Here is a 72,089-nt window from a genome sequence, read left to right as displayed (position 1 = left end):
GCTCCCACATTATTCAACATCTATTTTGACCACGTAGTTCGTGAAGCCTTCAATAGCTGTACCGGGGGAATCTCCATATGGTACAGATATAATGGGAGGCTAATCGATGCCCGAGTGCGGTCAAGGGATGGCTCCCTATTGCTCAACCACGTTATGTATGCTGATGATGTGGTAATAGCTGCTCAGTCAGAGGAGGAGTTGGAGACGCTGCTGCTGAGACTGGAGCGTGCCACTAAGAGGTGGGGCCTTACCATCAGCCCCACCAAAACTAAGCACCTGCCTGGGTATTTTGTACCATCGGACACTCCACCCCCACAACTCCCAATCGGTGATGGGGCAGTTGTGGAGAGAGTGGAGAGTTTCCCATACCTGGGCAGTGTGCTTATGACTGGCTCCAGTTTAACAGCAGAGGTCTCACTCCGAATCAGTCGAGCGGCAATATCTTTTCATCGGTTGCGTAACGCTGTGTGGAAGCTACCTGGTCTGTCGCTCCGCACTAAGCTTCAGGTCTTCTCAGCCAGGGTCATTCCCTCCCTTCTCTACGCTTGCGAAACGTGGACCCCCCTAATGGAACATCTTCGCCGGTTAGAAACATTTAGGCTGGCCTGCCTACGATCCATCCTGGGTTTAACCAGACTGGATTGTGTGAGGAGCTCACAAATCCTTGAAAGATCTGGGCAGGGTCCCATCGGTGAGCTCCTCCGGCAGGCAAGGCTGCGATGGCTGGGTCATGTAGCCCGCATGCCCAGCCACCGCATGCCGAAACAGCTTTTGTTTGGCCGGATTGAGGGGGCTAAGCGGGCGCGGCACGGGCTAGAGAAGAGATGGAGTGATGTGGTACAGGAGGACGTGGAGCTGAGTGGACTTGCCGATGACTGGTACCAGCAGTGTCAAGATCGGCCTCTGTGGAGGAGGCTCGTGAAGGATGCTACTGGGCAGTTGGAGGCAGTCGCCCTCCAACAACAACGGAGGGCGGAGGAGCGACGCTCAGAACAACGAGCGGAGCGCCGGGTGGCTAAAGCACAGCAGGTTGGCACAGTAGGGGGCACAGGTGGTGCATCAGCCAGTCATCTCAGTCAGTCGACCCGTGGCACCTGGGTCTGCCCAGTGACCTCCTGCCAGCGGGCGTTCGACACTTCACATGGCCTCACGGTGCACATAGCCTGGCACAAGCGTCGTGGTGACGTCACCGCCACTTAGTGGCGAATGGCGGTTGTTGTCACTATGTCACTGTGTGTGTACACTTTGTGTGTGTATATATACACTGTGTGTGTACCCTGTGTGTGTACACTGGGTGTATACACTGTATGTACACCGTGTGTACACTGTGTGTGTGTAGACTGTGTATACCCTGTGTGTGTGTGTACACTGTGTGTGTACACTGTGTGTGTACACTGTGTATACACTGTGTGTACACTGTGTGTACACTGTGTATACACTGTGTGTACACTGCGTGTTTGTACACTGTGTGTGTGTACACTGTGTGTACATTGTGTGTGTACACTGTGTGTATACACTGTGTGTGTACAGTTTGTGTACACTGTGTGTGCACACTGTGTATGTACACTGTGTGTGTACACTGTGTGTACATTATTTGTATACACTGTGTGTACACTGTTTGTATACACCGTGTGTGTGTACACTGTGTGTGTACACTGTGTGTGTCACTGTGTGTCGCTGTGTTTCACTGTGTCACTGTGTGTGTCACTGTGTGTATGTGTCACTGTGTGTGTGTACACTGTGTACCCTGTGTGTACACTATGTGTGTACAATGTATGTGTGTACACTGTGTGTACATTATTTGTATACACTGTGTGTACACTGTTTGTATACACTGTGTGTGTGTACACTGTGTGTGTACACTGTGTGTGTCACTGTGTGTCGCTGTTTCACTGTGTCACTGTGTGTGTCACTGTGTGTATGTGTCACTGTGTGTGTGTACACTGTGTACCCTGTGTGTACACTATGTGTGTACAATGTATGTGTACACTGTGTGTACAGTGTGTGTACACTGTGTGTACACTGTGTGTGTGTACACTTTGTGTATACAGTGTGTGCGTACACTGTGTGTGTACACTGTGTATACACTGTGTGTACCCTGTGTGTGTACACTGTGTGTGTGCACTGTGTGTGTGTGTACACTGTGTGTACACAGTGTATACACTGTGTGTGTACACTGTGTACAGACACTGTGTGTGTACACTGTGTTCACTGTGTGTGTACACTGTGTATACACTGTGTGTGTACACTGTGTGTGTACACTGTGTGTGTGTACACTTTGTGTATACAGTGTGTGTGTACACTGTGTGTGTACACTCTGTGTACACTGTGTGTGTGTACACTGTCTGTGTACACTGTCTGTACATTGTGTGTACACTGTGTATAAACTGTGTGTGTACATTGTGTGTGTACACTGTGTGTGTGTTCACTGTTTGTGTCCGCATTGAACCGAACCCCCGGCAAGGCCATCTACTTAATGACGAGAGAAAATTCACACGAAATGTCCTTTTCAATGAAGTCTTCCAGATGTAAATTGAAACAAGCTTTTAATGAAGAAATACAAATTATCTAATTCAAAACACAACACAATTCAAAGATGTTTCATTTTAAAACTTCAAAACGGAGCATGGGGTACTTGCGTGAATGCATCCTTCGTGTGCAAATGTTGTGACTTTCCTGGCCTGAAGGCCGTCAATGTGTTGGACCCTTATTGGTGCACAGCGTCTCAACAACAGCAGTGGGGTTTGCTTCAACCGATAGGTACGAACATCCAGACGTCAATCAGTAAGGAGCATTTGTAGTCCTAGTTAGACAAAATCTACGTCAACACGTAAGACAAAACTACAATTCGTGTTGTAGAGAATGTACCTCCTATACGTGTAACCTTTAAGTGGTATACCTTGTAACTGATGAATGATCCGAGCGTACTCCCTATTTCAAAGACGATGAGTTGCTCCAGATGCTTCGTGGAACACAAAAACACCGTTTGACCTGTATCACAAGAACAACGGGTCTCACCTGACTTCTCTGTACAAGTTACTTCCAAAACACACACACACTTTGTCCTAACATCACTTATTCAATGTTTGACCCTTACAGATCAAATGTTACAAGTATGCACAAAACCAGACAAGTATACATTCTAAATTATTGACAGGCATATTAACAAAATTGGATTACTGCAGTGAAATATACTGCATCACATTACATCGTATTAACAAGCTTTTGAAAAAAAGTTGCAGTCTGCTTCAGAGTGTATGTAAAACATACTATTGTGTCATTCAAAACGAGACCATTGCATGCTGGCGTCTGAGTGAAAATGTAGCAAATTCTAAACATTACCTACAAACTACACAACTGAGATGACACATCAATCATCGTCCCCTACTGACAGACTCTTGTCCACATGCAGGCCGGTGCAGGGCCACCACTTTGTGCCACACAGGGGCAGCTGCTACTTGGGGATGCTCTTCGAGTGTTTGTGATGAGGTACGACACAGAACTCCGAGTTGCTGAGGTGGTTAAGCAAGCACCATGAATGCTTGGGAGCTTATTGGCTCTTGCTCCTGGTTAGAGATCTACCCAACCCACGGGCCCACAAAGACTGGCCGCCCTTACTCTGCAGGATGAACCTAAGAAATGAGTGTTCAACTTCACGTTCTAATCATTAAAGGCCTGTGACAAAGGTGCATCTATTGTAGCGACATCGTCTTTGGCTTACACATCTACCGGGTCTCCACTTGACTTTGTATTGTCTAGGAGCAAGTCCACCCACACCTCCACTTCCACAAACTGCTGGGAGTTGCCTCGCTCTGCCTCAGTCAGAATTCTCCTGCTTCACGATGTGAAGGTCCAATTTTGGAGTTGAATCTTCATCTTCACATTTTACCTTCACTTCTTCGCTCATCACTTCTTCACATTTCACCTTCACCTCTTCATATTTCAGCTTCACCTCTTCATATTTCACCTTTATACCTTAAAAGTGTCTAAGCTGGGATTTTCGTCCGGTTCTTGTTTCATGAGGGATGGGCTCATTGCGGCACTTTGACTTTCACAAGCTGATTTCAGACTCCACTCCTTGTGGATCTTCTGATGCTTCTGTGTTCTCTGGTGTACTTGAAGATTTGATGAATGTGCAAATGCCTTCACGCACACACTGCACTTGAAGGGTTTCTCTCCCGTGTGTGTTCTCTGGTGTACTTTAAGATGTGGTGACTGTGCAAACGCTTTCCCGCACAGAGTGCACTTGAAGGGTTTCTCTCCCGTGTGTGTTCTCTGGTGTTTTTTAAGAGATGACCGTGAAAATGCCTTCCCACACACACTGCACTGGAAGGGTTTCTCTCCCGTGTGTGTTCTCTGGTGTGTTACAAGATTACATGACTGTGTAAACGCCATCCCGCACATCGTGCACCTGAAGGGTTTCTCTCCTGTGTGTGTTCTCTGGTGTTTTTTAAGAGTAGATAAATCTGAAAATGCCTTCCCACACACAGTGCACTTGAAGGGTTTCTCTCCCGTGTGTGTTCTCTGGTGTTTTTTAAGAGCAGATGACCATGAAAATGCCTTCCCACACACAGTACATTTGAAGGGTTTCTCTCCTGTGTGAGTTCTCTGGTGCCGTGTCAAATTTCCAGTCCGATCTGTGCCGTATGCACGCTGGTCGCATTGTTGACTTGTCGTACCGAGCTGCGCTGAGTGCCTTTGCTCCATCAGACCAATTCTGCAGAGGAAGCGTCAGCTGCAGACAGAAAAAAAGAATATCCACACCATCTACACGTCAGGCACAGAGGAATGCACACGTGACTTACACGTCTATACTTATTAATATATTCATGATGTAGTGAAAAAGTTTCCCAAATTCATCAGATTTGATGAACGTGCAAATGCCTTCACGCACACCCTGCAACTTGAAGGGTTTATCTCCCGTGTGTGTTCTCTGGTGTACTTTTAGATGTGGTGACTGTGCAAACGCCTTCACGTACAGAGTGCACCTGAAGGGTTTCTCTCCACGGGCTGCTATGGCACACAATGAGAGGGAAAAAGTCATTAATATGCCTGAAAGCCTTCATATCTTCAAGATGAATGTTAACCCAAAACTCTAAGCACTCAATTTCGCCTGTCTGACTACAAAAGGAATATTTATGAAAGCTAAATTCAGCTGACATAGCAAAGGGTGTTGAAAACAATACTATCTGTGTTATGCAGAAATGCATGAATTAATGTTCAATCGCAACTTAGAGGTGTGAATCCAAGCTCAGATGTCCTTGAATGCTGGGGATGAACAGTTCCGACTTCAGCTGAATGTGTGTGCTGTGTAAACTCCCTGTTTCCATTCTTAGAAAGAGTTCCAGAGAAAAACAAAAATAAACTATTGTTTTGATATAACCTCCTTGTTCAACAGAGTTAATAGACTTTACTGCAAACACAAACTTGACACTGTCACACACTGCCATGAGTAAACAGGTGGTGGTGTGACCAGCACCATGCCTGGCCACCTTCATTTGCTCAGCATTAATTCTTCCTCACTCCACCAAGTAATGAATCGAGGATCAATCAACATAGCCGAGGCTATCCGTGTCTCTGTCTCTCTCTCCCCGTGGTGAACGTGTTCCCCTCCACACATTCAGAGTCAACAGCGGCACGCGCTTAGCATCTTTGATCGATAGATACATTGACACACGTATTGTTGGTTCTTTCAGTAAAGTCACGTAGATAGAAAATAAAAATAACAGATTAAATTTAATAAGATAAAGACCACTTGTGTTGCGATCAAAACGTCGTGGGTTTTTTTTATTCATTTTAAAAAAATTATATTTTTCATTTAATTTATTATGTTATTTTAATTTCATTTTCTATCTACGTGACTTTATCGAAAGAACCAAGAATATTAATTCCTGCAGTCACCAAAGATTTAAGTCAAAACATTCACACACGTTGACAAAGCCTCACCTTGTGTTGTTGTGGGCAGGTCGCTTCTGATAACAAGAGCGGTATAGCAGCTCAAGCGGGCTTGGCATGGTAACAAAAGAAAATAAAAACTGCGTGAATATTTACAATAAAACAAAGTTACAAAGTGGCGAGCCGGGTGAAGACAAATTAAACTTAAGCGAGATAATTAAAGTAAACGCAATAAGGCGAGGGCAGGAGGCAAGGCCCCGCGTGGCTAGGCCCCGCGTTGTAAAGTTCCAACCTGGACATCGATTCCCATGCTCGCTGCTACTCAACTGACATCCCTACGAGAGAGAGAGAGGCTCTACCTTGGTAAACAACAACCACCACCACAACAACCACCACCACAACAACCACAATCGCAATGAGAATTTATCACCTCGGATTTCAGTGCAGGAAGCGATAGCTTCCTGTTACCTCGTGACGTCACGCAGCAGCAGGTGACGTGCGTTACTTCGGGGGTACGAGACACGCTCCTCCCACAATGAGCGATCCGTAACTGAACAAATTAGAGAATTAATATATTATGTTAATGTAACTCGTCCCATATGTCGTGGGCAATGAACCTGTCGCAATAAACTCGCGACGGCTTTAACGAACACATTATGTTAATGAGTTGCCCAAATAAGGATTGGCACTGGAATGCAATCGGCAGTACACCAAGCGGAGTTGACGTCACGCTCAAGAGCTCGGTGGAATACCTTGATGACATGACGTCACTAACGAGGTACACCTCCCCCTGGCGTTTCACACCGATGAAGTAATGCTGAGTGGTGACGTCACAGAGCGGGATTGGAGTTTAAGTTGATTTAGATTAATTTTCATTGCTCCCTCCCTTGGGTGCGTGGGCTCAGCTACAACAACGTGGACATTATTGTGTATACACTGTGTGTGTGTACACTGTGTGTGTATACTGTGTATGTGTGTGTACACTTTGTGTATACACTGTGTGTGTGTGTACACTGTGTGTGTACACTGTGTGTGTATACACTGTGTGTGTGTACACTGTGTGTGTGTACACTGTGTGTGTGTGTACACTGTGTATATGTGTATACACTGTGTGTATACACTGTGTGTGTGTACAATGTGTGTGTGTGTACACTGTCTGTGTGTGTGTATACACTGTGTGTGTGTGTGTACACTGTGTCTGTTTGTGTACACTCTGTGTGTGTACACTGTGTGTGTGTACACTGTGTGTGTGTGTACACAATGTGTGTATACACTGTGTGCACTGTGTGTATGTATATACACTGTATGTACATACACACTGTGTGTGTACACTGTGTGTGTACACAATGTGTGTGTGTACACTGTGTGTGTGTACACTGTGTGTGTACTCTGTGTGTGTGCACTGTGTGTGTACACTGTGTGTGTGTACACTGTGTGTGTGTATACACTGTGTGTGTGTGTACACTGTGTGTGTACACTGTGTGTATACACTGTGTGTGTGTGTGTGTACACTGTGTGTGTGTACACTGTGTGTGTGTGTACACTGTGTGTATACACTGTGTGTGTGTACACTGTGTGTGTGTGTACTGTGTGTGTGTGTACACTCTGTGTATATACTGTGTGTGTGTACACTGTGTGTGTGTGTGTACACTGTGTGTGTGGACAGTGTGTGTACGCTGTGTGTGTGTACACTGTGTGTGTGTGTACACTGTGTGTGTATATTGTGTGTGTGTACTCTGTGTATATACTGTGTGTGTGTACACTGTGTGTATATACTGTGTGTGTGTACAGTGTGTGTGTGTACACTGTGTGTGTGTGTACACTGTGTGTACACTGTGTGTGTGTGTGTACACTGTGTGTGTGTATATGTCATTAAAAACGGTGCCGGCTCATTTTAATGCAGGTATTAGCTACCCCAAGTGATACAGCCAACTTCGAGGGATGGATGAGTAAAGAATCCGCTTATTTGGCTAATCTTAGCAAAGGTCAAGGCAATCGTCGAGAAGACTTAAACCTATCACCTGGCTCACCTGTGGAGTCACGCCGTGAAATAGGTGGCGTTGGGTCATTACGACGTCTTCCTTCTATTTAAACAGTAACGTGAAAGTAATATATATACTGTACACAAGCAAGTGGAACAAATCTTGGCAACAAATCTCAGCAATGATTATACTTGCATTGTCTTTAGTCACAGAAACAGTAATCTGAGATGCACATTGAGTAATGGAAGGTGATTTAATCCTTTGAGTGAGTAATTTATTTCTTCAACAGATATAATTTTTCATACAGTTAGCTTGCAAAGAAAAAACACATTTTCATTTTGAACTCATCTATATTCCCGCATTGTGTTTTATTAGCATTATTGGTTTGTGCCTTTGAAATTAAATGATGTCGCATTTGATTTACAATCAGGTATAACCTTCATTAAAACTGCGCAGGGCTTAGAGTGAATAAATAAGGTTGGTTACTGTGTCCATATTCTTTGAAGTCTATGGGAGACTTTAACATTGAAGTCTATGGGAGACTTTAACATTGAAGTCTATGGGAGACTTTAGCATTGAAGTCTATGGGAGACTTTAACATTGAAGTCTATGGGAGACTTTAACATTGAAGTCTATGGGAGACTTTAACATTGAAGTCTATGGGAGACTTTAACATTGAAGTCTATGGGAGACTTTAGCATCGAAGTCTATGGGAGACTTTAACATTGAAGTCTATGGGAGACTTTAACATTGAAGTCTATGGGAGACTTTAACATTGAAGTCTATGGGAGACTTTATCATTGAAGTCTATGGGAGACTTTAACATTGAAGTCTATGGGAGACTTTAACATTGAAGTCTATGGGAGACTTTAACATTGAAGTCTATGGGAGACTTTAGCATTGAAGTCTATGGGAGACTTTAACATTTAAGTCTATGGGAGACTTTAACATTGAAGTCTATGGGAGACTTTAACATTGAAGTCTATGGGAGACTTTAACATTGAAGTCTATGGGAGACTTTAACATTGAAGTCTATGGGAGACTTTAGCATTGAAGTCTATGGGAGACTTTAACATTGAAGTCTATGGGAGACTTTAACATTGAAGTCTATGGGAGCCTTTAACATTGAAGTCTATGGGAGACTTTAACATTGAAGTCTATGGGAGACTTTAACATTGAAGTCTATGGGAGACTTTATCATTGAAGTCTATGGGAGACTTTAACATTGAAGTCTATGGGAGACTTTAACATTGAAGTCTATGGGAGACTTTAACATTGAAGTCTATGGGAGACTTTAGCATTGAAGTCTATGGGAGACTTTAACATTTAAGTCTATGGGAGACTTTAACATTGAAGTCTATGGGAGACTTTAACATTGAAGTCTATGGGAGACTTTAACATTGAAGTCTATGGGAGACTTTAACATTGAAGTCTATGGGAGACTTTAGCATTGAAGTCTATGGGAGACTTTAACATTGAAGTCTATGGGAGACTTTAACATTGAAGTCTATGGGAGCCTTTAACATTGAAGTCTATGGGAGACTTTAACATTGAAGCCTATGGGAGACTTTAACATTGAAGTCTATGGGAGACTTTAACATTGAAGTCTATGGGAGACTTTAACATTGAAGTCAATGGGAGACTTTAACATTGAAGTCAATGGGAGACTTTAACATTGAAGTCTATGGGAGAATTTAGCATTGAAGTCTATGGGAGACTTTAACATTGAAGTCTATGGGAGCCATACTCTTTGGTTATTTCGGTAAAGTCACGTAGTAGGTGTAAAATCAAATAAATCACGACGTTTCGGGCGCAACACAAGCGTCCATCATCAGGTGGGGAAGCATGGCCTGCTGCTGAGGCAGACTGTTTTATATGTGCATATTCATGCACTTCATATCAGAGCAATATTAACAAGTATGAGACCATCAGCTCAGAAATATCCACTGCTGAATGAAAGCATTCCCACGCTAATACAATTCCACATGGTCTTTCGATGGTGCTAATACCATCCATCTCATGCCTGCGCGTTATCGTTTCACATTACTCCACGTCCATGGTGATAATCCTTGAGGGAGTCATTTCTGCTTTGGCTACCATTCCATCAGCAGCCTTGACCATCCCTGAAAGCGGTGTGAGTGTCTTTCTCAAGCCCACTCCGGTGGTCCATCCTAGAACACGACTTTAGGCACGTAACTTGTAATGTACAAATGTGGTTCTTTTTTCACAGCCTCTTTTATCTGTATCTGCAGTTACATCATTGTCATTTTTTTATTTACCCGAGCCTTAGCCCACGCTAGCTCCCTGGTTCCCTCTATCCTGGTCCTCTCCCGGGAGGCTGTCTGACCTGGCCCAGCTTCGGTGCAGGTCCCGACCACCAGCCACACGAGTCCGGCCCTCAGAAGGACATCGGCCCTCTTGGCTCTGGGGTCACACCCTGGCTTGCCTTGCCCGGCCCTCAGAAGGGCAGCGGGCCAAAGGAGTTCCAGGGTCTGGCTAGTCGATCTTCGTTCTTTACTGGCTCTTCATCTTGCTTGAGTCGAACTAAACCTCAGCTCCCCGGGTCCCACCTTTTATACTGTCGCTCACTGAGGGGTGGGGCTGGGAGTGATCACAGCGTCCCCACAGTCCCCCAGGCTGGTGGCCGTAGTGGACGTGTTTGTGGCCACCGTCACACAACCGCGTGTCACCCTCCCGTAACACCTCTACACGTGTTTGTGGCCACCGTTACACAACCGCGTGTCACCCTCCCGTAACGCCTCTACACGTACAACACTCTTCATGTGCAAGGCAAGGTGGTCTGAGCCGGAGAAAGACCTGCAAAGATCACAAGCTCGCATTACAACTGTGGACTGTGGGGATGAGAGTGTGTGGTGCCACAACAGCGAAGCCGCTCCGTCGAAACCGGGGCCGTCGCTGTGCTGCTGCGACCGAGAAGCCACCCGGCTCCCATCACAGCACTTCCCCCGCCACCCCCCCCCCCCCAGGCCAACTGGCACTGCGGCACCGTGGCTTAACTTAGAATTTAATGACCACGGAGAACTCGCTGAGAACCGCATTGAGGAGATGCCCAGGACACACACGGACCAGCAGACAGGTGGGGACCAGGGCAGTGTGGGTTAGCGTCTCTACCCATGGTGCACCGCGGGCTAGCGTCTCTACCCATGATGCACCACGGATTAACGACCCTACCAATGATGCACTGCGGATTAACGGCCTGACCCGTGATGCACCGCGGATTAACGGCCTGACCCGTGATGCACCGCGGACGGGTGGTTCGAGGGCTTTGAAAGGAGCATAAAAAGGGACGCTTTGGGCAAGCACGGGGCCATTTATTTTATTTGACTGGAGATCAACAGGAGGGAGGGATCGAGGAGCCGTCACCTGACTGTTACTCACACGTCCGTGAGACAGAGAACAGCCAGATTCTGTTTACAGCATCATCAATCCGCGACCTCCATCGCTGCGAGGTCGGACCGTAAGTACGAGGGAGAGAGGTAAGACAAAGGAACGAAATTCGGAGAGAAAATAGAGGGCAGACAGGTCCATTAAGTATCAGGCAGTAGCGAGATAGGTTAGACGTGTCCTGCTGGTCCGTACTGACACACACAGTCTAGTTTGATACTCGCGGGGAATAAAACCACTAATAGGATAAAGCTGTGTCGTGGTCACTGTGAGTGCGAGGAGGGAGACGGAGTGTTTGGTGTTCGCATACCGGTACGAGTGTGTACAGAGTGTTTTGTGTTCGCGCGCATACGCGGCTGTTTGCAGCGAATAAGGGAGTAGAACGTGCTTAGTGCCGGTACCTGTACGATCGTTTACAGTATCGTTCAGCGCGCGCGTACCTACACGAATATCTTCGGTGGTGCCCAGCGCTCGCGTACCTGCGCAATAGCCTACAGTAGCGCTTTACGCTCGCGCGCCTGTGTAACGGGGTGGCGGGGTGGCGGGCGCGCACTCGAGCGATTGTCTAATAGCGAATTAAGCTCCTGGCGTGCGCGAATACGCAGCTGTGTAAACAGCCCGTTAAATCGGAGCAAAGTAATCGAGGCGTGTTTGTTTTTGCTTAAGTGCGTGGAGCGTGGGTGGGAGGGAATCCCACGGGGGCGCGCCGCGCTTGTTTATTCCCGTGCAGGACAGGGTTTTACTTTGCGAGCGCGCTCACCGCGACACGCCGCCGTTCAACAGGGTAGCGCATCGCGAGCGTAAAGCGTACGAGCCGCTAATTAAGCTACGCAAACGCGGTCGACATCCCAGGCAGAGGTACAGGGGGGCGAGGCATTAGGGGTCGGTAGTCTGGACCTGACAGAGCAGCCGGGGGGTAGCGGTATGAGTGGAACGGGGGAGTCGGTGGGCAACGGCCCCGACAATTCAGTGATGGCGGGGGACGGTAGCCCCCACATTTTCCCTCCCCCAGGACCTCACAGAAATGCTCAGAAAATCTACAAACCTGTTCCTGGGGGTCGGAGATTGGATCACCGTTTTTTCCCCTAATGATGGTAATAGGTGTGGCCCTGCAGGTTACTTTTTTGATGGAGTTAAATAGAGATTTGTGATCGCGGGCCACTGAGGCAGACTTCATCTCCTCAGCAACCCGCGACCACCACCCATCCTTGCAGCGCCTCACGGCTCTCTGAACCTCCGAGGGACGTGGAATTCTGTTGCCAATAACAGTGGGCTTGTCGCTGTTTCTCAACCATCCTGAACACCTCCTCTGTCAGCCAGGGTCTCTTGGGAGGTCTGGAACGCGTACCCAAAGCAGCCATTGCAGCTGCATGAGTCACAGTCCTAAACGTCGCCCATTTACCCTCGACATCAGGAAGACTCGGGGACAATGCCAATCCCAGCCACACGCGATGATGAAATTCTCGCTTGCAACTTTCATCAGATAACTGAGACCAGACCACTTTAGGTTGGAATGGGGTCCTGGGTGTACACCCACCACCGGAGTGGAAGAATGGTAGGCGCATCTGACAGATGACTAATCGATGGTCAGAGGGCAGATCAGCTCCACGGTCGGTCCTGGTGTCAAGGACATGGGCTCGCATCCGCTGGTCCGTCACTATGTAGTCCAGCAGATGTTCTTGCTTGGACCCGGCATGCATCCATGACGTTGTGTGGATGCGCCGATGCCGGAACAGCGTGTTGGTAATTACAAGCCCATGGGCTGCACAAAAATCTAGCAGCCTCCTACCATTATTATTGAGCTTATCTGGCCCATGCCCTCCAATCACTCCAGCCCAGGTGCCAGCATCATGGCCAACTCGGGCATTGAAGTCACCCAACATAATGACTCTATCCCGAGGTGCCGCTTTAGCCAGCACCTGTGACAGGAGGTCATAGAAGGCATCTGACTCATCGGCTTTGCCTGCATCCCTCCACGGATGTTCGTCTTCGGTGGGGGCATAATTAACCACGACCACCACTCCTCACCTAAGGTTGATGGGAAGGTGAGCCCAAAGTAGCCTTGGGCTTACGGCTTCCCACACCTCACCGCCACGCTCCCACGCCCCCTATCTCCTCGCGGTGCCGGACGGGCAACTCTGTCGTGGACAGTGCTGTGGGGGGGGAGGGCCAATTCCGATTGGCTCCTCCCCTCATGGCGTCTGTGTCCAGCACAGTGGCTAAATGGGGGCTCTGGACGGGTGCGAGGGGCTGGTAACCCCTCCACCTTCAATTAATTACCACTAAACCACGAGTTAAACTGAAATATGTAACTAATAAGCTTGTGCCGGAGGCCCTGGGGGGACAGGCGTCTATGACATCTCCTGGCCAAACCCCAATTGGCAGAGCCAGGAGATTGAATCTCTATCCTCGGGGCTCCTCCAGAAACAAGGAAAAGCCACTATGGATGGCCACGTGGAATGTTCGAACACTCACTGCGGAGAAGAGCTGCCACTCCTCTGTCGGGAGCTGAACCGGTACCGCCTGGATCTCTGTTGCATTCAGGAGGTCCGGTGGACCGGTTCTGGCTCCTGCCACCATGAGGGGTGGACAGTTCTCTACTCAGGGCAGCAGACTGCCAAACAACAGGGTGTGGCTCTTCTAAGGCCCCCCACACACACACACAGACAAAGACAAAGATCCCCCATATAGCCTGTAACAGACTGTAGGGGCAAGTGCTGTTAGCGAGCACCTATGAAGGCCGGAACGGTACACAAGGGGGTGGGTGGCCAGCACCACGCCCGACCGTCTTTGTCTCCCTAGTGGCGATGTTTACACACCACACCAGGTACTCATTTGAGGCTGAGTCGACCTAGGGGAGGCCCGGGACCGGTTCAGATAATCGTCACTGGTGTTGGCCGTGAGCGGGAATCGAACCCGGGTCGCCAGGTTCATAGCGCAGCGCGCTAACCGCTACACTATCGCTCCCCACACACAGACACACACGCACACACACACACAGGGCACACACAGACACCCACACGCACAGACACCCACACACGCGTGTGCTCTTCTTCAAAGACTCTGTGAAGAATAATAGGAGCATTAAAAGCGGAGCCAAATGTTCAAACCGGCAAACGTTACAGAGTGGTGGTGTGTGTGTGCGTGTGAAACAAAGGCTGTCCACGTACCCCCCCCCCCTCGTGTGCCGTTCCGACCTTCATAGGTGCTTCTCGCTAACAGCACTTGCCCCCACAGTCTGTTACAGGCTACACGGGGGATCTTTGTCTCCTTCATAGACATTGCTGCTGCTACTCGCTAACAGCATTTGCCCCTACAGTCTGTTACATGTTACACGGGGGACCTCTGTCTATTTACATGTGGGGGAGTGATGGCGCAGTGGTTAGCGCACTTAGCCACGATCCCAGGCAACCGGAGTTCGATTCCGCCAACATCAGTGACGAATTATCTGCACCGATCCTGGGTCCTCCCTTAGATAGACTCAGCCTCAAATGAGTACCTTGTGCGGTGTGTCGTAAACATCACCACTGGGGAGACAAAGGCGGCCGGGCGTGGTGTTGGCCACCCAACCGGCTCGTGTGCCGTACCGACCTTCATAGGTGCTCTCTAACAGCACTTGCCCCGGCAGTCTGTTGCAGGCTACACGGGGGATCTTGGTATTGTTTCTTGAAAGCACAAAGAATGTGTGTATGTCTGCGAGCAGAGTGGAGGATCGAGGTTTAGCAACTGGGGGGTTGGTAGGAAGAGGTAGTGATGGGTGGGACACGTAAAAAGAACTCGATTGGACGTGCAAGATGACATCATGTCACCCGGGGATTAACAGGCTTTGAGAAGATAAGAGGGGAGGGAGAGAGCAAATTGAATTCAGAGTTCACCTGGAGCCGCCCTGAATCCCAGCCGCCCTCAGCGTCCGCCTGACGCCCGTTGGGTGCAGCTGCGAACCATTGCCCAGGCAGAGTCTTCGCTGCCCAGCGTCCTCCCCAACTTCCACCGTGCGAGGTGAGTGATCGTTCAGTTGGTCAATTTCATTTGGCGTGACCCCGGGGTCCCGAAAAAATCAGGTCAATATTTATTATTTTTCAGTCCGCCCTCCGGTCAGCCATCGATCCTCAGCTTCTATGCCAAGGCGAGCCTGCGCCCGCAGTGAATTTAACGTGTTTATGTAATTTTTCAACTTTTTACGAAACTTAGTTCCCCGAGTAGCTCTCAACGAGGCCAATTGATTGACCACTAGTTTTGCTGTCGGTAAGGCAAGACTCGTGTCGCTACGCGGTTTTTCCCACCCCGGGGCAGTGATGAGACCCCCGGGGTCCTGCCAATTGCTTCAATTCAGCCCTGTTAGCCGTTAGCCCTAGCCTGAGAATAGTCGCACATCGCGAAGGGTGGGAAATAAGAGGCTAGGCGAGAACCGTGGAGTGTTCGCTGGGGGGGGGGGCATAAACAGGGGTTCACTATTCACGCCGGGAATAAAACCTTGGTACAAGATTGATGGTCGACGCGTTGTGCGTGTGTGTGAAGAGTGGTGGAACAGCGATTGGCACACTGCCGTGTGTGGGTGATATAAATTAGTGGGTTTGGTTTGGCCATGTTTGTTGTAGTACGGAGTTAGACTGATGGGATTTTTGCACACAGCGTTGGTGTACGGTGCTTTTTCAGGATTTTTTCCTGGATTTTCTGTTTCCACAAAGTCACAAAGTCACTTTAAGATGTTTTCTTGTTCGCGTTTTTGTTTGTTGCGGTTGCACCCGATTCAAGAGCCGAATGGCTCACAGGGCTATACACCAAATAAATGAAACTGAAACTGGGTGGTTATCCCGAGAGCGCAAACTAATGAGTATCCGTACAGCTGCGGAGTTTCTGCAGCTGCCAGCGAGTTAATAAATAACCACTCGAGGGCGGTCGCCGTGTTGACACAAGGGCTTAGCAGCTGGGGGGGGGGGGGGGGCATCCCGCCCTCTCACGGGGAGCGGGGCGTCAGCCCCCACGAGAGCATAAACGTTGTGACGTTTACTAAGCGTTCCTGCTACATGTTTTTTTTCAGCTGTGGATTAACTTTCGAAAATCTGTGAAATCTGGATGCAAAAGTAACTGGCAATTCTTGAGAATATTTTTTTGTTTGTTAATCGAGAAATCTGGAGATAGTACGGCAAAGAGAAATCTGCAGAAAATCGGAGAGCTTTGTAAAAAAAAATATTGGTAAATCTAGAGACTATATCTGAAATGTCTTGGATACAGTCTGCGAAACTCCTGAGAAATCTGGAGAGTCAAACAAAATCCCGAGATATCCGAAGAAAAAAATCGCTTCGAAAAATGCAGAGACATCTGTAGAAGGATCACACTCGTCCAAGACGTCCTTCCCACTTCCCGTGACTGCAGCCTCAAGGTGCACATGGCCTGGCACAAGCGTCGTGGTGACGTCACCGCCACTTAGTGGCGAATGGCGGTTGTTGTGTGTCTATGTGTGTGTGTCTACGTGTGTGCGTGTACACGTGTGTGTGTACACGCGTGTGTGTGTACACGCGTGTATGTTTACACGTGTGTGTACACCTGTGTGTGTACACGTGTGTGTACACGCGTGTGTGTACACGTGTGTGTGTGTGTACATGCGTGCGTGTGTGTACACGTGTGTGTGTACACACGTGTGTGTGTACACGCGTGTGTGTGTGTACACCTGTGTGTGTGTATACGTGTGTGTACACGCGTGTGTGTACACGTGTGTGTATACGTAGGAGTTAGTTTCGGGTACTTTGTTGTTAAACAGTTGCTGAGCATAGGCACAAAAGTCAAACGAGCGGTCAGCAACTAACGGCAAATGTCAAAATGTAGTTAGAATGTAGTTAGGGTTCGATGTGTCTTGAATTGAGCCGAGGTCGTTGTCATCAAGAACTTGTGGGGATGAGGAGAAGAGGGGACGGGAGGGAATTCCAGAGCTGATGGCGGCAAGTGGGAATTTTCGTGTTGCTTCGGGAGCGTTTGGGGGAGGGGTGAGAGGTGTGCTTCGTCTATGCAGAGGATGATGCTCTGGGCAATAAAAAATAATTAATCGGGCGAGTGCGATTAGCGAGTGCGCGGCGTTTGTGGAGCCTTTTGGTAAGAGCACGGTTATCAGTTTGCTGAAGTTTGTAGTCGCTTACTGACCCCTGTGACCCCCCTACTGGACGTGTGTGGAAAAGAGCTTCATAGCTCCTCGGATTCCTCCTCCTGCAGTCTACATACAGATCGTGAGACTCTGCATCGCGAGGACTCGGGTGGTCAGCCTCTCTGAGTGCGCGGTGTTTCGGGGCTGCGTGGTGTACAAAGCAGCACGGTGTTGTAGCTTTGTACAGCCTTTTAAGTAGCAGTGCGCGTTGTTTAGCGACAGCGTGGTGAAGCAGTTTGTAACAGCGAAGACTATGGGGGGGTCAGCCTGGTGGGGGTGGGTAGGTGGTGGGGGTGGGTAGGTGGTGGGGGTGGGTAGGTGGGTGGGTGGTGGGGGTGGGTAGGTGGGTGGGTAGGTGGTGGGGGTGGGTAGGTGGGTGGGTGGTGGGGTGGGTAGGTGGTGGGTGTGTGGTGGGGGTGGGATAGGTGGGTAGGTGGGTGGGTGGTGGGGGTGAGTAGGTGGTGGGGTGGGTAGGTGGTGGGGGTGGGTAGATGGGTGGATAGGTGGGTGGGTGGTGGGGGTGGTAGGTGGGTAGGTGGGTGGGTAGGTAGGTGGGTAGGTGGGTGGGTAGGTGGGTCGGTGGTGGGGGTGGGTCGGTGGTGGGTCGGTGGTGGGGGTGGGTAGGTGGTGTGGGTGGGTTAGGTGGGTGGTTAGGTGGTGGGGGGTGGGTAGGTGGGTCGGTAGTGGGGTGGGTAGGTGGGTGGGTGGTGGGGGTGGGTAGGTGGGTCGGTTGTGGGGGTGGGTGGGTAGGTGGTGGGGGTGCGTCGGTGGTGGGGGTGGGTAGGTGGGTGGGTGCTGTGTAGTGGGTGGGTGGTGAGGGTGGGTGGGTAGGTGGTGGGGGTGGGTAGGTGGGTGGGTGGTGGGGGTGGGTAGATGGGTAGGTGGTGGGTAGGTGGGTTGGTTGTGGTTAGGTGGTCGTGGTGGTGGGTGGGGGTGGGTGGGTTGGTCAGCGTGTGTGAGTGCGTGGCGTCTATGAAGTACGCGGTAGGCGGAGTGGCCCCCCCACCCACCCCCACCACCCACCCACCTACCCAACCCCACCACCGACCCACCTACCCACCCCCACTACCGACCCACGTGTGTGTGTGCGTGCTTGTATACCATCAATAGGTAAACTCCCCCCCCCCGCGCCAAACGGCAAGTCCACCGGCACGTACACCACCTCTTTCCTAAAATCCGCCAATCAAATGCTAATTTTTATGCTAATTTCTTCGTCAGAACACCTTGTTTGCTCGCACACAGTTTAAAGGTCCGCTGTCTGAGCGTGGTTGTGTTTCGCTAAATTCTCCTGTTTGATGAGTACTAGGTGCCTCGGTGAATGTATATGCTCTGACTTTAACATAGCTATTTCTGTGACCAGTTACAAGCTAATCACTCAGTTATTTCAATGCTAAATTCTATGCTAATTCCTTTGTCAAGGGGTACCTCTGCCGATGTGTATACTTTAACTTAGCTATTTCAATGAGCCATTTCAATGCTAAATTATATGCTAATTCCTTTGTCAAGGCACTTTGTGTTTTTCTTCTCACACAGCTTAAAGGTCGTGATCTAAGCGTGGCTTCTCTCACTCCAGCGCTGTCCTCCAGACAGTCTCGTCCCTTCACCTGATGAAGGCCGCTTGTGTTGTGGCCGAAACATCGTGATTTTTTGTTATTTTATTTTCACCTACGTGACTTTACCCAATAGAACCAAAGAGTATGCACTCACACACTCACACAAAGACCCACGGACTCACACAGAGACGCACAGAGACTCACACAGAGACCCGGAGACTCACACAGAGACCCACACACTCACACAGAGACCCATGGACTCACACAGAGACCCACAGACTCACTCACACAGAGACCCACAGACTCACACATAGACCCACAGACTCACACAGAGACGCACAGAGACCCACAGACTCACACAGAGACCCGGAGACTCACACAGAGACCCACATACTCACACAGAGACCCATGGACTCACACAAAGACCCACAGACTCACTCACACAGAGACCCATAGACTCACACATAGACCCACAGACTCACACAGAGACGCACAGAGACCCACAGACTCACACAGAGACCCGGAGACTCACACGAACCCACAGACTCACACAGAGACCCACAGACTCACACAGAGACCCGGAGACTCACACAGAGACCCACAGACTCACACAGACTCACACAGACACCCACTGACTCACACATGGATCCACAGACTCACACAGAGACTCTCACAGAGACCCACAGACTCACAAATAGACCCACACACTCACACAGAGACCCACCGACTCACACAGAGACCCACAGACTTCCACAGAGACCCACAGCCTCAAACATGAATCTACAGACTCACACAGAGACCCACAGACGCACACAGAGAACCACACACTCACATAGAGACTCACACGAACCCACAGACTCACACAGAGACCCACAGACTCACACAGAGACCCACACACTCACACAGAGACTCACACGAACCCACAGACTCACACAGAGACCCACAGACTCACAAGAACCCGCAGACTCACACAGAGACCCACAGACTCACACAGAGACCCACAGCCTCACACAGAGACCCACAGACTCACACAAAGACCCACAGACTCACACAGAGACCCACACTCACACAGACTCACACAGACACCCACAGACTCAAACATGGATTCACAGACTCACACAGACACCCACAGACTCAAACATGGATTCACAGACTCACACAGATACTCACACAGAGACCCACAGACTCACACATAGACCCACATACTCACACAGACACCCACAGACTCATACATGGATCAACAGACTCACACAGAGACCCACAGACTCACAGAGACCCGCAGACTCACACAGAGACCCACAGACTCACAATAACCCAAAGACTCACACAGAGACCCACAGACTCACACAGAGACCCACAGCCTCACACAGAGACCCACAGACTCACACAGAAACCCACAGACTCACACAGAGACCCACAGACTCACACAGACACCCAAAGACTCACACAGAGACCCGGAGACTCACACAAAAACACCACGCACTCACACAGAGACCTACAGACTCGTACAGAGACCCACACACAGAGAGACCCACACATTCACACAGATACCCACAGACTCACACAGATACCCACAGACTCACACATGGATCCACAGACTCAAACAGAGACCCGCACACTCACATAGAGACTTACACGAACCCACAGACTCACACAGAGACCCAAAGACTCACACAGAGACCCACAGGCTCACACAGAGACCCACAGACTCACACAGAGACTTGCACACTCACACAGAGACTCACACGAACCCACAAACTCACACAGAGACCCACAGACTCACATAGAGATCCACAGACTCACACAGAGTACCCACAGACTCACACAGAGACCCACAGACTCACACAGAGACTCACACAGAGACCCGGAGACTCACACAAAAACACCACACACTCACACAGAGACCAACACACTCGTACAGAGACCCACACACACAGAGTCCCACACATTCACACAGAGACCCACAGACTCACACAGAGACCCACAGACGCACACATGGATCCACAGACTCACACAAAGACTCACACAGAGACCTGCACACTCACACAGAGACTTACACGAACCCACAGACTCACACAGAGACCCACAGACTCACACAGAGACCCACAGACTCACACAGAGACTCACACAGAGACCCGGAAACTCACACAAAAACATCACACACTCACACAGAGACCTACAGACTCGTACAGAGACCCACACACAAAGAGACCCACACATTCACACAGAGACCCACAGACTCACACAGAGACCCACCGACTCACACAAGGATCCACAGGTTCACACAAAGACTCACAGAGCCCCACAGACTCACACAGAGACCCACCGACTCACACAAGGATCCACAGGTTCACACAAAGACTCACAGAGCCCCACAGACTCACACATAGACCCACACACTCACACAGAGACCCACAGACTCACACGGCCTTGGTACACGTGTATATATATAGGCTGTAGTGTATACTGTAGTGTACACAGTATGTATATATACTATTATTCTGTAGTGTATACTGTAGTGTAAACACTGTATACTGTATAGGCTGTAGTGGGTCACAATAACACCGTGGACCTTAAAAACGGACAAAACATCTAACAGGCGATGTTTCAGGCAACAGTCGTCTATCACAGCACAATATAGCCGCCTCATAAATTACCTTGTAACTTGACTACACGGCAAAAAACAATACTCAATTCGCCTTTTTTAATATAAATCGGTCCATTTAAAAACATTTGGTTCGGGACAAGAGTGTAACGTTTCTCTTAACTTTAATGAATCTTCGCTTTGCAGGTGGGTGTCGGCGTGGGAAACAAAACGCGAGAACGAGATGGACGGCAGCTGCCACCACAATGAGACGATCACCTTCTTCTACAACAACATCAAAAGGCCACTGTACGACGAGTGGTCTGTCACCAGCGTGCTGGTCATGGTGCTCGGCATCACCATGTGCCTCTTCATCATGCTGGCCAACGTCCTCGTCATGCTCGCCGTATACATCAACAAGAAACGCCACCACCCCATCTACTTCCTCATGGCCAACCTGGCCGTGGCGGATTTCTTTGCGGGAGCGGCGTACGTCTACCTGATGTTCAACACGGGACCCAACACTCACAAGCTGTCGCTGCCGACCTGGATGCTACGCCAGGGGCTGATCAACACGAGCCTCACGGCCTCCGTTGCCAGCCTCCTGGCCATAGCCATAGAGCGGCACATCACGGTGTTCCGGATGCAGATGCATTCGCGGATGAGCGAGCGGCGCGTCGCGGTCGTCATTGCGATCATCTGGCTCGTGTCCATCATCACCGGTGCCATTCCCAGCATGGGCTGGAACTGTATCTGCAACATCAGCACGTGCTCCACCATGGCGCCCCTGTACAGCACCAGCTACGTCATCTTCTGGGCCGGCTCCAATCTCTCCACATTCCTGATCATGGTGGGACTCTACAGTCACATCTTCGTGCACGTGTGGAGGAACACGATACCCGTGCCGCAGAATACCTCCAGGTCCACCCAGAGGAAAAAGGCCACCATGAGCTTGCTCATAACGGTCACCATCATGTTGGGTAAGTGTTGTGGGTCTGGGCAGCAGGTGCTCATATTCGACAACACGATTCACATTCGTCTTCGAGCGTGTGTGCGTGTGTACAGCCCCTTGTGTCGATCCGGTGCATGTGTAGGGAGTCATTTTGTAGTGTGGGTTGTGTAAAGGTGGGGTAAATAGACGTGGGAGCATAGAAAGTGTAGCACAACAATGGAGATTGTTGCACTGGCCACCATGTAGCCTCCGGGGCAGGCTACATCAATCTGACGTGCGTGACAGTCGCCTAACCAAGCACCGTCTTGGCTCAACACTCTGCTCAGCTTCTGATCGGATTTGGTGAATGTTCTCTGGGTGATTTTGGTTGTGGGCAACATTCATGGCTCATATCGCATGCCGAACAGCTTTAGGGGAAACAGTGGCCCAGTGGTTAGCGTACTGGCGCTATGAACCCAGCGACTGCTGTTCGATTTCGAACCACGGCTAACGGTGGCGAGTCGTTATCGGCACCAGGTGCGGCACCTCCCCAGTCGTTTCACCAAACTGCACCGGCTAGGTTGAAGTACGCAGAGGATTGACGAAGGCCTGTGAATTATCATTCGTACGACGACTATTCTAGCACAGCGGTTGAAACAACGGGGCAAAGTTTTTTTTTTTATCTCCCCCCCCCACCGCCTCTGTCCACCCGGCAGTACGTAGGGGTCTAGCCACAGTTTGTCGATCGGCAGGTCTGGGTGTAGCGAGGTAAAGTGTGGTTCCTCGTCTGGCCAACGGTGGAAAAGCAGGTGGGAAAAGAAGCCTCTAAAGGGCCTCTCCACAGTTCTCCTCTAGTGGAGGGGCCCTCCTTGCAGCAGTCATGGAGCAAGCCATTGCAGGGTTGTGCCTTGACCTTCCACGGGTTTCAGGGAACAACGCTGATCTTGTTCCACACGTTGCTATCAAAATGCCTGACTCGTGTGTCTCGTGCCGTCGCCTCTCAGGAGCCTTCATCGTGTGCTGGACGCCAGGCCTGGTGATTCTGCTGCTGGATTCATTCTGCTCGGACTGCAATGTCCTGGCCTTTGATAAGTACTTCTTGCTCATAGCGGAGCTCAACTCCGCCATGAACCCCATCATCTACTCGATTCGGGACAAAGAGATTGTCGCCACTTTGCAGCGAATGCTGTACTGCCAAAAGGCAGAAGCCATCATCACCAATGGCTCCGATAACGTCTCCAATAAATCAACGTCCACGGCGAATCACAACCTGGTCACGCCTATCAGTCACGTGACCACCACAAGTGCGATGAAGATGAATCAGTTTAAATTTTGATTTAAAGCTTTCGTGACTGCAGTAATTCATATTCTTAGTTTTTTCGGTAAAGTCACGTTGAAGAGAAACAACAAAATAACAAAATATATATAAAACAATAAAAAATTCTCACGACGTTTCGACCATAACTCAAACGGTCATCATCAGGTGTGTCGGTTTGCATAAATTATTTTTTATAAATAAATAAATGTGCCGTTTTAAAAAATAATTTATGCAAACCGACACACCTGATGATGACCGTTTGAGTTATGGTCGAAACGTCGTGAGAATTTTTTATTGTTTTATATATATTTTGTTATTTTGTTGTTTCTCTTCAACGTGACTTTACCGAAAAAACTAAGAATATGAATCAGTTTGTCGTCTAATAACTAATTGGGCTAACGATGCATGGTTTTCCTACCTGATGATGATGATTGCTTGTGTTGCAATCGAAACGTCGTGATTTATTTTATTGTATTACCTACGTGACTTTACAAAAAGAACCAAAGAGTATGTTTCTCTTTGCGATAAGATTTCATTGAACCTGGGTACAATGTATGTGTGTGTGCACCCTTGTGGAGATAATGCATACTAGAATTTAAATACAAACCTAGTGGCATTTGGTACGCTTCGTACCAAGACAGTTATATATCCATACGGTTTTATTTTCTGGGTGAGATCACTTCAATATAAGTGTCGTTAAACCCGCCAACCAATTGGTATGGTGTCATGTAAATAGAACGTGGCCAATTCCTTACTAGTACAGCACACCGGTATGTTTGAGGGTAAATAGAATGTGGCCAATTCCTTACTAGTACAGCACACCGGTGCGTTTGAGGGTAAATAGAACGTGGCCAATTCTTTATTAGTACAGCACACCGATGTGTTTGAGAGTAAATAGACGTGGCCAATTCTTTACTAGTACAGCACACCGATTTGTTTGAGGGTAAATAGACGTTGCCAATTCTTTCCTAGTGTAGAGGAGTAGTGGAGGACGTCATGTCACTCAGGGGGGTGAAAAGGGATGATGTCAGAAGTTACGGGGGATATATAAGGGGGAACCCGTGATGTAGAGGGGGTTGTCGCGAAGGGCCAGGAACGGAGAGAGTTGGGGAGTTGGGATCCAGGTTAGGGGGAATCAGCGCCAGGCGAGTGTGCTACTTCACCCGGCCGACCGAGTTGGGTGATCCCTCGGTTGGTGCTGGGGGGGGGGAAATTACGTATAGCCTGGGTGGAGCTAGGGGCCTCCCGGTACCCTTTCCCCTGGGGAGAAATTAGGGTTGTCACCTGTTGGGCGTAAGCCTTTAATAAGTTACCGGCAGTAGCCCTTAATAAAACTTGGTATCAGCCACTACTAAAGAACCGTGTCCGTGTCGTCAATTGCACCTCAACAACTGGTGCCAGAAGTGGTTTCGTTCCGCGCCGCAATGCCTAGATCCGGCGCGAAACGAAAGACTACGCCTAGGGTGCACCAGGGCGACAAGGACGTCGGCGAGCTGGCGATGATCCCGGAGACCGGGGGCCCGGTGATGTTCCCCGTGGAGATGGTCCAGTCGGGGCCAGAGGAGGCGGCGGTCGGGGGAGCTGCCGCGCCGCCGTCGGACGAGTGGTGCGCCATCGCGGCCAGGCTGGAGACGCTGCAGCTCACGATGGCGCAGCTCGCCGTCGCTTTGGCAGAGGTGGGGGACCGCGTACACTCGGCGGGCGGTGATTTTTGCCAAAACCGCGGGATCGCCGACATCGCGAATCCTGCCAAAACCATAATTCCCGCCAACGCGCTGCCGGGTGTGCCGCGGCAATCGGGCGCCATTTTTTATGCGCCGCCGGATCCAGCCGCCATTGTCGCTGCGATGCAGGAACCGGCCGCCATTGTTGGCGCGACGCCGGAACCGGCTTCGCATCATACTATCGTCGGTTTCGTTCGCGATTTTGCGACTATTGCGAAGCCACTGCACGCCCTCTCGGCCAAAGGTACAAAATTTCGCTGGGGGATGGAGGAGGAAAACGCCTTTGTGGCGCTTCGCACGGCCCTGGCGGATGCGCCGCCCTTGGGGTATCCCGATTTCTCTAAACCCTTCTCGACACCGACGCCAGTGACACGGGCATTGGAGCCGTCTTGGCCCAGGTGATCGATGGGGTGGAACAGGTGGTGGCCTATTGTCTCCCACTGAGCAGCGATACTGCGTCACCAGGAGGGAGCTGCTGGCTTTTGTTTTTTTTGTCCAGATGTACCGGCCGTATTTGTATGGTCGCCGGTTCACCGTCCGGACTGACCATGCAGCCCTGCAGTATTCCCTGTGAATTGACCAGCCCTCGGGTCAGCTGTCCCGCTGGCTCGAGGCGCTCCAGGAGTACCCCTTCGATGTCATCCACAGGAAGGGGACTCGGCATGGGAATGCGGACGGCCTTTCCAGGCTGCCCCCGGACAGCGGGTGCGCTTGTGCCCTGGGTTCCAGCCGCTGTAAGGCCCCAGTGAACACTGCGGCCCAGTTGGTCGCATCGGCCCGAAGCGGCACCCCCTCCGGGTGTGGCATTGCATTGCCTGTTGATTTTGGCCTGGGACTCCCCCGGGAGGTATGGTCCAAGTTGCAGATGGAAGATTCCTCTCTGCTGAGGCTGCGACGCCGGGTTGGGTCAAAGGCCCGTAGCTCGGTTCCGTCGGCGGCCCCGGTGATCGTAGTACATGACGGCCTCCTCATGTGTTGGGATGCCCAGTTGGAATGCTATTGTGTGGTGGTGCCCATTGGCTTACGAGGAAAATTGACCCGGGTTATTCATGAAAAACTTATGCACTTCGGCTACCATACGACCTTGTTGACCCTTAAACGGAATTACTATTGGCCGGGTGTGGAGGATGATGTGGCTCTGATTTTGAAAGGTTGCCACGACTGTGCGCGGAGGAAGGCCCCTGTTGGTCAGGATCGGGCGCCGCTGCAGTCCATCCGGGTTTCTCGTGTCAATGAGCTCGTGGCACTCGACATTCTGGGGCCATTCCCTGCATCCCATCGGGGCCATAGGTACCTCTTGGTGGGCGTGGAGTATCTCACACGTTGGCCTATGGCGTGGCCTCTGGTGGACCAATCGGCCTCGTCCATCACTGAGGCGTTGTTCAGGGGTACGTCCTTGACAAAGGGGCGCCAGAACAGCTCTTGGCGGATCAGGGGCGGAATTTTTCTTCCCGTTTGCTCAAGAAGGTCTGTGACCTCCTTGGGACGAAGAAGGTCCACACCTCGCCCTACCACCCCCAGTCCGACGGGATGGTAGAGCGATTAAACCGCACGCTCACGTCCATGCTGTGTCATCATGTGAGCACGTCCGAATTGGACTGGGACCTGTTCATCCTGGGGGTGCTGGCCACGTACAGGTTAGCTCCTCATGCCTCGACGGGGTTCTCACCATTTTACCTCATGTATGGAAGAGAACCCGAACCCCTGATGCACATCCAACTGGACCTCGGGCCTGCCAAAAAGGGTTCGCCTGTTCCCATCCAGATGAGGATTGCGCTCGATCGGCTGCGCGAGGCGCGGTTGGCGGCGTTAGATAATTCGGCCAGCCGATAGGCGGCCTCCGAGCGTCTGCCCAAACACCAGGCTGTCGACCGCCCGTGGGAAAAGGGCCAGTTGGCGTGGCTGCACTGCCCCCAAGTGCCGGTGGGTACGTCTCCTAAATTACATCGCCCATGGCAGGGCCCTGTCGAGGTCGTGGAGGTCCGCTGTCCGCAATGTGTCCGCATCCGGTGGGGCCGTCGTCACTGGACTGTGCACCCGTCGCCGCTCAAGCGGGTGGTGCCACCGGGGCTCCCTGATTCATCCCCATTTTTGGAGCGGTCGGCGATTGCTGTGTCCGACGAGCCGGGCCGCGGGGGTTGTGGAAATGCGAGCGATGTCCTGCCCTTGTGTATGCCCGCAGAGCCACCGACAGTGACGCCGCCAACAGCGGGCCATCTGGGGGGTGACCCGGCGGCGACCCGGCCTCCAGGCCACCGCCCGGTTCGGACACCGACGCCACAGGGAGCAGTGGGCCGCCGTTAGAGGCGCCAGCTGAGCCCCTGCCAGTGGTGCCGCCGGCGACGCCTCAGCTCGGCTACGTGCCGGCTGGCTCGGCTTTGGCCGGCGCACCGTCGCCTCAGGCGGCCGACAACACACGGGGGAGCGGGCCGGCGGCGGGCACGCACTCAAGGGGCGTGCGCATACACTGACGGCCCGCGAAGTCGTCTACTTCGATCCCCTGCCATGTCGCCACTTACGTTGCCGGGTGGTGACTGTCCAGACTTTTCTGATCCCGTGCTGCCCTAGTGTTGTGTTCTACTAGCAGCCGGGGTTGTCTCTATACGCATGCGTCCTTGGGGTTCGCATAATTGTTGCAGACGGGTCGGCTGGGTTTTTTTCACGGGGGGGGTAATGTAGAGGAGTAGTGGAGGACGTCATGTCACGCAGGGAGTGAAAAGGGATGACGTCAGAAGTTACGGGGGATATATAAGGGGGAACCCGTGACGTAGAGGGGGTCGTCGTGAAGGGCCAGGAACGGAGAGAGTTGGGGGGTCGGGATCCAGGGTAGGGGGAATCAGCGCCAGGCGAGTGTGATACTTCACTCGGCCGACCGAGTTGGGTGATCCCTCGGTCGGTGCTGGGGGGGGGGAGATCACGTATAGCCTGTGTGGAGCTGGGGACCTCCCAGTACCCTTTCCCCTGGGGAGATATTAGGGTTGTCACCTGTTGGGCGTAAGCCTTTAATAAGTTACCGGCAGTAGCCCTTAATAAACCTTGGCATCAGCCCCTACTAAAAAACCGTGTCCGTGTCGTCAGTTGCACCTCAAAACTAGTACAGCACACCGGTGTGTTTGAGGGTAAATAGAACGTGGCCAATTCTTTACTAGTACAGCACACCGGTGCGTTTGAGGGTAAATATAACGTGGCCAATTCTTTACTAGTACAGCACACCGGTGTGTTTGAGGGTAATTAGAACGTGGCCAATTCTTTAATAGTACAGCACACAGGTGTGTTTGAGGGTAAATCCACAACATTTACTATTTGAGGATGCTGTTTCACCAGTAATTACAGCCGGCATCGTCAGGCGACAGCCAGATTTGGCTCCCCAACACACAACCGGTGTCGTGCTGCACTCGTAACGAATTGGCACGTCTTGTTCACATGACAAACCTTCCTCATTGGCTGTCGGTGGTGGCGGGTTTAACGACATATTTAAGTGATCTAACCCCCCCAAAAAACCCCCTCATGGACAAAATTGGTCGCAAAAGCTTCCTACTACTACCACGTGTTCAAGTGTTTATACATTTCGTATATTTTGATGGTAAAGTTTTTTTGACGTCTGTAGCAGTCGTGCAAAACCGAACATTAATAGGTTAATAACGGATATGAATACCGAGTCTGTGGTTTCTGATAGTCTCCCGTGACGGAACGTTCATATATCGCGACAATCGTCGTACCTAATAGCGAGAACTGGTATCGTACAATGCACAATGACACCATGACAACACTCGCCACAACCCAGCTGGTATAGCAGGTTATGGTTGCAGCTTGTTATGCTAAGTGCCTCTTGTAAAGCTGCCCTCTTGCCTTCCTTGAAGCAATGTCGGTTGAAAATAAATCACTGGAAGCCTTAGAGCAGGGGTGGGGAACCTTTTTTCTGCCAAGGGCCATTTGGATATTTATATAACATCATTCGCGGGCCATACAAAATCATCCACTTACAAATTTGCCCGTTATATTTATTAACTCGCCCCTAATGCGATGGCTGGAACTGCTTCTCTTTGGTGAGGCGTGTGATGATGTTAGTTGGTATTGATGTTGCTGCTACTCGCAACTGCTTTTCCAGGTTTGCTCCTAGAATTATTTAATTTCGAGTCCCGACCGGGGTTGCCTTGGCAGGGCCAGACCCAAATGATTTTGTGGGCCTCATACGGCCCACGGGCCGAACGTTCCCCACCCCTGCCTTAGAGACTCAAACATAAACTCGGGTCCCACACACACACACACATACCGGAGATCAATCTTGCAATTGAATTGCTCTCAAAAATCATGCTACTTCGTCATAGTCACCACCTGCGACTGCTTTGTCCACATCCGAGCGATTAGTTGGCGCAGTAAGGAAACTCAACCTCGTGCTGTGTTCGGGAATGTGACGATACATTGCCGAGCAGATCGAGGCCTTAAGATGAAAGTTCATCCCGAACTGTAAGCAACCAATAAGCATATAGGCCTCAATTGTGGCAGCCAAACATACCGACGATAAATGTCGATTTAAAACTTTGGTGACGACGGTGGCATCGACGACATTGTTGGGTCTCTCATTAAAGTCACGTGGATAGGTAAAGTCACGAGCAGGTGACGTCACTCCACATGGGGGGGGGGGGGGGGGGAGACGCCTCATTCCTCCTCAGCGTCAACTTACAACCCTCACTACTAAGGCAGAACCCTCATCACGTCACGCGATCTCCGTAACGCTGTTGTTGAGACATCAAAGTAAAAAGGTCGTCACGATAAACAAGGGATTATAACCTTGACGTGAAACAGGTCTGTGTCACCGCGGCCTCACAAATTGCACACGAATTGATGCAATTAATAAGACGCCGCGATCTGCCTTTCGCTTGAATGTTTCAGATTTACTGCAATACACCTGTCCTTGGACGGGCAAAAGGTGAGTTTAACAATATTAACACTGCAAATTGCCAATAACAATTTAATTATTATGAAACCATTAACAAATAAGTGTACACACAAATATATATCAAACCTCTAACATCAACGTGCTAGCGTCACGATTGCCCCCCCCCATATAAATATCTCCCCGTCTTAAAAATCCTTAGGGAATACGTCTCACACCATGAATGTTACCTGTGTAGTGACTGAGAATATCGCTGTGTCGTGCCGGGCCTGCGAGGCCACGGCAGATGTTACATTGTTGCTGTGGACACCACGGATACGGGGTGTAGTACCAGCCCTAGTGGGGGCTTGGGCGAGCGCTGGTTAAGCGTGGGGACACCACGCATGGCGTGCGGTGCGGGCTCCCGTTGAGGGAGCGAGAGTCAGCCAGGGTTACGATCGGTCGTGATACTCTGGCTGACTTGGGGACACGTGACCGGATGATACTGGAGGGGGGCCACCAGTAGAGGGGGCCAGTGGGTGGTCACATGGTCCGGGAAGAGCTTTCGAGAGCCTTCGGGTAAGGGCGAGAGAGAGGCGGAGGCAGCCCCAGCCCTGCCCAATATAAGGGGGTTCCCCTGAGAGGAGCTCGGGGTTCTTACTGTTGGAGAGGCAGGAGATCCACGTCAAGCTAAAGAAGCCTCCAGCCAAGCGGTATGGGACCCAGCTTGTGGTACGGAACGGGATCGCAAACCCATAGGTGTGGTTCGCTGTAGCGTTGTTAGTCGGGTGGACACCTCGCCTGGGGTATGTTGTGTTAATAGTTTAATAAAAGTGTTGCTCCTAAAGACAACATCTGCCACTCAGTTGGACTCACTATTCATGTTTTAATAGATGTTAAAATATTTACAAAAATTCAAGAGTTACAAGTTCACGAACATCAAATACATTTTATAAAACATAAACGCGTCAGTGATTATTTTATTAACAAGGATGGCTAAAGATTAAATGTTATATATATTCTTAGCTCTTTCGGTAAAGTCACATTGAAGGGAAACAATAAAATAATAAAATATATATAATAAAAATTCTCACGACGTTTCGACCATAACACAAACTGTCGTCATCAGGTGTGAAAAACCAACGGCAAGAAACATTTGAAAGAAGTGCCGGTTTGCATTAATTTATTTATTTTTTAACGGTTTATTTATTTATAAAACACGTCAGCGCCACGTGCAGCGATTTGGCAGTTTATTTAGAAGGACAAGTCCATCTATGTTCTGAAAAGAGGAGGGGGGAGACGAAAAATTAATGTATGCTGTCTGGAAGCCACCGTAAGCGTGAACAATCAATTAAGACCTAACTACTACCACAGAGGCAACTTAGTTACATTGGAGAAACCAAACACCATGTCTCAGACCGCATTCGTGAACACAAAGCAGACCTTAAACATGGTAGGACCAACACCTCGGCCGTGGCAGATCATTGTTATAATTCAGTAGGCTCACATGACATTGACTTTTCCAAGACAGAGGTTCTTTGTAAGCCATCTGGCTACCATGAGAGATTCGTTCATGAGGCTATCCACATATACAAGCACAGAGACAATTTCAACCGAGAAGATGGATTCTGGCTTAGCAATCATTGGAAGGATTTGATAAACCATTTCAGGTCTTAATTGATTGTTCACGCTTACGGTGGCTTCCAGACAGCATACATTAATTTTTCGTCTCCCCCCTCCTCTTTTCAGAACATAGATGGACTAGTCCTTCTAAATAAACTGCCAAATCGCTGTGCGTGGCGTTGACGTTTTTTATAAATACACCATTTAAAAATAAATTAATTAATGCAATTTAACACGTAGGCTTTCGCGACCAATATTATTCATAATAAAGGTTTTTGGGTTAGATTGCGTTATTTATAAATGTGTCGTAACCCTCCACCACCCGACACGGCCAATCAGCAAAAAAAGTGTCACGTTGACAAAAGACAAATAATTCACTATTTTAGCCCACCGGTGTGTTGAAGTGTGAATCCACATTTACAGTTTGAGTACGACGTTTCGCTGGTAAATACATCCAGCATCATCGGGCAATTCGCCAGAATGGTAAAGCCCTCGCTTGCTTCCGGTTTTATATAGAGCAGCAGGGTGACATCATCACTTAACTCATATCAGGTGAAGTGATTAGAGGCGGGGGGGGGTATTGTAATTATATAATCGATTAGTAATCAGTCATTGGTTATGATTAGTAATGAGTTGTAGATTAGTAATTAGTTGTAATGTGTTAGTGATTATATGCTATGTTAGTAATCCGTTAATTAGTATGTGTTTCCCCTATAAGGAATTGTAATGTGCATTCATATTCCTAGCTTCCTCGGCAAAGCCACGCCGAAGGGAAACAATAAACATAGATATTCTTTTATTTTATTGCTTCCCCCCCAACGCGACTCCACCGAAAGAACCAAGAACATGAATCACTGCAGTCACGAAAGCTTTAAATCAAAATGTAATGTGTATTATTTAATAATACGCTTCCAGCCCGCACTAAGCCTGTAGCTGTCAGAGCGATTAAAGTTATTCTTATTCCTCTCAATTTCAATGGATTCTCTAATTAGTCTTTGCCAGTAATAATTAGTTTTACACAACACTGCAACATTGTCAAAATCAATTGAGTGTCCTTGTTGACAAGCATGTTCTGCCACTGCCGACAGTTGTGTTTGAGATAATTTAATATTTCTCTGATGTTCTTTTAGTCTTACGCTGATATTACGTCCCGTCTGTCCAATGTAGCAGCCGCCACATAAACAATTAATCCGATATACACCTTCTGTTGATAATTTAGGTAATGCGTCTTTAGTGCAAGATACTAGTTTTTGAATTTTGTGTACTGTACCAAATCTTACTGTAATGTTTTGCTTTTGCAAAACACGGGCTAATTTGTCAGTTACTCCTGAGATATATAGATTTTTTATTGTTTTAACAATCTGGTCGCTTTCAGCAGTATTGCTTTGCGATCGTGATTTGGCATTCAGTGCTCTGTTAATTTGAGCATTACTGTAGCCATTCTGTCGTAGTGCATCTTTAACGTGTTTAATCTCTCTCACTAGACTCTCACCATCTGACACTGTTTTAGCCCGATGTATGAGCGTCTTGATAAGAGAGGATTTCTGAGCTGGATGATGATGTGACTCTGTATTCAGATAGGCATCAGTGTGCGTTTGCTTTCTGTAAATGCTGTGTGTTATTTTACCGTTTAGGCCATGTCCAAGCAAAATATCTAGGAATGGGAGTGTGTTATTCACCTCCATTTCCATGCTGATTGGCCGTGTCGGGTGGTGGAGGGTTACGACACATTTATATATAACGCGATCTAACCCAAAAACCTTTATTATGAAATTAATGCAAACCGACACTTCTTTCAAATGTTTCTTGCCGTTGGTTTTTTTTTCACACCTGATGACGACCGTTTGTGTTATGGTCGAAACGTCGTGAGAATTTTTATTGTTTTATATATATTTTATTTAATTGTTTCCCTTCAACATGACTTTACCGAAAGAGCCAAGAATATGAATTACTGCAGTCACGAAAGCTTTAAATCAAGACAACACACACGAGCGGCGAGTGCTCCGATCCTGCTTGCTCCGATCCCGCTTGCTCCGATCCCGCTGGCTCCGATCCCACGTGCTCCGATCCCGCGCGCCCCCCTCCCCCCACTCACGTGGCCACGGTCGTCCTCCTTGCCGCCTGGTGGTGGCTTGCGGGAGGCGCGGGGCTCTTCCCTGCACACGCGCCGGGGGGGGGGGGGGGGGGTGGGCGGGATGCACAGCGGTAATTCGTCGCACGAGGAAGCCCGCGAGGGGCGCCGCTGACGTTCGAGTGACATTCCAGCGACATCGGGACGAGCGGGGAAGCGGGCAGCGGGAGGGGGTGGTGCACTTCCGCGGTGGTTAAAGGTGAGAGGCTCAGCGAGGGGGTGGGGTGGCGGGGAAGGTGACGAGGTGGGCGACTCACGCGGCCGCTTGGAGCCGGCGGCGGTAGAGCAGTGCGGCCGCGAGGGCGAGGCCCACGGCGACGACAGTGGCCCAGCAGGACCTGCCGGCCTGACCGGCCCGGGGGGCCCGGCAGACCAGGCCGGCCGTAAACGCCGCTGACGCCGATGCCACCGTCGGCTTCTCTGTGTGGCACAATGACCACAACAACAACGACCGCAACAACTTTGCCACAACTTTATTCGTCCGACGAAAAAAGTTGTGGCAAAGTTGTGGCCACAGTGCCGGCGAAGAAAGACAACGGAGAGCGCCGATTCTCACCGACGACGGAGAGGTTGACGCTTCCCTCGAAGTTGCCGGTGGGGAAGGTGGCCACGTGGCAGAGGAAGAGGCCCCCGTCGCCGTGCTGCACGTCCAGCAGCTCCAGCGAGAAGTCGCCGCGTGCACTTCCGCGCCCCCCGGCGCGGAAGCGCACACGGCCCATGAGGGGAGAGTTTGGGTATGCCGTGCCGTGTCGTGGATTGAGCACCGCCAAGCTGGCCCTCTTCCGGCCGTCATCACCGACGGTGACCTTCAGCCAGTTCACCTGCGTCAGCGTCACCGCGGCCGCAACCCGCAGGTGGCAGTGAAGCAGCGCCACCTTCTGGCCGATGGCTGCCAAGGCCTGGCCCTCCGTCACGACACCCACGGGAGGGCCTGGGCAGGGAGACCACACAGAGACCCATACACCACTCATAGAGAGCCATAGACTACTCATAGAGAGCCATAGACTACTCATAGAGAGCCATAGACTACCCACACAGAGACTCATAGACTACTCATAGAGAGCCATAGACTACTCATAGAGACCCACAGATTACTTACACAGAGAACCACACACGACTCACACAGAGACCCACACACTATTCACACAGAGACCCATAGACTACTCACACAGACACCCATAGGCTACTCATAGATACCCATAGGCTACTAGAGACCCATAGACTACTCATAGAGAGCTATAGACTACCCACACAGAGACCCATAGACTACTCATAGAGACCCACAAATTACTCACACAGAGAACCACACACTACTCACACAGAGACCCACACACTACTGACACAGAGACTCATAGACTACTCACACAGACACCCATAGGCTACTCACACAGAGACCCATAGACTTCTCACACAGAGACCCATAGACTACTCACAAAGAGACCCACAGACTACTCACACGGAGACCCATAGACTACTCACACAGAGACCCATAGACTACTGACAGATACCCACAGACTACTCACAGAGAGACCTACATACTACAAACACAAAGACCCATAGACTACTCACACACAGACCCATAGACTACTCACAGAGAGACCCACAGAATACTCACACGGAGACCCATAGACTACTCACAGAGACCAATAGACTACTCACACAAAGCTACTCATACGGATGCTTATCTGAAACCGGATTCCCACCACCATCCATCACAGAAGAATTCTCATTAAGACTCTGCACCATAGAGCCCAATGCATATCTGATCAGGAACACATAGGCAGTGAACTCAAGCACGTACACCAAGCTCTTAAAGCTAATGGTTACTCCGACTATACAATCCGCAAAGCTATCACTCAAACCATGAAGAATGACCCTCTCGAGGAGCCTTTCAAAACCATTACTTTACCCTACATTGCGGGGATCACAAAAAAGATCTCCAAATCCTGAATAAACACAAGATCCAGGTCCGTTTCAACACATTACATAAAATCCGTGATCTGGTTCCGTCTGTGAAAGATGTGATTCCGGACATACAGTACCCTGGTGTCTACAAACTAAGTTGCCTCTGTGGTAGAAGTTACATTGGAGAAACTAAACGACATGTCTCGGACCGCATTCGTGAACACAAAGCAGACCTTAAACACGGTAGGACCAACACCTCGGCCGTGGCAGATCACTGTTATAATTCAGTAGGCTCACATGACATTGACTTCTCCAAGACAGAGGTTCTTTGCAAGCCATCGGGCTACCACGAGAGATTCGTGCATGAGGTTATCCATATATACAAACACAGAGACAATTTCAACCGAGAAGATTGATTCTGGCTTAGCAATCATTGGAAGGATTTGATAAACCATTTTGGGTCTTAATTGATTGTTCACGCTTACGGTGGCTTTCAGACAGCATACATTAATTTTTCGTCTCCCCCCTGCTCTTTTCCGAACATAGATGGACTCGTCCTTATAAACAAACTGACAAATCTCTGTCCGTGGTGCTAACGTTTAAAAATAAATACAAACCGCCACTTCTTTCGAATGTTTCTTGCCGTTGGTTTTCACACCTGATGATGACTGTTTGTGTTACAGTCGAAACGTCGTGATAATTTCATTGTTTTATATATTTTATTATTTTATTGTTTCCCTTCAACGTGACTTTACCGAAAGAACCAAGAATATGAATTATTGCAGTCACGAAAGCTTTAAATCAAAATTTAACCACCTCTACGGGGAGGGTTTCCACATAACTTTAAGATCCTTCAACAAACTCCGGGATAAGAAGGCTCAGCTGATCGAGTCTCTCACCTTTCTGAAGAGATGTCGCGACTCTGGGGTAATACCAATCGCATTTACACTGACCTCTGCTGATGTAACTTCTTCTAATGCGAAACGAATTCTTTTCAAAACTAGCTTAGCTCTTATCTCAGAGAAAATCTGACTTATACGCACCGAACTAGATCAGTTAGACAAGACACTCTACAAATCACACTTATCATTGACGGCAACAATGTCCACATCAGATTGGGAACATGTAGACAATATGACTGCCTCTTCAGCTGCTACTATGTCAACCAAATGTAAGGACAACCTGATTTCCAAATTTAACCTCCTCTCCAACAAAAGACCGGACCCACACACCAAAAAGTTAGACGTTAACAAAGTCGTAATTAATCGTAGTAACAGTTCTATTTCCGATGGTCTGAAATCCGTTTTAGCTAAAGGTCTAAACTTTGCAGTCACCCCTAAACACATACCAGTTACTGATATCATTGCCCAAGTAGACGTTGTTCTCAAGGGCCTGGGTCACATCGCTGCAGACGTAGCAAGATCTGAAATCGCTGCAACCCTCAAAAACGCTAAGATGCCAGCTAGCAACCTCAGCAAAGATGAGCGTTTTGAATTATACAAATTAAAAAAGAGGGATGACATTGTAATCCTCTCAGCTGACAAGGGCAATGCTACTGTCATCATGGATAAAATAGAATATAACAACAAAATGAAAGAATTACTCGACGATGGCAGCTATACAAAAATAAAAAGAGATCCCACCAACAGCCTCGTCACACAAACCAACAAAATTATTTCTGATTCAACCGCATTAATTGATCAATCTAAACAGTTTTTGTTGAAACCTTCTGCTGCCAGGCCACCAAGATTATACGGCTTACCAAAAATGCATAAAGTAGATACACCCCTCCGTCCCATCATCTCTATCAACTCCCCCACCTACAAACTGGCTCGTTTTCTGTCTGAAATCCTGCGTCCTTTCACTGGAAAAACCACCTCTGCGGTACAAAATTCTACTCACTGGTATCGACAATCAAGGGTATTTCCCTGTCCCCAGACGACCTGCTTGTCAGTTTTGATGTAGTTTCCTTATTCACCAAAGTTCCTGTACCTAACACCATCGCAATCATTGAAGACTTGGTTCATCAAGGACTAAACATTGAGGTACCCCCCCTGGTGAGACACTGCTTAACCAATACATACTTCACTTGGAATGGAACTTTCTACAAACTGAGGGAACCCCAATGGGCTCCCCCCTATCTCCAGTTATAGCCAACATTTTCAAGGAGAAATTTGAGACTGACGACATCCAGACTGCCACTCTCGGCCCAACCTTATGGAAGAGGTACGTGGATGACACTTTTGTCATCTGGCCACATGGCCGGCCTGCTCTAGACCAATCCTTCGACCACATCAATTCCATATACCCAGCCATCAGATTTACCATGGAAGTCGAAAAAGATGGCAAGCTACCTTTTTTGGATGTCTTAATAAAAAAGAGACCTGATGGTTCAATGAGCCACTCTGTCTATAGGAAAGCTACCTATACGGATGCATATCTGAAACCGGATTCCCACCACCATCCATCACAGAAGAATTATCTCATCAAGACTCTGCACCATAGAGCCCAATGCATATCCGACCAGGAACACATAGGCAGTGAACTCAAGCACGTACACCAAGCTCTTAAGGCTAATGGTTACTCCGACTATACAATCCGCAAAGCTATCACTCAAACCATGAAGAATGACCCTCTTGAGGAGCCTTTCAAAACCATTACTTTACCCTACATTGCGGGGATCACAAAAAAGATCTCCAAATCTTGAATAAACACAAGATCCAGGTCAGTTTCAACACATTACATAACATCCGTGATCTGGTTTCGTCTGTAAAAGATGTGATTCTGGACATACAGTACCCTGGTGTCTACAAACCAAGTTGCCTCTGTGGTAGTAGTTACATTGGAGAAACCAAACGACATGTCTCGGACCGCATTCGTGAACACAAAGCAGACCTTAAACACGGTAAGACCAACACCTCGGCCATGGCAGATCACTGTTATAATTCAGTAGGCTCACATGACATTGACTTCTCCAAGACAGAGGTTCTTTGCAAGCCATCGGGCTACCACGAGAGATTCGTTCATGAGGCTATCCACATATACAAACACAGAGACAATTTCAATCGAGAAGATGGATTCTGGCTTAGCAATCATTGGAAGGATTTGATAAACCATTTCGGGTCTTAATTGATTGTTCACGTTTACGGTGGCTTTCAGACAGCATACATTAATTTTTCGTCTCCCCCTCCTCTTTTCCGAACATAGATGGACTCGTCCTTATAAACAAACTGACAAATCGCTGTCCGTGGTGTTAACGTTTAAAAATAAATACAAACCGCCACTTCTTTCAAATGTTTTTTGCCGTTGGTTTTCACACCTGATGATGACTGTTTGTGTTACAGTCGAAACGTTGTGATAATGTTATTGTTTTATATATATTTTATTATTTTATTGTTTCCCTTCAACGTGACTTTACCGAAAGAACCAAGAATATAACTTTACTCAGTTTAATAACTTTAGTCGTCCGATGAATACACTCATAGAGACCCATAGACTACTCACACAGAAAACTCATTGACTACTCAGAGACCCATAAACTACTCACACAGAGATTTACAGAGATACAGACTCATTGACACACATGGAGGCTGGTTGAGATACATAGCGACCCTACATAGAGATACACAGAGACCCACAGAGACACACAGATACTCTGCAAAGAGATACAGAGACACATAGAGACTCATAAAGATACATAGAGACTAATTTAGATACATACAGATACATAGACATCCACCCACCCACTCACTCACCCATCAACTCACAAGGTTTGGCAACTTACTCCGATATCAAAGGATTTGCAATCACCACACACACACAAACATCTCTCTCTCTCACCCAGCCACTCACCCACCCACTCACCCACGGCGCTGTGTCGTGGAGGGACGGACACACAGGACAGCGGAGACCACTCCCCTGCCTTCCGCCGCAGGAAGTCAGCGATGACCCTCGCACGGGCACAGTACTCATCAGCGTCTCCAGGCGGACACACCGCGTGGTGGCAACTGACGAAGTTCACCTGGAGTAGCAGCATCATCATCAGTAGTAGTAGTATCATCATCAATAGTCGTGTCATCAAGCTGTAAGCTCCACATCTACAAGCTGGCAGCTCCATGTCTACAAGCTGGAAGCTCCACGTCTACAAGCTGGAAGCTCCACGTCTACAAGCTGGAAGCTCCACGTCTACAAGCTGGAAGCTCCACGTCTACAAGCTGGAAGCTCCACGTCTACAAGCTGGAAGCTCCACGTCTACAAGCTGGAAGCTCCACGTCTACAAGCTGGAAGCTCCACGTCTACAAGCTGGAAGCTCCACGTCTACAAGCTGGAAGCTCCACGTCTACAAGCTGGAAGCTCCACGTCTACAAGCTGGAAGCTCCACGTCTACAAGCTGGAAGCTCTACGTCTACAAGCTGTAAGCTCTACGTCTACAAGCTGGAAGCTCCACGTCTACAAGCTGGAAGCTCTACGTCCTACAAGGCATCAACATGTGGCCGGGGACCCGAGTGAGGGTCCGACCCTTCGTAGCTGTAACTCCGACGTATAGATTAGTTAGCTGGGTGGTCACCACCCCTAGGCTATATCTGGTAAAGGGGCAGTTACCCCTTTGTATGTCACGTGTTACAACAAATGTGTTGCCTCTAAAGAATAACGTCTGCGACTCAGTTGGACTCACTACAGTCGTAGTGAAGTGACACAGAATGGGTCACTATGGCACGTGGTGCTGGTTACCGACAGAGAGAGGAGATGTGGGCGTCACAGCCATACCTGCCAGCAGAGCAGGGTGCAGCGGCCGTTCTGGCAGCAGAGAATGCAATGCCACGGAGTGGGTTACTCGGGTGCATGATGCGCACTGCTGGCAGTAGGGGGCATATGAGGACATGGCAAACCGGCCGGCTGGTGGAGCACGTGATAGGCCGGGGTAAGGGATGTGTGGCAAGGGTGCCCGAGGGGACACGTGAGGTATGGCCCAGAGCCTTCTGGTGGGTTTCCAGAAGGGGGCGTGGCCAAGGGCGGAGCCAGGCCACACCGGGGGGGCATAAAAGGGAAGTCCTGAGGCTGGATAAAGGCTGTCTGTCGGTGGAGTGGAACCCAATGTGCTACGTCTTCATCGTCAGGCAGCGTGCCGGCTGCTCTGACCAGTCTGTAGTTATCCCGTGTGTGAACAATTGTTAAATGTGTAGAATAGACGTGTTGCCTCCTACGATTAGTGTCTCAGAAGTGGTACACTACAGAGGTATCATCAGTAGTAGAGTAGCATCACTCACTCATCCACTCATTAACTCTTTCACTAACTTACCCACTCACAAGGTTTGGCTACTCCCTCCGATACCCAAGGCTTCTCAATCACCACTCACGTCCCCCCCACAACCTTCCAACCCCCGTCACAACCCCCGCAACCGCTCACCGCATTCGGAGCGCCCCCTTTTGCCGAGTACTCCGCTTGAAAAAAGAAATCCAGTCGGTGCCCCACCATCCTTCTCAGCAACAAACGCTCAACGTAGGCCGACATTGACAGCTCCCAGACCTCCGGCTCTGCGTCAACCACCGCGTCTACCTTCCCAGCCACCACACAATCGCAGTCGTCACCGCCGTCGTCACAGCCGTCGCCATCACCCTCCTCCACCGTCCTTTTCTTGGTGAGCTTCAGGGTGAATATCGGAGCACTGAGGACAGCTGAGACACCGGGGGGGGGGAGTCACGCGTGGGGGGGGGGGTGTTATCTCCCTCGCCTAGTGAGCCGGAGGCCGTTGGTTCGAATCCAGACCCTGACGATGCCTGCTGTTGTATGTTTGGAGTTTGTGTGATCTCCCCCTGTTCTACAGAGTGAGTGAGAGTGAGTGGGAAAGTTACAGACAGACACAGACAGAAAGAGGCACAAACAGACACAGACAGAGAAACACAGAGACACACAGACACATGGACAGACACAAACACAGACACTCACACACACAGAGACACAAACACAGACAGTAACACACATAGAGACACAAACACAGACACTCACACACACAGAGACACAAACACAGACACTCACACACACAGAGACATAAACACAGACACTCACATACACAGAGACACAAACACAGACACTCACACACACAGAGACACAAACAGACACAAACACTCACACACACACACACACAGACACTCACACACACAGAGACACACAGACACATGGACAGACACAAACACAGACACTCACACACACAGAGACACAAACACAGACACTCACACAGACACACAGACACTCACACAAACAGAGGCACACAGACACATGGACAGACACAAACACACTCACACACACAGAGACACACAGACACATGGACAGACACAAACACAGACACTCACACACACAGAGACCTAAACACAGACACTCACACACACAGAGACACAAACAGTTACACAAAGAGACACACATAGAGAGACAGAAACACACACAGACACATAAAAACAAGATCTCTCATATAGCTTGCACAGACAGTTGGGGTAAGTGCTGTTGGCGAGCACACAACATCAACAACCGCCATTCGGCACACAGACACACACAGAGACAGAGACAGCGGCACATGGCCGATCTCACGCCACTCACTTGTCTTCAAGTGCACGACCTCAACCACGACCCAGGGTGAGGACAGTGGTGATGATGAGGCGGTGGATCTGACGCGGAGGTGGTAGCGGTCGGTGGGATCTTCCAGCGCTGAGGAGACATTGCACCGCGTCTCTGTTGTGGCAGAGCAGACGATCTGCCAGTGGACTTGTCCAAAACTGCGCAGACAGAAACATGGAAAGGAAATGGTGAGGAGTGGTGAGGAGCGAGTGAGCAGGTGACTGAGAGAGACGTGTGTGTGTGAGTAAACTAATGGGCGAGTGGATTGGTGAGTGAGTGGGTGAGTGGGTTGTCGAGTTAGTGGCTGATTGAGTGGGTTGGTGAGTGAGTGGGTGAGTGGGTTGTCGAGTGAGTGGCTGAGTGAATTAATGGGCGAGTGGGTTGGTGAGTGGGTTGTTGAGTGCGTGGCTGAGTGAGTGGGTGGGTGAGTGGGTTGGTGAGTGAGTGGGCGTTTGTAGCCACCACAATGGTCAAAGGGAGCTCTGAACGTGTGCAAGGGGCTGTTAACCGCTCCACCTTCAATTAATTACCACTAAACAACACACAAAATATCAAATTATGCGCATTGTTTAGTGCCCCGGCGGGACAGGCGTCGATGACGTCTCCTTACAAAACCCCATTTGGAAACAGCAAAAAACCACTGTGGATGGCCACGTGGAATGTTCGAACGCTCACTGCGAAGGAGAGGCTGCCACTCCTCTGTCGGGAGCTGGACTGGTACCGCCTGGATCTCTGCGGTATTCAGGAGGTCCGGTGGACCGGCTCTGGCTCCTGCCACCATGAGGGGTGGACAGTCCTCTACTCGGGGCAGGAGCCTGCCAAACAACAGGGAGTGGCTCTTCTTATGAACAAAATAATGAAGGGGTCGTGGGAGTGTGGCGGTGAGGTGTGGGAAGCTGTAAGCCCCAGGCTACTTTGGGCTCGCTTTCCCATCAACCAGAGGTGAGGAGCGGTGGTCGTCATTACTTATGCCCCCACCGAAGACGAACATCCGTGGAGGGACGCAGGCAAGGCCGATGAGTCAGATGCCTTCTATGAGCTCCTGTCACAAGTGCTAGCTAAAGTGGCCCCTCGGGATATTCACATTGTCGGTCAACTTTAATGCCCAAGTTGGTCATGATGCTGGCACCTGGTCTGGAGTGATTGGAAGGCATGGGCCAGATCAGCTCAATAACAACGGTAGAAGGCTGCACGATTTTTGTGCAGCCCATAGGCTTGTAATTACCAACACGCTGTTCTGGCATCGGCGCATCCACGCAACATCATGGATGCATGCCAGGTCCAAGCAAAGAACATCTGCTGGACTACATAGTGATGGAACAGCAGATGCTGGCCCATGTCCTTGACACAAGGACCTACCATGGAGCTGATTTGCTCACTGACCATCGACTTGCCATCTGGAAGATGCGCCTGCCATTCTTCTACTCCAATGGTGGGTGTATACCCAGGACCCCATTCAAACCCAGTGGCCTGGTCTCAGTTAGCTGATGAAAGTTGCAAGTGAGAATTTCATCATCGCTTGCAGCTGGGGTTGGCATTGTCCCCCACTCCTGATGTCGAGGGGAAATGGGCGAGGTTTTGGACTGTGACTCATGCAGCTTTAATGGCTGCTTGGGAATACGGTCCAGACCTCGCCAGAGACCCTCACTGACAGAAGAGGTGTTCAGGCTGGCTGAGAAAAGTGACAGGCCCACTCTAATCGTCTACAGCATCCCACGTCAGAGAATGAGGAGGCTTACTGCAGCCTTCGCTCGGAGGTTCGGAGAGCCGTGAGGTGTTCCAAGGATTGGTGGTGGTCGCGGGTTGCTGAGCAGATGGAATCTGCCTCAATGGCCCGCGATCACAAATAACTCCGTCAAAAAAGTAACTTGCAGCGCCACACCTATTTCCATATTTAGCGGAAAGAACGGTGATTCAATTTCCGACCCCCAGGAACAGGTTTGCAGATTTGCTGAGCATTTCTGTGAGGTCCTGCGGGAGGGAAAATCCCTCAGCCTGGAAAACATTGTGGGACAAAGTGGGGATGACCCTGCTGAGGCTGCGGTGCCTCAAATGTTGGAAGTCACCCCCTGTAAGTGGCTGGGTGAGGTGCCATCTGTTGAGTACTGAAGGCAATCCAGAGTCTGAGACCAGGAAAGGCCCCGAGCAAAATGTTGAGGGAGGGTGGCATTTGTGCACATGACATCATAACAATAGTCTGGACCACTGGACGGGTTCCGCAGGATTGGAAGGATGCCCTGGTGGTCCCCCCTCTTTAAGAAGGGAGACCGCACAGATTGTAACAACAACAGGGGCATCTCACTCCTCAGTGTGCCGGGAAACGTCCTGGCAAGGATTATTCAACATCGCCCTGCCAGGCATGCTGAGGAGAGGCTTTGCGGAGCCACAATGCAAGTTTCAGGAAAGGGTGGTCCTGCACAGATGCCATATTTTCCGTCCATCTGCTACAGCAGAGGTGTAGGGAATTCCAACAAGACCTACATCTCTGCTTTATTAACCTGGTCAAGGCCTATGATACCATCAGTAGGCCTGGGCTCTGGGTTGCTCTTCATGCTTTCGGAGTCCCTGACCCTCTGCTTACAATAATTAAGGACCTTCATGATGGTGAGCGGGCCCGGATAAAACTACGTGACTGGGAGTTGGAGCCATTACCTGTTCACCTTGGGTCCCACATTATTTAACACCTATTTCGACCAAGTAGTTTGTGAAGCCTTTGATGGCTGTATCGGTGGAATTTACGTCTGGTACAGATACAATGGGAGGATGATTGATGCCCAGGTGCAGTCAAGGGATGGCTCCATATTGGTCAACCATGTTACATATGCTGATGGTCTGGTAAGTGCTGCTCACTCAGAGGAGGAGTTGGAGGTGCTGCTGCTGAACCTGGAGCTTGCCACCAAGAGGTGGGGCCTTACCATCAGACCCACCAAAACTAAGCACCTGCCTGGGTATTTTGTACCATCAGACACTCCACCCCCACAACTCCCAATTGGTGATGGGGCATTTGTGGAGAGAGTGGAGAGTTTCCCATACCTGAGCAGTGTGCTCATGACCGGCTAAGGTTTGACAGTAGAGGTCTCACTCCGAATCAGTCGCGTGGCAATATCTTTTCATCGGTAACGTTGTGTGGAAGCTACCTGGTCTGTCGCTCTGCACGAAGCTTCAAGTCTTCTTGGCCACAATCATTCCCTTCCTTCTCTACGCTTGAAAAACGTGGAGCCCCCTAATGGAACATCTTTGCCAGTTCGAAACATTTAGGCGGGCCTGCCTACAATCTATCCTGGTTTTTTCGGTAAAGTCACGTAGAATGAGAATAAAATAATAAATTGATAAAATAAAATAACACAGCGCTGTCCTCCAGACAGTCTCGTCCCTTCACCTGATGAAGGCTGCTTGTGTTGTGGCCGAAACGTCGTGAGATTATTGTGTTATTTTATTTTATCAATGTATTATTTTATTCTCATTCTACGTGACTTTACCGAAAGAACCAAAGAAGATTAATCCTTGCAGTCACGAAAGCTTTAAATCGAAATTTAATCCATCCTGGGTTTAACCAGGCAGGATTGTGTGAGGAGCTCACAAATTCCTGAAAGATCTGGACAAAGTCCCATCGGTGGGCTACTCCAGCATGCTCCTGCCAGCGGGCGTTCAACACTTGACGTGGCCTCAACGTGCATATAGTCTGGCACAAGTGCCATTATGATGTCACAGCCAATTAGTGGCAAATCGCGGTTGTTGTTGAGTGAGTGAGTGGGTTGGTGAGTGAATTAATGGGTGAGTGGGTTGGTGAGTGATTAGGTGAGTGGGTTTAAGGGTGAGTGAGTTGAGTGAGTGACGGATGGGTGGGTGAGTGAATGAGTGGGTGAGTGAATTCAGCCGTGAATGGATGGGAGGTTGAGTGGGTTTGTGGGTGGGTGAGTAGGTGGGTGAGTGGGTGGGCGAGTGACTGAGTGGGTGAGTGAGTGGGTGAATAGGTGAGTGGGTGAATGGGTGAGTGGGTGAGTGAGTTAGTGAGTGGATAAGTGAGTGGGTAGTTGAGTGAGTGGGTGGTTGAGTGAGTGGGTTGGTGAGTGGGTGAGTGAGTTGGTAAGTGATCAAGCGGGTGGGTGAGTGAGGGAGCATCTCACAGTTTGCTCTGAACTGTGTAGGTAACGTCCAGAAAAGTTGAGTTGGCCGTGGTGGTGGTGGAGTCGATGGTTGAAGGCTCAACAATTGGGGGTCTATCCCCTTTGGGGTCAACTTCACCGGGGTCCCAGCAGAGGTCTGCAAGGAGGTCTCGAGATTCCAAACGTACATTCAATGGGGAAGGCGGAGCTGGGGAGATGAGTGAACAACACATTGAGCAAACCACTGCACCACCACTCCCCACTCACACAGTGCGCTAACCACTGCACCACCACTCCCCACACACACACAGTGCGCTAACCACTGCACCACCACTCCCCCCACACACAGTGCGCTAACCACTGCACCACCACTCCCCCCACACACACAGTGCGCTAACCACTGCACCACCACTCCCCCCACACACAGTGCGCTAACCACTGCACCACCACTCCCCCCACACACACACAGTGCGCTAACCACTGCACCACCACTGCCCACAAACACAGTGCGCTAACCACTGCACCACCACTCCCCACACACACACACAGTGCGCTAACCACTGCACCACCACTGCCCACAAACACACAGTGCGCTAACCACTGCACCACCGCTCCCCACAATTACACAGTGCGCTAACCACTGCACCACCACTCCCCACACACACACACAGTGCGCTAACCACTGCACCACCACTCCCCACACACTCACACAGTGCGCTAACCACTGCACCACCGCTCCCCACGTACACCACAGCTTGGTACCAGATGTATCGACCTCTGTCCCGCTCGGCTCACCGTGGCTGCAAGTGACGATGTGGAGGAGGAGAGGCAGGAGGAGGTGGAGGAGTCGACCAGGTCCGTAGAACTTCCCCATCTCCATGAACCTCACGTGGAGGGAAAATCGATTCTCGGTTCGATTAAAATACTCGCATCGATTCCTTTGCGGATAACATGGGAATCGATTGTTGGAGAATTTTGATGGTATGTAGTCGATTCCCGTTGTGATAACATGGGAATCGATTGTTGGTGAATGGTGCTCATGGAATCGATTTTCAATGGGGATAAAGTGGGAGTCGAGTTGGTGGTAGTGTTTATAGCTGTTGGAATCGATTACCTTTGGGATAACATTGGAATCCATTGTAGAAGATATTGGTGGAGTTATATTATTGTTATTGCTCCTCTGTTTCAATATAATTTACGTGCAAACTTTTCCGACTACACACTTTTTAAAACAATGCTCTCCATAACTTTTACCCCGGGGTTTAAATATTGTTTTTGTGATTAACAAAAAAACCCCCGAAAGAGCGGGAAACATTGAACACCCTGCTCACTGATTGGTCCAAGCGGCACCCGGCCACCTCCCACCATCGCCTTCTCCTATTGGACGCTGCCTTTAGCAGCGTTGCGCTCCCATTGGCTTAGCAAACTCGGATCACGATTCGCGTTTCGTAATCATAGCTCGACACGATTCAGCACGAGAATGAATCGAAACAACGGAATCGCGTTCGAGTAAAAACATTTGATTTAAATATGGTACGTCAACAATACAACTTTTATTTTTTTTACATTTATTTACACCGGCGCGAATGCCAACGCGAGTTTTATTGTCGATGTTGAGTTTTGTAATTTCGTACTGTAAAAAAAAATTGCCTCAAAGTCGCTCCCGCCTCGGAGCCAATCGGATTTGGCGTCTCCCTTCCCACGTGACGCGAAGTTTTTTTGTTTTCCCGCCAATTTGTTTTGGCTCCTCCCCCTCACCCACCGCCATTTTTTTTAATTCGTGAGGGGGGTGCAGACGCCGGAAAATTTATTTTTGTTGCTCAATTAACGACGAGGACGACGAGGAGGAGGACGACCCGCTAGGAGTGTGAGGTCGCCACTTTTGAGAGAAAGCGTGAGGTAAAGAATGCCCTCTACCGTCCAGGTTGTGGCGTGCAAGTTTGGTGTTTAAGGGTTTGTGTTTAAGGGTTTGCCTTTAAGGGTTGGCGTTTAAAGGTTGGCGTTTAAGGGTTGGTGTTTAAAGGTTGGCGTTTAAGGGTTGGTGTTTAAAGGTTGGCGTTTAAGGGTTGGTGTTTAAAGGTTGCTTCTTAAGGTTTGGTGTTTAAGGGTTGGCGTTTATGGGTTGGCTTTTACGGGTTTGCGTTTAAGGGTTGATGTTTAAGGGTTTGTGTTTAAGGCTTGGTGTTTAAGGGTTGGTGTTTAAGGGTTGGTGTTTAAGGGTTGGTGTTTAAGGGTAGTGTTTAAAGGTTGGTGTTTAAGGGTTGGTGTTTAAGGGTTGGTGTTTAAGGGTTGGCGTTTAAGGGTTGGTGTTTAAGAGTTGGCTTTTAAGGGTTAGTGTTTAAGGGTTGGTGTTTTAAGAGTTTAAGAGTTTTCACGTTTAAACAGAGAGAAAGCGTGAGGTGTGTGTGTGTGATGGTGTGGTGATGTACACTCTGTGTGTGTGATAGTGTGGTGGTGTGCACTCTGTATGTGTGATAGTGTGGTGGTGTGCACTGTGTGTGATGGTGTGATGGTGTACACTCGTGTGTGTATGTCCTCTCCCGCAGCCAATCGGAGGCAAGTTCAGGGGGCAAGGGTCGCGAAATTTCAGAATTTGTCGATGGCCGCCTCGAAGGCCTCCACTTAGGCTGCGACTTTAACCATTTAACTTTACCACTTTAAACATTAAACTACAAATAAACAACGACTATACAACAGCTATACAACGACGACTATACAACAGCACAACAACGACTATACAACAGCTATACAACGACGACTAAACAACAGCACAACAACGACTATACAACAGCTATACAACGACGACTAAACAACAGCACAACAACGACTATACAACAGCTATACAACGACGACTAAACAACAGCACAACAACGACTATACAACAGCTATACAACGACGACTAAACAACAGCACAACAACGACTATACAACAGCTATACAACGACGACTAAACAACAGCACAACAACAACAACTTCTCCGGCGATGTCTACGATGGACAAAGAGAACTCGCGCGCCTCAGCTGCCCAAGGTTCGAGTGCTTTTGAGGGCGAAATTTTTTTTAAATTTGTTTTAATTTATTTAAGTCGAAAAATGTTTTAAGTTTTTAATTTAATTTAGTCGAATTTTTTTTTTAATTTAAAGTCGAACATTTTTTATTTAAAGCTTTCGTGACTGCAGCCGCCCACACCTCCTGCACCACCACCACCCCAGCCGCCCACACCTCTTGCACCACCACCACCACCCCAGCCGCCCACACCTCCTGCACCACCACCCCAGCTGCCCACACCTGCACCACCACCACCACCCCAGCCGCCCACATCTCCTGCACCACCACCCCAGCCGCCCACATCTCCTGCACCACCACCACCCCAGCTGCCCACACCTCCTGCACCACCACCACCCCAGCCGCCCACATCTCCTGCACCACCACCACCCCAGCCGCCCACACCTCCTGCACCACCACCCCAGCCGCCCACATCTCCTGCACCACCACCACCACCACCCCAGCCGCCCACACCTCCTGCACCACCACCACCCCAGCCGCCCACATCTCCTGCACCACCACCACCCCAGCCGCCAACATCTCCTGCACCACCACCACCACCCTGGCTGCCCCCCCTAACATCACGGCCCCCCCTTCCACCGCAGCGCCGGCAGCCCCCCCCTCGCGGCCGCGGCTCGTGACGCCGGTGCGCCGCTCGGCGCGGATCCACGCGGCGGGGGGGGCGGTGGGGGGGGGGGCGACCCCCCCGGGGAGGGCCCTGAGGGACGGCGACACGGTGGGAGGCATTGCGGAGCTGCTGCTGGCAGCGGCCTACGCGGAGGAGGAGGAGGCGGACGAGGTGGTGGTGCAGGAGGGCGCTGCTGGCAGGGGAGGGAGGGGGGGGGGAGAGGCGGCGTCACCGCACGAGGTTCCTGCTGAGGGCCAACGCGGCGCTGGGGGACAACGCCCCCCAGCAGCAGCAGCAGCTCGGGCTACTGGGGGGCTGGGCGGTGAGCGGAGTGAGATGAGTGGTGGGGTGAGCGGAGGGGTGAGTGGAGGGGTGAGCGGAGGGGTGAGCGGAGGGGTGAGTGAGATGAGTGGAGGGGTGAGCAGAGGGGTGAGCGGAGGGGTGAGTGGGTGAGTGAGATGAGTGGAGGGGTGAGTGGGGTGAGTGGAGGGGTGAGTGGGTGACTGGGTGAGTGAGATGAATGGAGGGGTGAGTGGGGTGAGTGGAGGGGTGAGTGAGTGAGATGAGTGGAGGGGTGAGTGGTGGGGTGAGTGGAGGGGTGAGTGGGTGAGTGAGATGAGTGGAGGGGTGAGTGGGGTGAGTGGAGGGGTGAGTGGGATAAGTGGAGGGGTGAGTGGGTGACTGGGTGAGTGAGATGAGTGGAGGGGTGAGTGGGGTGAGTGGAGGGGTGAGTGAGATGAGCGGAGGGGTGAGTGGGGTGAGTGGAGGGGTGAGTGAGATGAGTGGAGGGGTGAGCGGAGGGGTGAGTGGAGGGGTGAGTGGAGGGGTGAGTGAGATCAGTGGAGGGATGAGTGGAGGGGTGAGTGAGATGAGTGGAGGGGTGAGCGGAGGGGTGAGCGGAGGGGTGAGTGGAGGGGTGAGTGAGATGAGTGGAGGGGTGAGCGGAGGGGTGAGCGGAGGGTGAGCGGAGGGGTGAGTGGAGGGGTGAGTGGGTGACTGGGTGAGTGAGATGAGTGGAGGGGTGAGTGGGGTGAGTGGATGGGTGAGCGGAGGGGTGAGCGGAGTGGTGAGTGGAGGGGTGAGTGAGATGAGTGGAGGGGTGAGCGGAGGGGTGAGCGGAGGGGTGAGTGGAGGGGTGAGTGGGTAACTGGGTGAGTGAGATGAGTGGAGGGGTGAGCGGAGGGGTGAGTGGAGGGGTGAGTGGAGGGGTGAGTGGATGGGTGAGTGAGATGAGTGGAGGAGTGAGTGGAGGGGTGAGTGAGATGAGTGGAGGGGTGAGTGGAGGGGTGAGTGAGATGAGTGGAGCGGTGAGTGGAGGGGTGAGTGGAGGGGTGAGTGGGGGGGTGAATGGGGTGACTGGGTGAGTGAGATGAATGGAGGGGTGAGTGAGATGAGTGGTGGGGTGAGTGGAGGGGTGAGTGGAGGGGTGACTGGGTGAGTGAGATGAGTGGAGGAGGGGAATGTTTCTGCAGCTGGCTGATGGCCTGTGGTGCTGTCCACCCCCCTATCTCCCCACCCCGGAGTGCCCTACAGTGCTGCCCTTAATTGCTACTCCCAACAGAACTTGCCACAAAAGTGTGCTGAGGCTACTGGGGGTGCCTTTGTCTTTGTATAGGCTGCCTGTCCTCCTCGCATCGCGTGTCACCGAGGCCACGTGGTTTGCTGTGCGTTTCAAGCTTTATTATCCAGCCACTCCGAGCGTAGCTGCCGTCACTACACACGCCACGTGATGGGGGCACGGCCACGCCCACTGGTGGGGGCACTGCCACGCCCACTGGTGGGGCACGGCCACGCCCACTAGTGGGGCCCCTCGGCGCGAGGGTTTCCCGACGTTCAATTGCTGACCAGGATCGGAGGTCAGAATGAAACCACCAGATTCTGATGTTTATTTCTGCATTCACAAACGATGAGGATCATCAACCTCGTCAACCTCATCATCTTCCCCTAGGAGGGAGCTCGAGAGCGATGGGTGACAGGGTGAGCTCGGAGCGACCCCACAAACTTTCACCACTTTTGCTCGACTCACCATTACCGCCACCACATGGACAAACCCCGCACGCACGCAACAATATTTACACGCCGCAAGACAAAGGTCCACCACCACCACCCCCCCCCCCTCTCTATCTCGCTCCCCCTACCCCATAGCTTGGAACAGACTGGCGAGCGACGTTTAGCGGCGTAGGCGGGCAGGGGGGCGCCCAGTAATCATCGCCAGCACCCGCAGCCACCTTAATCTCCCCTGTGGCGATGTTTACGATACGTACGGCGTGAAAGAAGTTCGACACGCACCACACGGCCGCCACCACTACCGCCATCACTACCACCACCGCGTGTCACTGTAGACACATACACATAGACACACAGACACATAGACACACGCAGACACATAGACACACACAGAGACACATAGACACACAGAGACACAGACAAACACACGCAAAGACAGACACACGCAGAGATACATAGACACAGACACACACAAGACACATAGACACAGGCAGAGACACAGACACACAAAGACACATAGGCACATGCAGAGCACATAGACACACAGACACACACATAGAAATACACAAACAGACACACAGACATACTCACAGACACATAGACACACAGAGACACATAGACACAGACACATAGACAAACACACCAAGACAGACACACGCAGAGATACATAGACACAGACACACACAAGACACATAGACACACAGAGACACAGACACACACAGAGACACATAGGCACACACACAGACACATAGACACACACAGACACACACATATAGAAACACACAGACATACTCACAGACAGTCACACACACAGACAGAGGCGTGTGTCTGTGTGTGTGTCTGCCAGGATGAGTAAAAAAAAGGTGTCGTCTATCGACTTGGAAATAATCCCACGGGAACGCTGTCTCGAGAAAAAGATGACCGATAAAAGTGTTTTGAAGTTATATCCGTTGACTTGTGAACCGAATAAATCCCGTGTTCTTCACATATTGAGTCTCGTCATCGTTTTTCTTTTCTTACCTATAAAAGGCATTTTTTCTGTGTGTCCGTCTGTCTGTCTCTGTGTGGACGCACACTTGCTCGCGAATCGTGGAGTTTACTTTTAAAAAAGTAGCTGGGTACCACACCGTAAGCCCCGTGGTGAGCCAGCGCCATTCTGTTTTCCCATCCGTAAACTTTAAAAGTTGTTAAATTAACAATTTAGTGCTATTTCGCATTATTTAAGTATTTCCTTGCGCCGCTAAAGCTGCCCGGGGGTTGCCCCTAGCAACGCTCGCGCGTCATCGGGGGAGGGTGGGGGGAGATTTCTCATTCGCGTTCAAAATGGTTTTACTTAACTTGATTCCTCTGTCGTGGTAAAATGTTGTGATAAAGATTTCATCCACTTCCCGTCGTCCAATCAATTCCTTATTTTGCACACGTACTCAGATCCGGTGACAATGCATGCCTGTATCAAAATCGGCATCAATTAACCAATTAATTGGCTCCCTTTAAGTGATTAACATTTTGTATGGACGCCTTATTATGCATATATATTTGTGTGTAGGTCAAAAACGCCGCGGTCCCTAAACTGTGGAATCGCCTCGCCTGCTCCATGTGAACGAGTTACGGGCACCCTCACTCCACACAAACAAAAGTTGTATATTGAAGATTGATTCATAAAATAACCAATTAATTCAAGTAAGCGTTGATGTGTGAGCAGGCGCCGCATCATTGACGTACTTCTCGACGGTGAGTTGAATGAAGTTGTGACAAAAAAGTTATTCAACTTCATTCCTCTGTTTGATGTCGTGGTCAAATCTTGTACTCAAGATGTCGTCCACTTCCCGTTGTCCAATCGAGTTCTTTACTTTTTAGTGCACTTTAAAATAAAACTTTTTTAAAAGGAGTTTTTCACTATTCAAAAGCCACCACAACCATTTCAATGCTACGACGTTTGGGCAATTATAATTGAGTTAATAAACATTCTTGTCATAACCATTCTTGTATTACTATCCGAGTGTCTACCCTTAATTAACTCCTGTCTGGTTCTCATGAATTAACCAAAGCAGCATTACATTTTTGTGAACAGGGCTGAGGGTTCAGAGCATATACATTCTAATCTCAAATCATCAGTGACGTCGATAACTGGAACAGATGAGTATTCTTGGTTTTTTCGGTAAAGTCACCTCGTAGAAGGGAAACAATAAAATAATAAAAATATAAAACAATAAAATTCTCACGACGTTTCGACTGCAACACAAGAAGCAATCATCAGGTGTGAAAACCACAGCAAGAAAATTTCAAAAAAATTATTGCTGTGGTTTTCACACAAGAAAATTTGAAAAAAAATATTGCTGTGGTTTTCACACCTGATGATGATTGCTTCTTGTGTTGCAGTCGAAACGTGAGAATTGTATTGTTTTATATTTTTATTATTTTATTGTTTCTCTTCTAAGTGGTGGTGACTTTACCGAAAGAACCAAGAATATGAATCCCTGCAGTCACGAAAGCTTTAAATCGAAAAATGGAACAGATGTGTTATATTATCTTGGCTTTGTGAAACACAGATAAAAAGAGGCCTTCAACATTGATTGTGCCTTTGTACCGACAGTTGCTGAGTGGTCCAGTGCCATCACCATCAGAATCCATGGTCAATCCACTGCTGGATGAGGTTCTCAAAAAGCTCTCACTATCTCCCGAGATCCCGAAAAGTATTAATCCACCCAGTACCTGCAGGTGATACTCATCAGCTGATATCATCCCGTCGTCTCGATGGGCATCCTATTGGCCGCATTCCATTCCTTGGCTGTCATTCCATCACTATCCTCAACCAACCATCGGCCAACATTCCATAACAGAATTAAACCAAGGGAGAGTATTTGAAAGGATGCGATTAATTCACCCACCCATGAGATACGGGTCCATAATAGCAAATCATTACGGTCGCAGGCGCACGGCGAATTGTAACGATGGAGACACTACAGCACGCCGTCGATTTGCGGTGCGACGATGCAATTAACTGAGCTCGATTTTTCGATTTGAAGCTTTCGTGACTGCAAGGATTCATCTTCTTTGGTTCTTTCGGTAAAGTCACCACGTAGAATGAGAATAGAATAATAAAATAATAAAATTCTCACGACGTTTTGGCCACAGCGCAAGCGGCCGTCTTCAGGTGAAAGCTCCATTGAAGCTCCGTCGTCCCGACAGTTCTGTACCTTTCACCTGAAGACGGCCGCTTGCGTTGTGGCCGAAACGTCGTGAGAATTTTATTGTGTTATTTTATTATTTTATTCTCATTCTACGTGGCGGTGACTTTACCGAAAGAACCAAAGGAGATGAGCTCGATTTCTTTTGGGCGGATAAAGGCCACCGGCGCAGGCACACTAGATCCCGGGGACGTGAATAACTCCACGCGCATTCAGGGCGTCCACATTGCCCTGTCAAGAGGCTGCAGGAGGGCGGGCGAAACAAACAGCCCTGTGCTCGCCACGCGGACGGTCGCCCAGACAAACAACATAACTCTTCCAGGCTTCACCTTCTTTGGTTCTTTCGGTAAAGTCACCACGTAGAATGAGAATAAAGTAATAAATTAATAAAATAACACGATAAAATTCTCACGACGTTTCGGGCCACAACACAAGTGGCCCTCTTCAGGTGAAAGGAACAGACCTGTCGGGACGACAGAGCTTCAATGAACATTGTGTTATTTTATTTTATTAATTTATTATTTTATTCTCATTCTACGTGGTGACTTTACCGAAAGAACCAAAGAGGATGAATCCTTGCAGTCACGAAAGCTTTAAATCGAAATTCTTCCAGTCTTCACGCGGGCCGGACGAGCGGCATGCAGGAAAAAAAAAACATCACAATCATTATTAGCGCGGACGTCCAGAATAAAAAAACAAACTCGTTCAAAAACCCCAAAACACGGCAACCTCCCTGGCTTTGGCGTTCCTCGGAAGACACCTGTTTCATCGACAACCGCATCAGAACACCACCAGGCCGATGCGCACCCGAATTGATCCATCAGCGACTGACACGGGGACTGCGTCTCGATCGTCACGTGGACGGTTCAATCGTCGCGGGCAGCCATCATCGGCGTCGATACAAAAAAAAACGACTTGGTGAGAGGTCAACGGCGTTTGTCCTTTTTGAAACACTCGTCCCTGCCGCGCGAGTGTGGAATTTCCACTTAAGTGTGAGAGGGCGCACCGACTGCCTGCCAGTGGTTTCACATTCAGTCCGCCAGGGGGCGAACACGAATTGGGCATCGGACAAAGCGGTGCCTTCAATAGTAGGTTCGGTTCATATTCTTAGCTCTTTCGGTAAAGTCACGTTGAAGGGAAACAATAAAATATATATGAAACAATAAAAATTCTCACGACGTTTCGACCATAACACAAACGGTCGTCATCAGTTCAGTTTTATTCAGTTTCAGTTTATTTTGGTATAGCCTTGTGAATTCTAGATTTAAAGCTTTCCTGACTGCAAGGATCCATACTCTTTGGTTCTATTCGGTAAAGTCACGTAGGTAAAAAATAAAACAACAAAAATCACGTTTCGGCCACACCTGATGAAGGTCGCTTGTGTTGTGGCCGAAACGTCGTGATTTTTGTTGTTTTATTTTTTACCTACGTGACTTTACCGAATAGAACCAAAGAGTGTAGCCCTGTGAGCCATCCGGCTCTTGAATCGGAGTGCAACCACAACAAACAAAAAAAATAAAACACGAACAAGAAAAACATCTTCAAGTGACTACTTTGTGTGTGACTTTGTGCAAAACAGAAAATCCATGGAGAAAAAAAAACAGCAAAAATATTCCTGAAAAAAAAGCACCGTGCACCACCAACGCTGTGTGCAAAAACTCACAGTGGGATGCAAGTCAAACAACAACAACAACGACCACAAAAACTTAGATTAAGGCCATCAGTACTACAACAAAACAAACATGTCCAACGAGGTTGTTGTTGTGTGTGTGTGTATGCAGGGGTATATTACCACTCGGGAGATAAAGGCGGCCGGGCGTGGTGCTGGCCACCCACCCCCTCGTGTGATGTGCCGGCCTTCATCGGCGCCACTCGACAACGGCACTTCCCCCTAAAGTGTGTTAATGCTGTACAAGGGATACTTGTGTGTATCTATTATGGGGGGAGTGGTGGGTGCAGTAGCGAGACAACTGCACGATGTACCCCAGCTACCCCAGTTACATTCCCAGCCACGGCTAACACGAGTGAGGGATTCTGTTCGTCCCGGTCCTGGGTCTCCCCTGGGTCTACTCGGCATGGGGAGACAAAGGCGGCAACCGGGAATGGAGTTGGCCACGCCACCCTTCCATGCGCCGCACGGGCCTTGAGATTCGCCGCCCACCCAGCAGCACGTCCCACTGGCCAATCAAGTCTGGGCCTGCAGGCGGGGGAGACGCGGTGGCTGTGGTAAGGGCTGACCCCGGTGTCTTGTGCGTATGGCCAAGATTTGCATATACCACGATCCAGAGGCAGAGCCAGGGGGGGTGGTGACAGGGGTGACATTCTGCGTGTAAGTGCACGACACTCGGTCTGGCGAACTCGGTGCAACTGCAATGTCAGAGCGTGTTGCCAACCGATGGCGTCCGGTTCAACAGCCAGACTCTCTCTAAATCAGGGGTCGGGAACCTTTTTGACTAAGAGAGCCATGAAAGCAAAAAAATTGGAAATTTATTTCAGTGAGAGCCATATAATATATTTTAAAAGTGAATTCAACTAAATGTCAGTATAATAAGCCTCTGAATTTATTCTTTTAAATAATGTTGTTATAACACTCACCATTAATGCGACTTCTGGTGCTGCATGGATTTGCTGATGTCTTTGTAGTCGGGTTGGTACTTGGTGAGGTTAAGCTTCATGCAAGCGTTGAGGCTTTCATCCGTTAAACGTGATCGTAGGTTGGACTTGATGTTTTTAAGATGTGAGAATGACTGCTCACATGCATACGTAGATCCAAACATGGTCAATACAGCAATACTCACACGCTGCAGTGTGTGGTATGTGACAGGAAGCGCGTTCCAAGTTTTGAGAATCAGCTGGTCTTCGGGTTGGAGTTTTTTCATTTCTGTCCACATGTGCTTGCTCGCCAACTCCGCTTTCTGTCGTGTGATTCTTTCCAAATCTTCATTCAGTGACTTGAACTTATTCACCCACATGTCTGAGGTCTTCAGGTCAGCCACTTCTGCTTCAAAATCTCTGACGGAGACACCAGGGATGTAATTCAGGTCGGCTGTGTTCAGTGAACACTCGTTTGGATGGGTGATGAACTTAAAAAGACGAGTGTGCTCACGAAATTCTCCAAAGCGTGCTTTGAAGGACTGTAGGAGACTGGATGTGCAGCCAGCTAGCTGGTGGAGATCAAGGTTTTGAATGGGCTCACTTGCTGTGCATGCATCTTTAAATTGGCTCAGTTTTCCAAAATGTAGTAAACGACCTGTTTCAAGATCCGTGATGAAAAGCTCCAGCTTGTTTTCAAAAGCAAATACAGCTTGTTGAAGGGATAACACTGTATTTCCAATGCCTTGCATTTTCACGTTGAGCTGGTTCAGATGTTCAGTCAGATCTACGAGATAGTAAAACTTGAGGAGCCACTTGGTGTCGGCTAGCTCAGGATGCCCGACGCCTTTCATTTCAAGGAAAGTCCGGATTTCGTTCAGGCAAGCCGCAAAACGGCTAAGCACCTTCCCTCTTGACAACCAACGCACATTGCTGTGCAAAAGCAGACCAGGATAGTTATTTACAACTTCATCCAGCAGTGTTTTAAACTGGCGATCATTTAAGGCTCGGGCAACAATAAAGTTGATCACACGAATGACCAGCGACATCACTTCGCCAAACTGCCTGTCACACATCTGAGCACAAAGTGCCTCCTGGTGTATAATGCAATGGAAACTTAGGATGGGTCTATTTTCATGTTCACGGAGAAGCACCACAAATCCTTTGTTTTTCCCCACCATACACGGAGCACCATCAGTACACACTGAGAGAAGTTTATCCATAGGTAGACTTTTTTCTTGAGCAAACTCCATGAAAGACTTGAATAAATCCTCACCTCTTCTTTGGTTCTTTCGGTAAAGTCACGTAGAATGAGAATAAAATAATAAATTGATAAAATAAAATAACACAATAATATTCTCACGACGTTTCGGCCACAACACAAGCGGCCTTCATCAGGTGAAGGGAGCGAGACTGTCTGGTAGGACAGCGCTGGAGTGAGAGAGCCACGTTCAGATCACGGCTTTTAAGCTGTGTGAGAGGAACAAAGAGCCTTAGAGTCGCGGCATCTCTTCAGAAAGGTGAGAGACTCGATTAGTTGAGCCTTCTTATCCCGAAGTCTGTTGAATGATCTTAAGGATGTGTGGAATCCCTCCCCGTAGAGGCGGTTAAATTTCGATTTAAAGCTTTCGTGACTGCAATGATTCATCTTCTTTGGTTCTTTCGGTAAAGTCACGTAGAATGAGAATAAAATAATAAATTGATAAAATAAAATAACACAATAATATTCTCACGACGTTTCGGCCACAACACAAGCGGCCTTCATCAGGTGAAGGGAGCGAGACTGTCTGGTAGGACAGCGCTGGAGTGAGAGAGCCACGTTCAGATCACGGCTTTTAAGCTGTGTGAGAGGAACAAAGAGCCTTAGAGTCGCGGCATCTCTTCAGAAAGGTGAGAGACTCGATTAGTTGAGCCTTCTTATCCCGAAGTCTGTTGAATGATCTTAAGGATGTGTGGAATCCCTCCCCGTAGAGGCGGTTAAATTTCGATTTAAAGCTTTCGTGACTTTACCGAAAGAACCAATCATTGCAGTGGTGGTGGTCGTGGTTGTTGTTTACCAAGGTAGAGCCTCTCTCTCGTAGGGATGTCAGTTGAGTAGCAGCGAGCATAGGAATCGACGTCCAGGTTGGAACTTTACAACGCGGGGCCTAGCCACGCGGGGCCTTGCCTCCTGCCCTCGCCTGATTGCGTTCACTTTAATTATCTCGCTTAAGTTTAATTTGTCTTCACCCGGCTCGTTACTTTGTAACTTTGTTTTATTGTAAATATTCACGCAGTTTTTATTTTCTTTTGTTAGCAGGCCAAGCCCGCTTGAGCTGCTATACCGCTCTTGTTATCAGAAGCGACCTGCCCACAACAACACAAGGTGAGGCTTTGTCAACGTGTGTGAATGTTTTGACTTAAAACTTTGGTGACTGCAGGAATTAATATTCTTGGTTCTTTCGGTAAAGTCACGTAGATAGAAAATAAAAATAACAATAAAAAATAGTAAATAAAGCAAAAAAACCCCACGTTTTGATCGCAACAAAAGTGGTCTTTATTTAATGTAATTGTATTATCTGTTATTGTTATTTTCTGCCTACGTAACTTTACTGAAAGAACCAAGAATACGTGTGTCAATGTTTATCGGTCAAAGACGCTATACGGAGAGACGCGCAAACTCCAAATACACAGCAGCCGTCAGGGTCGGGATCGAACCCACGACTTCCTGTACACCTGGTGAGGTAGTTAACATCTCACCACGGAGAGAGACACGCAAACTACAGTTAGCCTCGGCTATGTTCATTGATCCTCGATTAATTACTTGGCGGAGTGAGAAAGCATTAATGCTGAGCAGATGACGGTGGCCAGGCATGATTCTGGACACGCCAGCGCCAGTGTGTGACAGTGTAAAGTTTGTGTTTGCAGTAACGTCTATTAACTCTGTTGAACACGGAAGTTATATCAAAACAATAGTTTCTTTTTGTTTTCCTCTGGAACTCTTTGTAAGAATGGAAACAGGAGGTGAACACAGCACACACATGCAGCTGAAGTCGGAACTGTTCATCCCAGCATTTAAGGACATCTGAGCCTGGCTTCACACCTCTAAGTTGCGATTTAACATTAATTTATGCATTTCTGCATAACACAAATCGTATTGTTTTCAACACCCTTTGCTATGTCAGCTGAATTTAGCTCTTATAAATATTCCTTTTGTAGCCAGACAGCCGAAATTGTGTACTTAGAGTTTTGGGTGAACATTCATTTTGAAGATACGAGGGCTTCCAGGCATGTTTATGACATTTGCCCTCTCATTGCGTGCCATCACAGCCCGTGTGAGGAATTTGGGAAACTTTTTCACTGCATCATGAATATATGAATACGTATAGACGTGTAAGTCACGTGTTACTGTGTATATATGCATTCCTCTGTGCCTCGATACTGACGTGTAGATGGTGTGGATATTATTTTTTTCTGTCTGCAGCTGACGCTGGTCTGATGGAGCAAAGGCACTCACCGGATCGGACTGGAAATTTGACACAGCACCAGAGAACTCGCACAGGAGAGAAACCCTTCAAGTGCAGTGTGTGTGACAAGGCATTTTCACCGTCATCTGCTCTTAAAAGACACCAGAGAACACACACGGGAGAGAAACCCTTCAAGTGCAGTGTGTGTGGGGAGGAATTTTCACAGTCATTTGCTCTTAAAAGACACCAGCGAACACACACGGGAGAGAAACCCTTCAAGTGCAGTGTGTGTGGGGAGGCATTTTCACAGTCACATAATCTTAAAAGACACCAGAGAACACACACGGGAGAGAAACCCTTCAAGTGCACTGAGTGTGGGAAGGCGTTTGCAAATTCATCTGCTCTGAAAAAACACCAGAGAACACGCACGGGAGAGAAACCCTTCAAGTGAACTGTGTGTGGGAAGACATTTGCATGGCCATCAGTTCTTCAGACCCACCAGAGAACACACACAGGAGTGAAACCCTTCAAGTGCACTGTGTGTGGGAAGGCATTTGCATGGCCATCAGTTCTTCAGACCCACCAGAGAACACACACAGGAGAGAAACCCTTCAAGTGAACTGTGTGTGGGAAGGCATTTGCACGGCCATCAGTTCTTCAGACCCACCAGAGAACACACAGGAGAGAAACCCATCAGGTGCACCTTGTGCGGGAAGGCGTTTGCACATTCATCAGTTGTTCAGACCCACCAGAGAACACACACAGGAGAGAAACCCTTCAAGTGCACTGTGTGTGGGAAGGCATTTTCACAGTCATCTGTTCTTGTAAAACACCAGAGAACACACACAGGAGAGAAACCCTTCAAGTGCACTGTGTGTGGGAAGGCGTTTGCACAGTCACCACATCTTAAATTACACCAGAGAACACACACAGGAGAGAAACCCTTCAGGTGCATTCTGTGCGGGATGGCGTTTGTACATGTGTCACATCTTCAAATACACGAGAGAACACACACGGGAGAGAAACCCTTCAGGTGCACTCTGTGCGGGATGATGTTTGCACAGTTGCCACATCTTAAAGTACACCAGAGAACACACACAGGAGAGAAACCTTTCAGGTGCACTCTATGCGGGATGGCGTTTGCACGTTCATCAAATCGTCAGACACCAGAGAACACACATGGGAGAGAAACCCTTCAAGTGCACTGTGTGTGGGAAGGCGTTTTCACAGCAACAACATCTTCAAGTACACCAGAGAACACAGAAGCATCAGAAGATCCACAAGGAGTGGAGTCTGAAATCAGCTTGTGAAAGTCAAAGTGCCACAATAAGCCCATCCCTCATGAAACAAGAACCCGAAGAAAATCCCAGCTTGGACACTTTTAAAGGTATCGAGGTGAAATATGAAGAGGTGATGGTGAAGAGGGAAGAAGTGATGGTGAAGAGCGAAGAAGTGAAGGTGAAATGTGAAGAAGTGATGGTGAAGAGCCAAAAAGTGAAGGTGAAATATGAAGATGAAGATTCAACTCTAAAATGGGACCTTCACATCGATGGAGGCAACGTGAAGCAGGAGGAGAATTCTGACTGTGAGGCAGAGCGAGGCAACTCCCAGCAGTTTGTGGAAGTGGAGGTGTGGGTGGACTTCCTCCGAGACAATACAAAGTCAAGTGGTGACCCGGTAGATGTGTAAACTTTGCGTTTTAATAATTGTGTTATTTTATTTTGGGCACCTTTATAATATATGCCACAGGACCCGCACGAGCTTGATCCGGCACTGTCCGGGATACCGTTCCAGTGCCCAACCAGGCTGTTGAAACCACCGCGGGTGGAGTTGAGGGTGACGGTGGAGGGCGCGAAGGGGGCGAGTGATGCCGATGGGCGGCGAGGGGGTCACCCGAGAGGATGCCAAGTGGGGAGACGAAGCAATGAAATCGCTCCACGTGTCAGGCGCTGGGTGGATCACCGCACAGCGGCATCGTGGGAGGTGGCGACGGCACGGGGAGGTCTCTACCCGCTCGTGGATTGACCGTGGCTGATGGTGATGACGACGACGATGGATGTTGCTCACTCAACTCTGCGACGTACGAAACGCCGGAGACGCACGGCGATGTGCGGGGTGTTCAGCGGCACGGTGGAGCCGATGGCCTCCTTGCAGCTGCTGTACAGCTGACGCACGACGTGGAGCAGGGCAGGGAGCACGCTGTCCACTATGTCCACTGTAAAGGAACCGAGGTGAAATATGAAGAGTTGATGGTGAAATGTGAAGAGGTGATGGTGAAGAGCAAAGAAGTGAAGGTAAAATGTGAAGATGAAGATTCAACTCCAAAATGGGACCTTCACATCGATGGAGGCAACGTGAAGCAGGAGGAGAATTCTGACTGTGAGGCAGAGCGAGGCAACTCCCAGCAGTTTGTGGAAGTGGAGGTGTGGGTGGACTTCCTCCGAGACAATACAAAGTCAAGTGGAGACCCGGTAGATGTGTAAGCCAGAGACGATGTCGCTACAATAGATGCACCTTTGTCACAGGCCTTTAATGACAAGAACGTAAAGTTGGACACTCAGTTGCTAGGTTCAACCTGCAGAGTAAGGGCGGCCAGTCTTTGTGGACCTGTGGGTTGGGGAGATCCCTGACCAGGAGCGAGAGCAAAGAAGCCCCCAAGCATTCACTATGTTATCATAATAATTGCATTTACTCGGTGCTTGCTTAATCGCCTCGGCAACTCGGAGTTTTGTACCTCGTCTGAAACACTCGAAGAGCATCCCCAAGTAGCAGCTGCCCCTGTGTGGCACAGGGTGGTGGCCCTGCACCAGCCTGCATTTATTTTTTCCGCCTGAGGACGACCGCTTGTGTTACGATCGAAACGTCGTGATCTATTATTATTTTGTCTACCTACGTGACTTTACTGAAAGAACCAAAGAGTATGTGAACAAGAGGCTGTCAGTAGGGGGCGATGATTGATGTTTCATCTCAGTTTTGTAATTTGTCGCTAATGTTTAGAATTCGCCAGCATGCAATGGCCTACTCGTTTTGAATGACACAATAGTATGTTTTACATCCACTGTTAAGCAGACCGTGCGTATTTTTAAAATAGATTCTTGTTAATACGATGTAACCTGATGCAGGCTTTTCACTGCAGTAATTCAATTTTGTTAATATGTCTGTCAATAATTAAGAATGAATACTTGTCTGATTGTGCGTGTACATGTAACATTTTGTCTATGAGGGTCAAACATTGATTAAGTGTTCAAATCTAGATTGAATAAGTGATGTTAGGACAAAGTGTGTGTGTTTGTTTGGAAGTAACCTGTACAGAGAACTCAGGTGAGACCCGTTGTTCTTGTGATACGGGTCAAAGGGTACTTTTGTGTTTCACGAAGCATCTGCCTCTGGAGCAACTCATCGTCTTTGCAATAGGGAGCACGCTCGGATCATTAATCAGTTACAAGGCATACCACTTAAAAGTTACACGTATAGGAGGAGGTACATTCTCTACAACACGAATTGTAGTTTTGTCTTACGTATTGACGTAGATTTTGTCTAACTAGGACTAGAAATGGTCCTTGCTGATTCACGTCTGGATGTCCGTACCTATCGGTTGAAGCAAACCCCACTGCTGTTGTTGAGACGCTGTGCACCAATAAGGGTCCAACACATTGACGGCCTTCAGGCCAGGAAAGTCACAACATTTGCACACGAAGGACGCATTCACGCAAGTACCCCCTGCTCCGTTTTGAAGTTTTAAAATGAAACATCTTTGAATTGTTATTCTTAGTTTTTTCGGTAAAGTCACGTTGAAGGGAAACAACAAAATAATAAAATATATATAAAACAATAAAAAATTCTCACGACGTTTCGACCATAACTCAAACGGTCGTCTTCAGGTGTGTTGGTTTGCATAAATTTATTTTTAAACGGCGCATTTATTTATTTATAAAAAAACGTTAGCGCCACGCGCAACGATTTGGCAGTTTATTTAGGACTAGTCCATCTATATTCTGAAAAGAGGAGGGGGGAGACGAATTTTTTTATAATGTATGCTGTCTGAAAGCCACTGTAAGCGTGAACAATCAATTAAGACCTGAAATGGTTTATCAAATCTTTCCAATGATTGCTAAGATAGAATCCATCTTCTCGGTTGAAATTGTCTCTGTGCTTGTATATGTGGATAGCCTCATGAACGAATCTCTCATGGTAGCCAGATGGCTTACAAAGAACCTCTGTCTTGGAAAAGTCAATGGCATGTGAGCCTACTGAATTGGAACAATGACCTGCCACGGCCGAGGTGTTGGTCCTACCGTGTTTAAGGTCTGCTTTGTGTTCACGAATGCGGTCCGAGACATGGCGTTTGGTTTCTCCAATGTAACTACTACCACAGAGGCAAGTTAGTTTGTAGACACCAGGGTATTGTATGTCCGGAATCACATCTTTTACAGACGGAACCAGGTCACGGATTTTATGTAATGTGTTGAAACGGACCTAGATCTTGTGTTTATTCAAGATTTTGGAGATCTTTTTTGTGATCCCCGCAATGTAGGGTAAAGTGATGGTTTTGAAAGGCTCCTCAAGAGGGTTCTTCTTCATGGTTTGAGTGATAGCTTTGCGGATTGTATAGTCGGAGTAACCATTAGCCCTAAGAGTTTGGTGTACGTGCTTGAGTTCACTGCTTATGTGTTCCTGGTCGGATATGCATTGGGCTCTATGATACAGAGTCTTGATGAGAGAATTCTTCTGTGATGGATGGTGGTGGGAATCCGGTTTCAGATAAGCATCCGTATGGGTAGCTTTCCTGTAGACAGAGTGGCTCATTGAACCATCAGGTCTCTTTTTAATTAGGACATCCAAAAACGGTATCTTGCCATCTATTTCGACTTCCATGGTAAATCTGATGGCTGGGTGTATGGAATTGATGTGGTCGAAGAATTGGTCTAGAGCAGGCCGGCTATGTGGCCAGATGACAAAAGTGTCATCCACGTACCTCTTCCATAAGGTTGGGCGCAGAGTGGCAGTCTGGATGGCGTCAGTCTCAAATTTCTCCATGAAAATGTTAGCTATAACTGGAGAAAGGGGGGAGCCCATTGGGGTGCCCTCAGTTTGTTTGTAGAAAGTTCCATTCCAAGTGAAGTATGTATTGGTTAAACAGTGTCTCACCAGGGGGGGTACCTCAGTGTTTAGTCCTTGATGAACCAAGTCTTCAATGATTGCAATGGTGTCAGGTACAGGAACCTTGGTGAATAAGGAAACTACATCAAAACTGACAAGCAGGTCGTCTGGGGACAGGGAAATACCCTTGATTGTCGATACCAGGTGAGTAGAATTTTGTACCGCAGAGGTGGTCTTTCCAGTGAAAGGACGCAGGATTTCAGACAAAAAACGAGCTAGTTTGTAGGTGGGGGAGCCGATAGTAGAGACTATGGGACGAAGGGGTGTATCTACTTTATGTATTTTTGGTAAGCCGTATAATCTTGGTGGCCTGGCAGCAGAAGGTTTCAACGAAAACTGTTTAGATTGATCAATTAATGCGGTTGAATCAGAAATTATTTTGTTGGTTTGTGTGACGAGGCTGTTGGTGGGATCTCTTTATTTTTGTAATACATTTTATTTATTAAAAAATTTCATTTCATTTAACGTAGGTATAAAATAAAATTAATTTAAATAAAGTAATGTAATATATTTTAAAAATAAAATTAAACGTAGGTATTAAATAAAATAAATTTTATTTAAATAAAATATATTTAATTTATTAAACATTTGAATTTAATTTTACGTAGGTATTTATTACTAAATTAAATTTAACGTAGGTATAACATAAAATTAATTTAATTTAAATTATAAAAAATATTCATTTATAAAAAAAATACGTAGGTATAAAATAAGTTTCAATTAACTTAATTAAAATTTAAAATTAAATTTAACGTAGGTATAAAATAAAATGTATTTAAATTATAAAAAAATATTCATTTATAAAAAAATACATAGGTATAAAATACATTTTAATTGAATTAAAATTTTAAAAGAAAATGTAATTAAATTTAATAATAAATAAATTTTATTTTCTACCTCCGTGACTTTACCGAAAGACACAAAGAGTGTGGACCCACGTGACATCAAGGCTGTCCTAGTCTAGGCAAGGCCTCAGGGTGTACCGGGCCTTTCACAACAGCAGCAGCAGCAACAACGGTTCTCTTGAGAAAATGCTTTAAAAAAAAAGTCAACGTAGCTTACCTTGACACTCGCGAACTTTAATGATTAAAATAATTAAAACTAAACACTCACACACACATGGGCGCGCGGCGTTCAGCGTAGGGCATTAAAAATGGTAGCGTCCTCCCGCGATCTGATTGGTCGCCGTGTGCCAAAGTGGGGAGGGGGGGGAGGGCCAGCGATCCGATTGGTCGAGAGGCAAACCTGGACGCGTCTCCAGCGATGGTGCGCAGCGATTGGTCAACGGTTGTCCTATGCTAATTTTGGTATGCTAATTAATTTTAATATGAATGCTAATGCAGAATATTTATCCATACTCATTAAGTTTAATGTTTATCCTAAATTAGTTAAAAATGTATGCTCGTTTAGTTAACATTCTATGATAGTATCGTTATATTTTTTTATGCTATGATAACAGCAGTGCATACTGACTGTGGTGGTACCTGCTATGATTACAGCAGGTATACTGTGGTGGTACCTGCTATGATAGCAGCAGTACATACTGACTGTGGTGGTACCTGATATGATTACAGCAGTACATACTGTGGTGATACCTGCTTTCACTACAGCAGTACATACTGAACGTAATGGTACCTGCTATGAATACAGCAGGTATACTGACTGTGGTGGTACCTGCTATGATAACAGCAGGCATACTGACTAGTGGTACCTGCTATAATTACATCAGTGCATACTGTGGTGGTACCTGCTATGATAACAGCACGCATACTGACTAGTGGTACCTGCTATAATTACAGCAGGTATACTGACTAGCGGTACCTGCTATGATTACAGCAGGTATACTGACTAGTGGTACCTGCTATAATTACAGCAGGTATACTGACTAGTGGTATCTGCTATGATTACATCAGTGTATACTGTGGTGGTACCTGCTATAATTACATCAGGGCATACTGTGGTGGTACCTGCTTTCACTACAACAGTGCATACTGACTGTGGTGGGTACCTGCTAAGGTTACAGCAGTGCATACTGCTTAAATGCTTTATCACGTGTCGTGAATGTGATCGTTTCATCCCAGAAATGGTGTCCTTGACCAGCCCAGAGCAGACATTTCACTTTTCCTTAGAACCTGAGGTGGCACAGCATTAGCAATTCCAAGTTCTTTATGTGACCAATAGCGACGAATTATGTGGCAAGCATTTGAAATGAGTGGGTTATGACGTACTGTACTTCACTCTTATCGACCATTAACATAAGTCTGTGTTACTGGCGTTGTGCTGCCTCGGCTGGTACCAACTTCATCTTTGACCACGTGGACCACGCGGATGAATGGTCTACGTGAGTCGAGCGACCGATGGAGAAGACCTATGGGGGCACGCGGCGGGAGACTCTCAGGCGAAATCGTGGAAGTCGCGTGACAGAAACCACGCGTGGAGGATAGATGCATGCTGGCGAGACGTCGTCTTCAGTTTAATTTAAGTTTCATGTGTAGAGCCCTGTGAGCCGTGCGGCTCTTGACTCGGGTGCAACCGCAACAAAACAAAAACGTGAACAAGAAACATCTTAAAGTGACTACGCGCAAACAGAAAAATCCAGGAAAAAACCAGCAGAGTCTTCCAGAAAAAAAACAACCATATTTCAACGCTGCGTGCAGAAATCCCAGTGGGATGCAAGTCAAACAATAACCATAAGACAATTTAGATTAAAGTTATCAGGCTAACTCTGTACTACAACAAACGTTTTCAAAATCACCAAAACAAAGCTACAAAAAACAATGTAACAGTGATCGACATAGGCGAGGCCATTAAGGATTCAGACAATCGTCACCGGTCTTTGCCGTGAGCGGGAATCCAACTTGTTGGCCGATTTCGTGGCGAAGCGTGCTCATCATGACACTACCGCTTCCCACATTTACACAGTCACGCAAAGACAAATATCCCACAGCACCAGCCCCCGAGCACCTTAACAGACTGTTGGGGCAGGTGCTGTTAGCGAGCACCTGCCCCGAGCACCTTAACAGACTGTTGGGGCAGGTGCTGTTAGCGAGCACCTGCCCTGACAACCTTAACAGACTGTTGGGGCAGGTGCTGTTAGCGGGCACCTGCCCCGAGCACCTTAACAGACTGTTGGGGCAGGTGCTGTTAGGGAGCACCTGCCCCGAGCACCTTAACAGACTGTTGGGGTAGGTGCTGTTTGCGAGCACCTGCCCTGACAACCTTAACAGACTGTTGGGGCAGGTGCTGTTAGCGGGCACCTGCCCCGAGCACCTTAACAGACTGTTGGGGCAGGCGCTGTTAGCGGGCACCTGCCCCGAGCACCTGAACAGACTGTCGGGGCAGGTGCTGTTAGCGAGCACCTGTGCAGGCCAGCACGGCTTGGTGAATGAGCTATTGTGTGTGTGTGAGAACTTGAGAGGGTGGGTAGGTGGTTTTGTGAGTGATTGATTTGTATAAATAAATATTCTGATGAATTTGCAACTTGGTATCTGAATTCAATATTTGGACGGCAGAACGTGTATTTACATTCGTATTCATGTGTGTCATGTATGAAGTGTATTTGTTGGGGTGTGTGTGTGCGCACCTTCTACCAACAGTCTGTTCAGAAGGGTGCGCGAGGCACGTGCTAGTGGTTCGTGTGCTGGGCTCCTCTCTGATTCGTGCGCCACGGAGCACGTGACGTGCCGTGCCGTCAGCCAAATAGCCGCGTTCTTGCGACGCTCAAGATTCCCGAAGAATGACCTCGTACGAGAAGATTGCACAGAAAGACATTGACATGGCGAGTGGAGCGAGTGTCGCTGTGTGTGTGTAGATTCCCGTGTGGGGAGTAGGCAGGGCTGTTGCGTCGCTAGAGGATTAGCGCGAATTTATGTTCCAGTTGTTTTTTTTAAGTCATGGGCCTCCTCTACATCCACTCAGACTCAAAACGATTACAGCATCTGATTCAACGTGTTAAAACATTACCAATGTGGAGACCTCCCCTTGAAGGCATCAACATAGGGGAGACAAAGGTGGCCAGGCGCGGTGTGCCGTGCTGCTCTTCAGCACGGCTCCGGCCGAAGGCTACCAGGGGGGGATCTTCGTCTCTGCAGTTGTACGTGAGGAGCGTGCTTAGTGGCACGCTTCACAACTTTTTTTTTCCTCCGCCCCCGGTTCCCTCCCTTTTGACTCCGGATTCTAAGAAGCCTGCGAGGTCCTCATCCACAGCCGCTTGGGCCGAAGCGGTCGCAGTCTACGAGGCGAACCAAGGGTACTGAACATCTGTGAGAACGAGCTTTATAGTTCATCGTATTCCTCCAGTGTGAATATTGGTTGAGATTCTGATTCTGACCAAAGGCAAGGACAGAAACTCCCCCCGTGTAGCCGTAACCAATCAACACCCACCACTCACTTGCTTCAGTGGGAAACAACTTGGACGTGCCCGCCCTTGCTCGACAGTAAACAATGATTTAATAGCGACGACGAGTACATTCATACGTAGAGTGACGCACCTTGAATGACGACATTCAAGGTGCGTCACTCTTCGGCCTGTGGCCGCACCTCCCAGCAATTTGCCTCTTTGGTTTTTCCTCTTAAACACCTGGCGAGTTGCTATCTCTTAAACAAGTAATTTGGCAAGGATAGTCTCGGTAACAATAAGTAAATCAATGGTAAACGAGCGCTAATTTAACGGTGGCTTTCAGACAGCATGCATTAATTTTTCGTCTCCCCCCTCCTCTTTTCCGAACATACATGGACTCGTCCATCTAAACCAGGGGTGTCCAAACTACGACCCGCGGGCCAACTGCGGCCCGCGGCCCAGTTTTTATTGGCCCGCAGCAAATTCTGAAAATATAATAGAATATGGCCCGCACAAGAAGCTTGAGCTCAACTCTGTTGCACTTCTCAGTTTCAACACTAGATGGAGCCAGCCACGGAAAACCGTGCTTCACTAAACAAAATTAAGCAAAGAAAAACTTTTACCGCGAGTCACCAGAAATGGCAGCACCGAAGAAACGCAAAATAGCAAGTGAGAGTAGATTTCAAACACGGTGGGAAAATGAATATTTTTTCAAAGAAATCAACGGAAAGTGTGTCTGTTTGATTTGCAATGAAGGTGTTGCTGTGATGAAAGAGTATAATGTCCGTCGGCACTATGAGACCAAACATCAGAGCTACACATCGTACACCGGTGCCGAACGAACACAGAAAGTCAAGCAAATGGCGGCTAGCCTGCAAGCTCAACAACAATTTTTTTTCGTGCT

At 48.9% G+C, this 72,089-nt stretch overlaps 2 protein-coding genes and 1 long non-coding RNA gene across 5 annotated transcripts; 2 read left to right on the top strand and 1 right to left on the bottom strand.

Annotated features, from left to right (window-relative positions):
- Positions 1–15,162: 15,162 nt before the first annotated feature.
- On the top strand, positions 15,163–23,974 carry LOC142917803 (lysophosphatidic acid receptor 1-A-like). Its single transcript, XM_076062161.1, has 3 exons — positions 15,163–15,281; positions 21,766–22,538; positions 23,494–23,974. Exons 2-3 carry the CDS (start codon positions 21,803–21,805, stop codon positions 23,823–23,825), a joined length of 1,068 nt encoding a protein of 355 aa, XP_075918276.1. The 5' UTR covers positions 15,163–15,281; positions 21,766–21,802; the 3' UTR covers positions 23,826–23,974.
- Positions 23,975–32,579: 8,605 nt separating this feature from the next.
- Positions 32,580–47,714, bottom strand: LOC142917807 (uncharacterized). Of its 3 annotated transcripts, none has more exons than XM_076062164.1 (8): positions 47,578–47,714; positions 46,804–46,951; positions 42,659–42,834; positions 41,474–41,742; positions 39,931–40,087; positions 34,718–35,092; positions 34,419–34,581; positions 32,580–34,186 (listed from the first exon to the last, which is right to left on the bottom strand). In XM_076062164.1, the coding sequence occupies exons 1-8, from the start codon at positions 47,660–47,662 to the stop codon at positions 33,988–33,990; spliced, it is 1,572 nt and encodes a 523-aa protein (XP_075918279.1). In that variant the 5' UTR covers positions 47,663–47,714; the 3' UTR covers positions 32,580–33,987. The 3 variants fall into 3 exon arrangements, with proteins under 3 accessions (XP_075918279.1, XP_075918280.1, XP_075918278.1); XM_076062165.1 differs by having other exon boundaries at positions 46,804–46,939; XM_076062163.1 differs by having other exon boundaries at positions 32,581–34,186; positions 46,804–46,990; positions 47,578–47,711.
- Positions 47,715–48,268: 554 nt separating this feature from the next.
- Positions 48,269–53,447, top strand: LOC142917808 (uncharacterized). The gene is made up of 4 exons (XR_012937221.1): positions 48,269–48,681; positions 49,329–49,810; positions 50,431–50,775; positions 52,599–53,447. It is a non-coding gene; the product is annotated as an uncharacterized LOC142917808 (long non-coding RNA).
- Positions 53,448–72,089: the final 18,642 nt, after the last annotated feature.

Source organism: Petromyzon marinus, unplaced genomic scaffold (genome assembly GCF_048934315.1).
Source record: "Petromyzon marinus isolate PM22_M1 ecotype Great Lakes invasive population unplaced genomic scaffold, UKy_Petmar_22M1.pri1.0 PM_G_Scaffold_53, whole genome shotgun sequence".
NCBI lineage: Eukaryota > Metazoa > Chordata > Hyperoartia > Petromyzontiformes > Petromyzontidae > Petromyzon > Petromyzon marinus.
This window is presented reverse-complemented; position numbering and strand designations above follow the sequence as displayed.

Bases quoted from the DNA above. Each gene is read 5' to 3' on its own strand.
- LOC142917803 (XM_076062161.1), top strand. From the start codon at position 21,803: ATGGACGGCAGCTGCCACCACAATGAGACGATCACCTTCTTCTACAAC. The intron at 22,539-23,493 runs GTAAGTGTTGTG...GTCGCCTCTCAG, and splicing joins AACGGTCACCATCATGTTGG to GAGCCTTCATCGTGTGCTGG.
- LOC142917807 (XM_076062163.1), bottom strand. From the start codon at position 47,662: ATGGAGATGGGGAAGTTCTACGGACCTGGTCGACTCCTCCACCTCCTC. The intron at 46,991-47,577 runs GTGAGCCGAGCG...TCATCTCCCCAG, and splicing joins CATCGTCACTTGCAGCCACG to CTCCGCCTTCCCCATTGAAT. The intron at 41,743-42,658 runs GTGAGTGGCGTG...CCGGTGTCTCAG, and splicing joins GGTCGTGCACTTGAAGACAA to CTGTCCTCAGTGCTCCGATA.